Genomic DNA, 72,089 nt, shown 5'->3' on the forward strand with positions numbered 1-72,089 from the left:
GAGAATTGATATACTTGCTTCTAAAGTCGATAGTCTTGCTGCTGATGTTGATCTTTTGAAATCAAAAGTTTTGCCTAATGAAAATCATCATAATAAAATTGTTACTACAGCAAATGCCATTCAAGTTAGAATTAATGAGAATATAAGATTAATGGCTAAACTGCGTGCTAGGTGGGATAGAGAAGAAAATGAAAAACTAGCTAAAGAGAAGAATGTAGCTAAAGTTTGGACTATTACCACCACTTGTAATGCTAATGCTACACATGTTGCTGCACCTCCTACTATTAATAATAAAAGAATTGGTGTTAGCAATGTTTCCATTTCTAATGCAAAGCGCGAAAAACTTCCTGAAACTGCTAAAATTGCTGAAACTGCCTGTGATAAAGCTGCTGAAATTTTTTCCAACATTGGGGATGATGATCCCATTGCTTTAGATTATAATGGTTTGAATTTTGATGATTGCCACATCTCTGAAGTTATAAAGTTCTTGCAAAAACTTGCTAAAAGTCCTAATGCTAGTGCTATAAATTTGGCCTTTACACATCATATTACAAATGCTCTCATAAAAGCTAGAGAATAGAAACTAGAGCGCGAAGCCTCTATTCCTAAAAAGCTAGAGGATGGTTGGGAGCCCATCATTAAGATGAAGGTTAAAGATTTTGATTGTAATGCTTTATGTGATCTTGGTGCAAGTATTTCTGTTATGCCTAAGAAAATTTATAATATGCTTGACTTGCCACCGCTGAAAAATTGTTATTTGGATGTTAATCTTGCTGATCATTCTACAAAGAAACCTTTGGGGAAAGTTGATAATGTTCACATTACCGTTAACAATAACCTTGTCCCCGTTGATTTTGTTGTCTTGGATATTGAATGCAATGCATCTTGTCCCATTATATTGGGAAGACCTTTTCTTCGAACTGTTGGTGCTATCATTGATATGAAGGAAGGCAATATAAAATATCAATTTCCTCTCAAGAAAGGTATGGAACACTTCCCTAGAAAGAGAATGAAGTTACCTTTTGATTCTATTATGAGAACAAATTATGATGTTGACACTTCGTCTCTTGATAATACTTGATACACACTTTCTGCGCCTAGCTGAAAGGCGTTAAAGAAAAGCGCTTATGGGAGACAACTCATGTTTTTACCTACAGTACTTTGTTTTTATTTTGTGTCTTGGAAGTTGTTTACTACTGTAGCAACCTCTCCTTATCTTAGTTTTGTGTTTTGTTGTGCCAAGTTAAGCCGTTGATAGAAAAGTAAGTACTAGATTTGGATTCTGCGCGATTCCAGATTTCTTTGCTGTCACGAATCTGGGTCCACCTCCCTGTAGGTAGCTCAGAAAATTAAGCCAATTTACGTGCATGATCCTCAGATATGTACGCAACTTTCATTCAATTTGAGCAAGTCTGGTGCCATTTTAAAATTCGTCAATACGAACTGTTCTGCTTTGACAGATTCTGCCTTTTATTTCGCATTGCCTCTTTTGCTATGTTGGATGAATTTCTTTGATCCACTAATGTCCAGTAGCATTATGCAATGTCCAGAAGTGTTAAGAATTATTGTGTCACCTCTGAATATGTTAATTTATATTGTGCACTAACCCTCTAATGAGTTGTTTCGAGTTTGGTGTGGAGGAAGTTTTCAAGGATCAAGAGAGGAGTATGATGCAACATGATCAAGGAGAGTGAAAGCTCTAAGCTTGGGGATGCCCCGGTGGTTCACCCCTGCATATATTAAGAAGACTCAAGCGTCTAAGCTTGGGATGCCCAAGGCATCCCCTTCTTCATCGACAACATTATCAGGTTCCTCCCCTGAAACTATATTTTTATTCCATCACATCTTATGTGCTTTTTCTTGGAGCGTCGGTTTGTTTTTGTTTTTGTTTTGTTTGAATAAAATGGATCCTAGCATTCACTTTATGGGAGAGAGACACGCTCCGCTGTAGCATATGGACAAGTATGTCCTTGGTTTCTACTCATAGTATTCATGGCGAAGTTTCTCCTTCGTTAAATTGTTATATGGTTGGAATTGGAAAATGATACATGTAGTAATTGCTATTAATGTCTTGGGTAATGTGATACTTGGCAATTGTTGTGCTCATGATTAAGCTCTTGCATCATATGCTTTGCACCCATTAATGAAGAAATACATAGAGCATGCTAAAATTTGGTTTGCATATTTGGTTTCTCTAAGGTCTAGATAATTTCTAGTATTGAGTTTGAACAACAAGGAAGACGGTGTAGAGTCTTATAATGTTTTCAATATGTCTTTTATGTGAGTTTTGCTGCACCGGTTCATCCTATGTGTTTGTTTCAAATAAGCCTTGCTAGCCTAAACCTTGTATCGAGAGGGAATACTTCTCATGCATCCAAAATACTTGAGCCAACCACTATGCCATTTGTGTCCACCATACCTACCTACTACATGGTATTTTCCGCCATTCCAAAGTAAATTGCTTGAGTGCTACCTTTAAAATTCCATCATTCACCTTTGCAATATATAGCTCATGGTACAAATAGCTTAAAAACTATTGTGGTATTGAATATGTAATTATGCACTTTATCTCTTATTAAGTTGCTTGTTGTCCGATAACCATGTTTACTGGGGACGCCATCAACTTTTCATTGTTGAATTTCATGTGAGTTGCTATGCATGTTCGTCTTGTACGAAGTAAGGGCGATCTACACTGAGTTGAATGGTTTGAGCATGCATATTGTTAGAGAAGAACATTGGGCCGCTAACTAAAGCCATGATCCATGGTGGAAGTTTCAGTTTTGGACAAACATCCTCAAATCTCTAATGAGAAAAGAATTAATTGTTGTTGAATGCTTAAAGCATTAAAAGAGGAGTCCATTATCTGTTGTCTATGTTGTCCCGGTATGGATGTCTAAGTTGAGAATAATCAAAAGCGAGAAATCCAAATGCGAGCTTTCTCCTTAGACCTTTGTACAGGCGGCATAGAGGTACCCCTTTGTGATACTTGGTTAAAGCATATGTATTGCGGTGATAATCCAGGTAGTCCAAGCTAATTAGGACAAGGTGCGGGCACTATTAGTACACTATGCATGAGGCCTGCAACTTATAAGATATAATTTACATGATGCATATGCTTTATTACTACCGTTGACAAAATTGTTTCATGTTTTCAAAATCAAAGCTCTAGCACAAATATAGCAATCGATGCTTTTCCTCTATGGAGGACCATTCTTTTACTTTCAATGTTGAGTCAGTTCACCTATTTCTCTCCACCTCAAGAAGCAAACACTTGTGTGAACTGTGCATTGATTCCTACATACTTGCTTATTGCACTTATTATATTACTCTATGTTGACAATATCCATGAGATATACATGTTACAAGTTGAAAGCAACCGCTGAAACTTAATCTTCTTTTGTGTTGCTTCAATGCCTTTACTTTGAATTATTGCTTTATGAGTTAACTCTTATGCAAGACTTATTGATGCTTGTCTTGAAGTGCTATTCATGAAAAGTCTTTGCTTTATGATTCACTTGTTTACTCATGTCATATACATTGTTTTGATCGCTGCATTCACTACATATGCTTTACAAATAGTATGATCAAGGTTATGATGGCATGTCACTCCAGAAATTATACGTGTTATCGTTTTACTCGCTTCGGGACGAGCAGAACTAAGCTTGGGGATGCTGATACGTCTCCGACGTATCGATAATTTCTTATGTTCCATGCCACATTATTGATGTTATCTACATGTTTTATGCACACTTTATGTCATATTCGTGCATTTTACGGAACTAACCTATTAACAAGATGCCGAAGTGCCGATTCTTTGTTTTTACGCTGTTTTTGGTTTCAGAAATCCTAGTAAGGAAATATTCTCGGAATTGGACGAAATCAAAGCCCAGGGGCCTATTTTTCCACGAAGCTTCCAGAAGTCCGAAGACGAAACGAAGAGGGGCCATGGGGTGGCCAAACCCTAGGGCGGCGCGGCCACCCCCAAGCCGCGGCTGGATCGTGGTTTGGGCCCCGAGCCGCCTCGACTTGCCCTTCCGCCTACTTAAAGCCTCCGTGACGAAACCCCCGGTACCGAGAGCCACGATACGGAAAACCTTCCGGAGACGCCACCAACGCCGATCCCATCTCGGGGGATCCAGAGATCGCCTCCGGCACCCTCACGGAGAGGGGAATCATCTCCCGGAGGACTCTACGCCGCCATGGTCGCCTCCGGTGTGATATGTGAGTAGTCTACCCCTGGACTATGGGTCCATAGCAGTAGCTAGATGGTTGTCTTCTCCCCATTGTGCTATCATTGCCGGATCTTGTGAGCTGCCTAACATGATCAAGATCATCTATCTGTAATTCTATATGTTGCATTTGTTGGGATCCGATGAATAGAGAATACTTGTTATGTTGATTATCAAAGCTATGTCTATGTGTTGTTTATGATCTTGCATGCTCTCCGTTATTAGTAGATGCTCTGGCCAAGTTGATGCTAGTAACACCATGAGTGAGTATTTATGCTCGATAGATGGTTCATGTCTCAGTGAATGCGGAGGTGACAAGAACCTCTAAGGTTATGGATGTTCTGTTGCCACTAGGGATAAAACATTGGTGCTATTTTAAAGGATTTAGTCACTAGTTACTTTAGGCGAAATAATTAATGAAATTTTCTGTTGTTAGCAACTTAATACGGAGGGTTCGGATGATAACCTGAAGGTGGACTTTTTAGGCATAGATGCAGTTGGATGGCGGTCTATGTACTTTGTCGTAATGCCCAATTAAATCTCACTATACTCATCATGATATGTATGTGCATGGTCATGCTCTCTTTATTTGTCAATTGCCCAACTGTAATTTGTTCACCCAACATGCTGTTTGTCTTATGGGAGAGACACCTCTAGTGAACTGTGGACCCCGGTCCAATTCTCTTTACTGAAATACAATCTACTGCAATACTTGTTCTACTGTTTTCTGCAAACAATCATCTTCCACACAATACGGTTAATCCTTTGTTACAGCAAGCCGGTGAGATTGACAACCTCACTGTTTCGTTGGGGCAAAGTACTTTGGTTGTGTTGTGCAGGTTCCACGTTGGCGCCGGAATCCCTGGTGTTGCGCCGCACTACATCCCGCCGCCATCAACCTTCAACGTGCTTCTTGGCTCCTCCTGGTTCGATAAACCTTGGTTTCTTTCTGAGGGAAAACTTGCTGCTGTGCGCATCATACCTTCCTCTTGGGGTTCCCAACGAACGTGTGAGTTACACGCCATCAAAGTCAAACATGAAGAGAAGTGGTTTTGGGTTTCAAACATGGAAATTTCAATAACCTCCCAAAAACTTCATCTTAGAGTGACTAAGAAGGTTCAATGCTTACCTTTTCATTTTCATGTTTTAAATTAACTTGTTTAAATCTTGGTCAAACATAGGATTGACCAAGATTCAAATGGGCATAAACATTCAGAAAAAAATTTAAAATAAGAAACGAACGCACATATAGTCTTCTTATGTCATATAGTAAGCATTCAAGTTGATAAACAAGCATGTGTAGACATATTCAAACCCGACAAATCATGTATCTACCCCCTAACCCTAAACTAGATTTGTCTTATGAAGTCAAGCATGAAGAGAAATGGTTTTGGGTTTCAAACATGGAAATTTCTAGACCCCCTCCCCCAAAGCTTCATTTTAGAGTGACTAATTAAGAAGGATTCAGGCTTACCTTTTCATTTTCATGTTTTAATCTTGTTTAAATCTTGGTCAAACCTAGGATTTGACCAAGATTCAAATGGGCATAAAAATTCAAAAAACATAAAAAAATGAAAAACTAAAGCACATAGCCTTCTTATGTCATATATATAGTAAGCCTTCAAGTTGATGAACAAGGTGTAGACATATTCAAAATAGAAAAAGCATGTATCTACCCCCTAACCCTTAACTCTGTCTTATGAAGTCACGCATGAAGATAAGTGGTTTTGGGTTTCAAACATGGAAATTTCAAAAACATCCCAAAAGCTTAATTTTAGAGTGACTAAAAAGGATCGAAGCTTACCTTTTCATTTTCATGTTTATGCGTGTTTAAATCTTGGTCAAACATAGGATTTGACCAAGATTCAAATGGGCATAAACATTCAGAAAAAAATAAAAAATAAAAAACCAACGCACATTAGTAGCCCAAAATCGAACCAGTAGTTGGATATTTTTGAACTTGATCTGTAGTAGTGGGCAAAACCCTAGATTAACCTATTTAATCATAGATTCGTAGGTCGATTTTTCTACTTTTTTATTATTACTATGCAGCACATGTGTGTTTGCCCGTCGAGTGAAACTCGAAGGAAAAAGAGGGATCACTCGGAAGGAGTGAAGAAGGGAGTGCATTATGGTGTCTCCCCTTTTTCGGGTGATGATGTTGACTGTTGTGCAGGTTTTGTCAGTGAGCAGGAGGTGCGAGCGAGCGAGCGAGTCGAGCGAGGCCGAGAATGAGAGAGAGGTTTTTTTTTTGTGAGAGGGACAACCGAAGGATCCTGAAGGACCCAGAGACTTCCAATACGCATCCTGATGCGTCTTCTCTTGACAAAGAAGATGGCTGGGAGTTTGCGTACCTACTGCACGCGACTTGTGCTCACTGAAGTGTGGGACCTCACGCATGGGCACCACACGTAAGTGACAGACCTGTTCTGTAAAAACTCAGTTGATTATTATAGTGCATTAGAACAAAGTTACCTATGGACTAAAGGGTAGGAAATCCAAGTTAACTCATTTACATGACATTAATTTTTCCATGAAGCAAAGTTAACACATCTATCAATTGGTACATTTTGGAGTGACTAAGAAGGATCCATGCTTACTTATTCATTTACACGTGTTAAACTTGTTTAAATCTTGCTCAACAAGGTCTAGACATATTCAAAACAGAAAAAAGCATGTATCGATCTACCCCTAACCCTTAACTTTGTCTTATGAAGTCAAGCATGAAGAGAAGTGGTTTTGGGTTACAAACATTATATTGAGATTTCAAGATCGAATCCCCCAAAAGCTTCATTTTAGAATGACTAAGAAGGATCCAGGCTTGCCTTTTCATTTTCATGTGTTTTAAACTTGCTAAAATCTTGGTCAAACCTAGGACTTGACCAAGATTCAAATGGGCATAAACATTCAGAAAAAATCAAAAAATGAAAACCAAAGCACATAGCCTTCTTATGTCATATATATATAGTAAGCATTCAAGTTGATCGATATGAACAAGGTCTAGACATATTCAAAACAGAAAAAGCATGTATCTACCCCTGGCCCTTAACTATATATGTCTTATGAAGTCAAGCATGAAGAGAAGTGGTTTTGGGTTTCAAACATGGAAATTTCAAAAACTTCCCGCCAAAAGCTTAATTTTAGAGTGAATAAGAAGGATCCAAGCTTAATTACCTTTTCATTTTCAGGATTTATATGCTTGTTTAAATCTTGGTCAAACTTAGGATTTGACCAACACACATATAGTCTTCTTATGTCATATAGTAAGCATTCAAGTTGATAAATAAGCATGCATGTCTAAACATATTCAAATTAACCCGACAAATCATGTATCTACCCCTAACACCCTAAACTCTGTCTTATGAAGTCAACCATGAAGAGAAGTGGTTTTGGGTTTCAAACATTGAGATTTCAAGAACCCCCCAAAAGCTTCATTCTAGAATGACTAAGAAGGATCCAGGCTTACCTTTTCATTTTATGTTTTAAACTTGTTTAAATCTTGGTCAAACCTAGGATTTGACAAGATTCAAATGGGCATAAACATTAATTCAGAAAAAACCAAAAAAATGAAAATACAACGCACATATAGTCTTCTTATGTCATATAGTAAGCATTCAAGTTGATAAACAAGCATGTCTAGACATATTCAAACCCGACAAATCATGTATCGATCTACCCCCTAACCCTAAACACTCTGTCTTATGAAGTCAACCATGAAGAGAAGTGGTTTTGGGTTTCAAACATTGAGATTTCAAGAACCCCCCAAAAGCTTCATTCTAGAATGACTAAGAAGGATCCAGGCTTACCTTTTCATTTTATGTTTTAAACTTGTTTAAATTTTGGTCAAACCTAGGATTTGACAAGATTCAAATGGGCATAAACATTAATTCAGAAAAAAACAAAAAATGAAAATACAACACACATATAGTCTTCTTATGTCATATAGTAAGCATTCAAGTTGATAAATAAGCATGCATGTCTAGACATATTCAAATTAACCCGACAAATCATGTATCTACCCCTAACACCCTAAACTCAGTCTTATGAAGTCAACCATGAAGAGAAGTGGTTTTGGGTTTCAAACATGGAAATTTCAAAAACATCCCAAAAGCTTAATTTTAGAGTGACTAAAAAGGATCGAAGCTTACCTTTTCATTTTCATGTTTATGCGTGTTTAAATCTTGGTCAAACCTAGGATTTGACCAACAAGATTCAAATGAGCATTAAAATTCAGAAAAAATCAAAAAAAAGAAAAGAAAAACCAAAGCACATAGTATTCTTAAGTCATATATATAGTAAGCATTCAAATTGATAAACAAGTACTAGACATATTCAAACCCGACAAATCATGTATCTACCCCTAACCCTAAACTCTTTCTTATGAAGCCAACCATATGAAGAGAAGTGGTTTTGGGTTTCAAACATTGAGATTTCAAAAACCCCCCAAAAGCTTCATTTTAGAATGACTAAGAAGGATCCAGGCTTACCTTTTCATTTTCATGTGTTTTAAACTTGCTTAAATCTTGGTCAAACCTAGGATTTGACCAAGATTCAAATGGGCATAAACATTCAGAAAAAAATAAAAAATTGAAAACCAAAGCACATGAATCTTCATACACACTATAGTCCGTCTTGTGAAGACATTTTGTTTTTTACTACCCTATCACATGTTTCTGTATATAGTAAGTAATATGTATCCAAAAATAATTTTTGGAGATTTATAGGACGAAGTTATAACACACCTACATTTCAAATTGGAATTACTTTCAATAAATCAGCATAAAGTCATTTAAATGTGTGAAACTAGCTAGAAAGCACTAAAAAACGTAAAGCGTTGGGAATTTCCACTAATATGTGGCCTTATTTATCTTAAAAATGCAGATGCGCCATTTTGAGCCATATCTTATGTACCCCATTCACAAAATAAACCTATTTTGTCATCTAGAAATTGATAAATGAGTTTTATATACCGAAAAGTTGAAAAGTCTAGTCAGCAACATTGTTGGGAATGGCAAGATGCACCACCATGCCCAATTTGGGCACATTGTAACAAACTATGCCACAAATATGGCCATAACTATATCATTTGGCTTGCAAACCAGGAATCTTCATACACGATAGTCTGCTTTGTGTGAAGACATTTTGTTTTTCACTACCCTATCACATGTTTATTATTTTCCCTGTCAACTAACACATACAAGCACACTCCATGCGGAAGGGTTTCATTTTTGAGGTTTTCTTCATTTTCATTTATTTATTTCTAAACCAGGTCAAAATGGTCGACATGATTATCCTTGCAAAGGGGTTGAATATTTTAGTACTATCACTGGTTTCTATATATAGTAAGTAATATGTATCTAAAAATGATTTGTGGGGACTTGTAGGACCAAGTTATAACACACCTACAATTCAAATTTGATTTACTTTCAATAAATCAGCATACAGTCATTTAAATGTGCGAAACTAGCTAGAAAGCACTAAAAACCGTAAATTTGGGAATTGACATTAAAATATGGCCTAATTTATTTTAAAAATGTAGATGCGCAATTTTGACCCATATTTTATCTACCCCATGCACAAAATAAACATATTTTATCATCTAGAAAATGAAAAACGATTTTTTATACCGAAAACTTGAAAAGTCTAGTCATCAACAGTGTTAGAAATGGCAAGATGCACCACCATGCCCAATTAGGGAACACTATAACAAAGCTGTCCAGGGAGAATCAAACTTGGTAATATTAACTATGAGATTGAACAAAACGTTATATTTGGTTTACCCTTTGAACCTCCTAACTTACCACAACATTGACTTCTTAATTTTATTTACAAATAGATATTTTAATATCCCATTGTTGTGCAATAATATATGTTTTTTATCTCAAATCAATTAGCATTTGATTTTAAAAAACTACCATAATAATTTATGAGAAAGCATTGAACAAGTTTCAGAATGTAATTTTATACTTGATATGACCAATAATAGACTTAAATTAAATTGGATTTCAAAGTTCAGATTTTATAAGCGAATATAGTTTCATGTTGCAGACTATGTATTAGCTTGACGGGCACCCCTAGAATAAAGTAGGCCGGTCACTTACGTGTGGTTCCCATGCGTGTAGGTCCCACACATCAGTGAGCACAAGTCACGTGCGGTAGGTAGTTAAACTCCCAGCAATCTTCTTTGTCAAGTAAAGACGCATCGTCAAGACTCTCTCTCTCTCTCCCATTTGTCGCTAAAAAAAAGAATATTATATGGGCGCGTAGCCTGCACTGCAGTCTCTGAACTGAAACCCTGTGTGCCAGTCAACATCACTCACCGAAAAAAGTGAAGCATTTCTTTTCACCATAAATAACAGCGGCCCCGTGAGGCACTGCTCTCCCTTTCTCTTTCTCCTTCCGTGTGATCCCTTTTGCACCTTTTATCCTTTGCACGAAACTCCACTTATTGTTGTCATTGTTGCACAGAACACTCAGTTAACCTGTTCTTTTGCACATATCACCAACTCATGTATTTGTTGCACAAAGGTCTAAATCTCTGGCTAAGCTACTTTTCTCTAAGGGCTCCTTTGATTCAAAGGATAGAAAAAGCATAGGAATAGGAAAGTCATAGGATTAAATGGCATGTCTATTTGAATCCCATAGGAAGATGAAGTATGTTTGATTGAAGCAAAAAGGAATTTTTCATGAGGTATGAGCTAATGTTTTTTTCCTATAGAAATTACACTACAAGATTTCCATAGGAATTTTTCGTATAGGATATATTCGTATGAATCAAACAACATGTATAGGAAAATTTTCCATAGGAACCAAATCCTACACAATTCCTATGCAAATCCTATGAATCAAAGGAGCCCTAAATCTGATGGCCGGGACCTAGAAGGTAGTGGTAATATCCATTGTCATTGTGTAGTGTGTTTTTAGAACTCTAAAAGAATATGAAAATATTTTAGCAATTGAAATAATATAAATTAACTAATATGGGATATTCATGAAATATATTTTCTACTATCCAGCCAATAGCGAGTGTCATGAAATATATTCATTGTAAACTTAGTGATAATCACTCGAGTTTGATATGAATGGCCTAGCAAGCTATGGGCATCTCCCACTATATATGTTGTCCACACGACCAACCAACAAGCAAAAGGTATTCCATGAGGAAAGTTTCTTATGGGTGACTTTCGTCTCTGCCGCATAAAACACGCGCCGAAATTGTTGGCGCGTCCCATTTTCAAGCTACCCCAAAACCTGCGGTTTGCCCGTCGGCCTATAAAACTTCGGTCAACGAGAGGATATTTCCCTGCAGAGCACAATTCGAACACCACATCTTTCTCATGCTTCTACCGGGCACACTCCCACGACGACGGCCGTGCCTGCCGCCCCTCCTCACCATCTTTGCCTCCTCACCGGCCACCGTAGTGACCGACCACGTTTTACGGTGGACCTCCCATGCTTGTCTAGCAAGCCGGATTTGCTTCCTCGACGCCGATGTTGACCGCGCCATATCTGCTGGGATCTGCTTACCCGACTACGTAGTCCACCTCACCGGAGATCGAGATGGGCAAAAACGCGGCCCCAAAGTCGACCACCCCCAACCAAAGAGTAAATCATACGGCCTCAGACGAAGGTTGATGAATACTTTACATGTCCGCTTTTGTTATATGCATTTGATTTACGACACTAGTTTTTGTTGCTTTCTTGCAATGCATTCTTGCTGATATTAGATCAGTGTAGATAGTTGTTTGCCGCGTAGCTATATGAGATCTCAACCTTACATCTGGCGATCGAGAGGAAGATCGAGGTTATGTCCGCTTTCGCTATGCATTTCTTTTCCGAGAATCACTTACGTGTGATATGTTTTGGGGTTTGAAGTATGCATTTTACAAAGGTTATGATAGCAGTCAAGCTAGCGAGAGCAATTTGTTGATAGTATTAAACTGCACTGTATTTTTTTATCTCGGAACTCTGGCGATCGTAACCTTACATCTGGCGATGAAGAGGCGAGCTTATGTCCGCTTTCGTTACGCTTTTCTTTTCCAAATATCACATCTGTGTGGTACTTTTTGGGGTTTGAAGTATACTACCTCCACCCCAAACCTGAAGGCTTATTTATAAAAGTCAAACCAAGTAAAGTTTGACCAAACTTTGAACAATCTATCAAGAAATATAATATTTCGTAGATACCGTACGAAAATATATTCGTTATCTATTTAATGATATTAAATTTGTATTTTGCATGTTAATAATGATTTTTGGTAAAAACTTCGGGATGGTGGTAGTACGTTTTACAAAGGTTATGATAGCAGTCAAGCTAGCGAGCAATTTATTGATAGTATTAAACTGCCTGTATTTTTTCTATTTGCAACTCTTTGTGCGCCATGTGGAATTGCATGCTCTAGCCAGTTCATCCAATGAGGTTTTATCACTTAACACCAGAAGTTCGGGATTTTATTTTATCACAGAACCACAACCCTATAAATTTGTATCACAAAACACCAACATTTGGGGTAATTGTTTCGCAGAATACATGATCTCTGTTTGATAGCCCATTAGTGACTTCAGGCCACCGTCAGTTTAAGAGTGACAGCAGGTGAAAGACAATTAGACTTTATTTTGTGGTATTTTCTGTTAAACGCTAAATACAAAGCTGTTTGTCAACACTAGTAGTTTAATCTTATGTCCGCAGGTTCAAAAAATCTTATGTCCAGGGTAGTTGTATTGGTACACATTATCAAAACCTTATGCTGGTACAGAATATATTACCCAAATCTCATGTTCTTGTGTGGTTATAATTTCAATGAATATTTGTCATATGGTAATTCATTTTGTGTGTAGCATATGTAACAAGTGTGACTCATATTCTCATTTCCACAGAGTGTCTACAAAATTTCACACCAAAATTCATTTGTTTGTAGCAAACATGCTCACGTACTGTAAATTGGTGTCACTTATTTGTAGGGTGATGCTCTTGTCAAGCCAACTAATGACAAATAATGTGTTATGTGAAATAATTTCCCCAAATGTTGGTGTTTTGTGATAAAAAATCCCCAACTTGTGGTGCTAAGTGATAAACCGCTCATTCAATAGACCGAGCCTTAGGCATGTATCATTAGATATTTTTTTAGGAAGGCTGGAAATATTTATTTTGAATACTGCGTTGCTACTTGCTAGGATTTGAACTCAGGACCTTGTAGGTCTGATACCATTTCGAATTGCATGCTCTAGCAAGTTCATCCAATAGACCGATCTGTTTGAACTTGGAAGACCCTAGGCAATTATATTAAGCACACGCCATTCCATATGGTTAACCATTGGCATGAAATGACACTTATATGTGTTTGAGTGTATATGTGGATTGCTTAGCCCTTTCCATCGATTCGGACTTTTGGTTGCGTTAGCTCTTGCATGAAGCTTGACATTCATACTTATCCTAAAAATTGTTGCTGCTGCCCTCTGTTGCCCAACGTAAATTATTTTTGAGCCATAATTTGTTTGCCCTTTCCATCAGTCCGGACTTCCGGTTGCGTTGGCTAGTGCATGAAGCTTGACAATATGAACATCAATTATTTTTGAGCCATAGTTTGTTTGTCATTACACCTTTTGAGCAGTCTCACTGCTACTATTAATTTGTTCTTACATGCACAGTTCCATGATAAATCTCATCTGCATTTCTCGCCAATGCATGTTAGGTCTTCCACTCGAGAATGAGTACGAAGAGCAACGGAGGCAAACTATCTGCATAATAGCCGAGTTGCAGCCTCGTTGGGCCTAACACTACATCCTTCTACAAGGTCTAGTGCAAAAACGCCACCCACGTCCCTCACAAAGGATACGGAACATTCCTCGATTCGAGAATTTGATCCTGGCGATTGTGATGGCGAGCTGACTCAGGAAGATGCCCTGGTCGACTATCCTCTGCAACACAACAAGGTGAGTTTTCTCTGTCGTCTGTCATCGAATTATTTGTCCCAACTTCCATTTGTTGTATCCAGTCCTACCAAATATGTTACCCATGCCATGTTCAATATCATTACTACATTTTTCCTGCTTAGTTAACGCATCATATATGTTTTTGCATATGTTGCCTTACTGTTTTTCCATTCCATCTGCATATCATCATCATATAATAGTGTACATTGAAATATCATTTATGTGTGACAGGCATCTGCAGATTCGGGCAAGAACTTTTCAAGAACGAACAGGAGGAAGAACACTCAACAGGAACCTCAGTGCCGATACGGAGGATGGGTGACGATGCGTAATAAAAAAAGGTTAAGCACGATGCTCGTGTCGCTCCTCCTATTACAAGGTCTAACAAAAGACCGACACGAGGTGGCGAACAGGCCGAGAATGATAACAAGAAAAAGGTCTCGTAAAAACCACAAACCATCGAATCAAACAGTAGCCCCAAAGCATGTACCAGCCCACACATTCCACAACCACGGTTGCCAATCATTTCTCAGCAACAATTGCCAACAGAACCAGTTTCCACAAAGAATTCGAGCCAACAATTGGCATCATCGGGAGTGGTGGTAGGTAATAATGGCCAAGGACACATGATGCTAGTCCCAGGATGATACAGCCTCAAATGTCCAAACAGTGCTGCCACAACACCAGCCGAACCGGTGATGATCTCCCTCCGACCCTTAGTCCTGCGAAAGACAACTCCTCTCCCGATGACGAGACCCACGCCAAAAAAGGTAATACTTTTTTCAAGACTTGTAGTTTAATGCTCCCTTATGTATCTATATACCATGATAGCTTGATGTAATGATTAACTTGGTAGGTTCGCCACGATCAATAAAAACGAGGGGGCCAACGGTAGGAAGAAAACTTGCAGCTAAGATTTCCAGAATGGGTTCAAGATTTCGCATCACATCTATTGTAGGTGGCAGAAGGCCACTTCATCCGCATGAATCTTCATATCTTGTATCACATATTGGCTATTTTATCAGGAATGAACTTCCTACCTTCCCATTGTGGAAGCGAAGACGTTGACACCCCTTCACGATTCGAGAGTTTAGTGCATAATTTACATGTAAGTCATGCTTCTCCTGGTAATGATAAATTATTCCACATTGATCTGTCCCATTTCTTGTAGCTTCTTGTTGTTTCTATGCTATATAACTCACCAATCATTCCACCGTTACGAGCAGTTAAGGTTTGAATTCGATGAGGATAATGAGGATGTAAAGTTTGTCATCGCTTCCATATTCAAAGAATTGTTGCGCCAAAGACCGCTATAAGCTTAAGGCGACATACTTCACTGGCAGATTACGCCAATGTTCGAACAAAGTCTCCTGCACTTCGTATGACCGACGAGCAATGGGGAGATCTTGTCAAGCACCGGTCCGATCCAATGAATATGGTATGGCTTATGAGGACCGTGAAACCAGATTAAATTCCGAATACTTATTTTGCGCCAGTGTCTCACTAGTCTCTTTTTGCAGACGTTGTCTAAAAGGAACCAGGCTAACCGCTTGAAACAACGTTTACCAAGCCGTACAGGATCTTGTCACTTGGTTGGCATCTCTGGCAAAAAGTAATGCCCCGCTGGTCTGTACTGCTACATATGTTACTCGTAAATTGTGTAGAACTCCATGTGCATGTTATATTTCCATCCTCCATTTTAACCACGTTATTTGATTTCTATATGATTGTACAAAAATGCAGAAAGTAGATCATGCAAACAACATGCAACCAGAGACAAAGAGATGACTACGGCAGAGCGATTCGAGGCATGCAGGAAGAACAAACATAATGTGATAGGAGAACTTCATGAGAAAGTGTTATTGTAAGTCTTCTTTATGATTTAATTTTTTTAACGACACACTTGCCAATTTGTAGGAGCAATAATGGGCATGTCAATATGATCTTTTAGGCGTTTTTGTGAAAATGCATTTGATGTGTAATCAGGCATACCAACTTGTAGGATTAAAAGTAGTTCATACACATTAAATCTACCGTCTGCATGTTTCTCTGTAATAACTTTAATTTTTACACGACTGAAATTTTTTCAGGCAAATATGAAATTGGAGATGGCAAAACCCGGGAAAGACGGTATGGAAAAAACTCTAGAAGAATGTATGGAGACATTTACCATGGTACTTAAAAATAAAGATATCACCAAAAACACTTTCTGTGAAATCTTGGGTTTTTTGCGGTCCAAGTCCAAGTCCAAGTCTTTCTCTGCACAAGTTCTGGAGGAACAACTCCAAATAGAACGAGCTGCAGCAGAGATGTGTTAAGAAACCAAGTTGATATGTTGAGATCGAGATCGAAGCATGTGATGCCCTACTTTGGAGGAGGCCAATCAAGTTCGTTATAATCTCTCAAAGACTAATAAAATGCCATAGATAATTGGAGATGAACAACGACATTGACATGTGAGTACCTTGGTATTGTGAAATTTTCACGAGGCGAGGCAATGTTCCTATTTTGTTGGTGGATGCATTTATCTGCGGCTGGGATCAACTCTGTGGATGTTTTATAAATTGGTTGCCTAGCCTTTTCAATCAGTTTGAACTTAAATGGTATTAGAGCCAAGGTCTCGAGTTTGAATTGTTGATGGTGTGGTTCAATTCATCCTTAATTTGTTGGTGCCCCATTGGCCCTTGTAAAGCTTCATGTGCCTACCTCCGAATCCAGTGTTGAATTTCTCTTGTCACACAGGAGGATGGCTGTTAATGTGTGTATAAGTGGGTTGCATAGCCCCTTTTATATAAGTTTGCAAGTTTCCATATTGTGTTGTGCCTTTGGGACTCAGCCTGCACTTCTGACTTTTGGTTGCGTTAGCTCTTTGCATAAGTTTAATATACTAGTTCCATGTGGTTTTTGTTGAGATCTATAATAAGTGGATTGCCTAGCCCTTTCCATCATTTCGGACCTGTGGTGTGCTATTCTCTTTTCCACGTGTTAGACCTCCTCTTCTTAACAAGACTCCATGAGTAGGAGGCACTATGATTTTATTTTTTTGCGCATGAAATTACTCAATTAGACAACTTAATCTCATTTGTTGACTCTCTGTTGACCAGCCACTTGAGGGTAAAACTGAGTATATTGCACTAGCCACTATACTCGAGGGGAAAACTGAGTACGGAGTACATATATTTCCAGTGTAAGGCTCGACGGTAGAACTGAGTACACGTAACGGTGCAGACGTGCAGTACCACGGACGCGTGTCGTGGTGCGCAGCGGTTAGGCGGTGCGCGTGTTGAGACCAAACGTCTAGCTTTTGAGAAACCGCCGAGACCAACCGTCACGTTGCATGTACGAGCCCCTCTGTCCCTCCCTCTCGCACACGTCTCATTCTCACTCACGCACGCAACCACGCCTCTCACGTCCCATCAACTTCTCCAAATCGAATGAAAAAACACCAACCGCCCTACGCGCGTTCCCTGCCGGCGATGGACAAGAAGAATGCGCCGGCGGCCGTCGCCCCCGAGACCGTCGCCTCCGAGGGCGGCGCATCCAAGCGCGGCGCCTCCGTGGACTGGGCCTCTCTCAGGGCTGATGGACCACTTCACAAGATCGGGGACTGCTTACTGGCGAACGAGGAGTACATGGACACCTACTCTGCTTTGAGGCAAGTTTGTAGAAATTGGCGCTCAGGTTTACACAGGCCCGACGTGCACTGCATGAATGGATCATGGTAGAACACGTCCTTCCACGCGCTTGCTGATTTCACCTTCCTCCACCTCCGCACATCCCGCTACGTCACCATCGATCTAACGGAAGTTCATGCAAGGTTCAAATTCCTCCATATCTATAGAGTTAATCTATTTTTATTTTCAATCGTAAACATCTTAGTGCTGAATGTTATCTTCATCAATATATTTTAGATACTACTTCGTCGGCTTTTACCGTGGCGTCATCGTCCTTGCCCAGAAGAACCAGCCACACAAGATACGGCTTTTGAACCCACTCACAAAGACATTGAATACTAGGTTTGAGGCGCATATGCCATATGTTATTCTGAAGTCAGTCGCTGTAATGAAGTCCCCGACTATGGTCTTCGTTTCCAAAGATTACCCGGCGGAAATTGCTTGGGTCGATGAGAGCACTCCAACTAAGGGTATAGATGAAGGCGGGGAGAAGGAAGATTTTCGACCGAGCACCATTCTCTGCGTTGCATTACCCCGTTCAATGGTGAACTGTATGCAATAGCTGTGAACAATTTTGAGTTCGGAAAATTAGTGTGCACCAACAATGTCCAGTTGGAGCAGCGCGCGACGGTGTCAACATGGATACACTATTTTCATTTCGAACTTGGAAATAACAAGTTCTACCTTGTGAAGTCGGATGGTGCTCTGCTGCTTGTGTTGTTGGACAACAAGCATTTGGAGGAAGGTCAACCATTGGTGTACCGTGTGGACACCGAGAGCGCTCTCTCCATGCCGTCAATAACATTGGCGATCGTGCCTTCTTCGTCCATTATATCCGGTGTATCTCCGTCGACACCGAGTGCACCCGACACTTCGACCTGGCTGCATCTACTACGCAGATTTGGGTTATATCAGAGTACTTTGATGATATAAAGGCCTGGGATGAGTGGCCAATACGTGTGGATAGATTAGGAAACTATGGTATGAGAAATGAACAAAGGCCATACCGTTTGGAGGATGTATTGGCTGCACACTGCAGACGGAAGGAGTTCAATGAATATTTCCTTCAGATCAGAGAATGGAGTGATGAAGAAATATATGCTGAATGAAGATCAGATTCATTCATCTTGGGGTATCCTAATCTTCATGTTGGCCATACATTGCGTCTTGTATTATTTTCAGATTAGTTTGTCGTGAACATTAACATTGTTATTGGCTGCTTTTGGCTGTTGTATGCAGTTGATGTATTATACTCCGTACTTAGTTTTCTGGATTTATTATGCTGCTGTGATTTTTCGTATACTAGCTTCTAGATTTGACTGATTTTGTTTGTAATGATGATGGCTTGATGTGGCTGTTGGCCTTGACTGGGAGCGAGCAATTAGTACTTAACCAGGTGTACCGTCTTTATATTAGTATTATATTATATTACTTGACCATAGCCATATTCAAAATCAAATCTCAGTCGGGCGGCAAAATCTCCCGCCAATCCTGAAATATTTCAGACGGGTTTTTGAATGGGATAACAAGATAGATCACGATGATAGTAACCGGTATTTAATGTGATGATGATTTGATTTTGCACTCGGCCTTGAACAGAGGTACTAGTACGGTGTCACAATTTTTTATCATTATACTTGGACGGTAGCCAAATTCAAAATCTCATAGCGGCAAAACTTCCCGCCCACAAAATACAAAAATTTCACACGCTTCCAAATTCCCATTCTACCCCTGTGGAGATGGCAGCAAAGTCGGTTGGTGGGGTATGCCCGTCATTTTTGGATCACCACCTCCCTAGCCCGGAGACCCTCCCAAAAAAAATTCATTTCCCTCACTCTCTCCTCTGAGACCACCCACCGGAACTTCCCAATTCCCTCTCTCCCACCTCCACGACCACCGCACCGGAACATCCCCGCCGGACTTCCCTGGTCTACCCGAGCCCTCGCGATCCTCGTTAGCCGGCTGCCTGCCGGAGCCGCTTCATCGACGCCGTCATCAACCGGACCGGATCATCCCCGCCGTACCTCGAAACCATATGCTCATCCAGCAGTCTACCGCAGTTGCTTCAGCTGAGCAGCCGCCGGATCCGTCGTCCACCGCATCGGATCTTGCTCACCGACACCGCTGTGCATGAACCAGATCTGCTTCACCGGCGCTGTGCATGATCTAAACTCTTCTACTGTCGCTTTTCTATTGCTTGCCTGCAAGTTCTTGTTTAATCTTGGGGGAACCTGTTTGTGCTAACGACGCGCCGTTACGTTTTTGCAGATGAGATGAGTAATCATGAAGTGTAATGGCCGTCTCTCCAACCCCAAGTAGCACATGTAGCGTACTTCATCACCGGATCTATCAACCCCAGGAAGATCTGTTGTGACTCCCACAGAGTGCTTCTCCTAATGTAAGTCCCTTGTTTTAGCGCCATGTTCTGGGTTCAGATGCTTGTTTGTCTGAAGCTCTTTTAGTTCATTCCTAGCTATGACCGTAACACGTTGCTATTTTCTACTTCATTGCTAACTTTAAGCGATTGAACATTTTGGTTTGCATTCCCTGCTACGTAGATGTAGCCATCATAACTTCTCTCTTGCGCAGTCGGTGTTACAAAAATTATAGGTATTATAGTAACATCCTGCTATTATTTAGTTCATGGCCAATTTTAAGTAATTGCACATGTTGGTTCGCATTCCCTGCTCTATAGCTTTTGGCATCGTAACTTCTATATTTGGTTTACATTCCCTGCTCTGTAGATCTAGCCATCATAACTTTATCTTGCTCAGTCGTTGTTACAAAAATTATGGCCTGCTACTATGTTGTTTGTGCCAATTTTTTACTCCATGAACATGTTGGCTTGCATTCCCCGTACTACGAGGTGATGCCATTGTTTTGTATCTAGTTCATTGTAAGCTAACAAAGTAAGGACTTAGTTTGGCATGCTATCACTCGATATCTAGCCCGTAGTACAAATAAACTTGTCATACTACTAGATAATAATTTTGCGTGCCATCTTGTTCTTCAAAAGCTGCATTATTGACTCGTTTCTCGACTTGGCATGACGCTCACATATGGAAAGCTGAACATATTGGTTTGCATTCCCTCTTATACAAGTTCACAGGTGATCCCACTATATTCTGTAGCTGGTCCATCCTAAGCTCCAGCATTAACTATCCTCTATGTGTTGCTCATTACAAGTTTATATCCCGAAACATCTTGATTTGCATCCCCTTCACTATAAGTTCAGGAGTATTATTTAGTTCACGGCCAAAATGAAGTAATTGCACTTGGCACATGTTGGTTCACATTCCCTCCTCTTTAGCTTTTGCCATCGTAACTTCTATTTTTGGTTTACATTCCCTGCTCGTAGATGTAGCCATCATAACTTCATCTTGCTCGATCGTTGTTACAAAATTTATAGCCTGCTACTATGTTGTTCATGCCAATTTTGTACTCCCTGAACATGTTGGTTTGCATGGGACTCGACGGTAGTAAGTCTCTGTTTCATTCTAACATGCTGTTATATTGGCTGTTGGTATGCGGCATGCACTCTTTGTTTGCTTATTGTGCGCATTACAATGATCTTGTTATAAAGACGAAATGATGAGTTCCAAATTCTTTGGCAAACAATATTGTAGTGTCTTTGCCTTTCCATTGTTCTTTGTCTTAACTTGTAATGTCTTTGTTTCAGATATAGGTGCCGCATGGACAACTTAAAAGATTTCTTGGGATCCCTTCATTGTATTGCTAGGTTTAATTACCATTCAATTTCTCCGGGTTACGTAATATTTTTTCAATGCCTTGCAGGTGATGTAATATTTAGTTAGTTTTTATAGTTCTTTCGCGCATTTTTCTTTGGTGCTTGTGGTAAGTGAGGCTATCGCATTTAAATCAATGCTGCGTAAATATTCTCATTAGCTAAATCACGAATTCCCATCCCTTAAACGGCCCAATTAAGCGAAATCACATATGTGCCGCCCGCAAAATCCTAAAGCGCCTATTACGCCGAGCATATAAACAACAACTAAACGGGCTGGCCCACTTACTTATTGGGCCAGCCCACTTGATTCTTGTGGACCTCACACTTTTATTGGGCCGGCCCACTTGCTTTAAGGTGGACCCCACCCACTACCCCGCCGCCCCACAAACAAGTAGGGCCAGCCCAATTGCTTTTGTGGTGGCCCCCACATACTAAATGGCCGGCCCTTTAAGACGAAAGTGGGACCTACTGTGTTTTTGGCCGGCCCACTATCTTGTTGGGCGGCCCACTTGCTATATGGTGGACCCCACATACTAAATGGGCCGGCCCTTTAACAGGAAAGTGGGACCCACCTGTGTTTTTGGCCCGGCCCACTAGCATGTTGGGCCGACCCACTGGCTATATGGTGGGCCCCACATACTAAATGGGCCGGCCCTTTAACAGGAAAGTGGGACCCACCAGTGTTTTGGCCCGGCCCACTATCTTGTTGGGCCGGCCCACTTGCTATATGGTGGACCCCACATACTAAATGGGCCAGCCCTTTAACTGGAACGTGGGACCCACCTGTGTTTTTGGCCGACCCACTATCTTGTTGGGCGGCCCACTTGCTATATGGTGGACCCCACATACTAAATGGGCTGGCCCTTTAACAGGAAAGTGGGACCCACCGGTGCTTTTGGCCCGGCCCACTGGCTTATTGGGCCAGCCCATTTGATCAAATGTGGACCCCACGTACTAAATGGGCCGGCCCGATAGCAGGAAAGTGGGACCCACATGCTAATTGGGCCGGCCCAATAACTTCTTGGGCTGGCCCAGTTGCTTTAATGTGGATCCCACTTTGTAAATGGGCCGGCCCGAAACCAGGAAAGTGGGTCCCACATGTCTTGTGGGCCGGCCCTTTTGCCTGTTGACCGGTCAAACGAGTGCATTCGGCCCGGCCCACATACTTAGTGGGCCGGCCCATTAAAGTTTTGACCAGTCAACCTTAGAGGTTAGGCCCGGCCCACGTAACTAATTGACCAGCCCAGCTATATAGTTGACCGGTCAAACTAAGTCAGCTGGCCCGGCCCGCAAACTTAATGGGCCGGCCCGCTTAAGACGTGGCAGGCCTCGTGTGGGCCTACCATCTACCACGGGGTTTCAGCCGGTTAACGCCGTTAACTGCCAGTTAACGGCGTCTGCCACGTGTCAGTTTGCATGACGTCAGCAGTCAACGAGCTCCCGGAAACACTTGGGCAACGGTCCGATTTTCCGTGGCGGAAGGGCGCCCAAACGCGACGGACCGAAAAAATCATCGTAGGACTTTGCCTGACACAGTTTCCACAACAGAACCCATATCGTCGGGTTAGGCCCATAGGCGACGAAAAATACCCCTTAGCGGACGATTTTGAGACGTTGTCTATCAGAACTTTTCTTGTAGTGTTACTCCAAAAATAAAGTTATTAATTAAGGTGTGCCACTCATAAAAAAATTCATTCTGAGAGTTTGTTGAAAAAATGACTATTTAACTTTATCATAGTGTGGTGACCCGGCATACCACTGCATGGTGTAGTATGCAAGTCTGATATAACACCAATGAAACACCGTTCCACAAGTATTATATCGCTCAGAGTGGTACAACAGAAACATATGTGGGTCCAAGGCATGTCTATAGAATTACATACAGACTCTGTTACATAAGATCAGCACAGCCTCCTACTTTACAATGAGGTAAATCTGCAACTAAACTCCAGAAGGACGACTCGTAGTCTAATCCTAACACGAACTCTACTTGTAGAGTATTTAACTAACTACAGTGGCTAAGAATAGATTCTAGCTAAATAGGAGCTAGGTTTAGGAAGCTAGTTCCCTTCTATGGCTAATCTAGGTTTTCTCCTTGTTGGACGTGGTATTTGACTCCTCTGACAGGGTCCTGTCTCTTGAAGTAGTTGTTGACTCCTTGGCCTTCGAGTTGCACTGTAGATCCTCCTTCGATGCCTCCATATCTAAGCAGGGGATTTAAGAGTGGGATGAGTACGAGCATACTCAACAAGTTCATTATAGGAAAGAGATGTTTAATGCACTAGCTACGGCATTAGACCAGAAAGTCTAATACCAATGCAGGTTTTCATAACCATTTCTTCAAAAGGTTGCTTTTATTCAGAAGAACTATGTCCGTCAGCCTTCACCGGTTTACTAGAACTTCATGGAGCTCCTTTCCGGCCGCGTTCGCAGTTCCATATCCCGTAACAGGGAGTGACAGGTCACGGTTCATTACACTCTGCAGAGGTGTGTTGCTTTACCCATAAGAGATCTTAACCTTGGTGCCAACCGAGCCGCGTGCTCGTCCACACTTCCTATGGTGTGAGGCCCGGTATAAGGTCTAGCCAATCATGTTCCTCCGCTACCTCGCACACCCACCCTTTGTTGCATGCCCCGACCCTGGGTCCTCGCCGGTCCCATTATTCCCATATATTTCAGGGTGGACCCCGACCATGACGACAGCCTGGGATCGAACCAAACTCCTTCGCCGGTAGCTGCAACCCATCATAGACCGCAATACCGTGGGGACTTAGGACTCCCCAGCCTCACCATCTTGCTCCTTCGGGCGACAAGTGTACTACGGACAATGCCGTGGGGACTTAGGACTCCCCAGCCTCACCAGCTTGCCCCCTTGGATTACAAGTGTACTACGGTAAAGCGCGTCCGTTGATGTACGAGAGGTGGAAACACTTTTGACTACTCCGTCCCACTCCGGATCTTATGGTTAACATGGGTATTACGGCACAAGAATCACTGGCGACATTTGTTGTTTAATCCTAGATGGATATAAACCCTTGCAATGGAACCTCCACCATATCAACACAATCCATGGTTCCATTGCCCACCACATAGTCATATTCATAGTTATGAAAGTAGTGGTTTTGGTTTTTATGCAATAGTGATAATCATAGTACTTTGCAAGTAATTTGATAAAGATACTCAAATGACATGAGCAAGTGATGAACTTGCCTTTCTTGACTGCAAGATTATGCAGGCAAGGTCTTCGATACGCAATAACTCCAAATTCTGGAATAGCATCATCGTCCGGTAAGGACGATGTTTAAAAGATTGGCAAGGATGCAATAATGCATAAGAATGAGATGCAATCGCTCTAAGCGTGTCTTAACCCCGATGATTTAGGATTAGTGAGTGGTAATGATTGGTTTAGGGTGTGTTGCACTTTTAGAGTGATTCACATACAAGGTTCTTATTTAGGTGTGATTACTTGGTATTATAAACAGGCAGATAATAAGACATAGTAATCAATTGAGCACACAAAGAATGATAATTGGCATAATGTTAACAAGTAAAGAACAGTGGTTGGTTTTAACACTATATGGCATGGTTAATGATTAATTATCATATACTTCAAAAGAATAACTTTTGAAGAACATGTTCTTAATAAAGAACAAGTATGATAATTAGGTTGGTGGTTTCTATGGTTAACTATGGTTCCAATTTGCTCTGGAGTAGATATTAGATGGATCACAACCTAGTTGGATTCTTCAACACCTAGGGCTTGTAAGGTTGAGTTAAGCCTAGGCATCTTGAGCAATTTATTATAAATAGTTGCTATCAAGGTTGGTATACCTTCCTGGTGATAGCTGGTTATTGACTATAAGTCCTATTAGGCAGGATTAATGATGATTCCTTATTTTCTTCAAAAGAATAACTTTTGAAGAACATACTTCTTAAATAATAAGAAGTATTTCAATTAAGGTTGAGGTTGATTAGGTTTGCTATTTAATTCCCTAAGTAAAGATTGGTTGGTTCCTAAATAGGATGTTTGATAATTATCTAACACTAGTAGGGTTTAGTGGGTATGGTGTGTGATGCACAATTAATGGGCATGGTTGCTATTATGGTTCATCACAGGGGTGTGATGCTAAATATGGATAATTAAGGTTGTTGCCTCTAAAGATAGGAATTATGGTTGGTTCTATTTGATCATCTAGGTTTGATTAAGATGAATACATGGGATACTAATTTAGTAATGATGGTTACTACATTTTATGTGATCAAGGTAAACATTTAGAAGCTACTATGGTTCTATGAATGAAATCAAAATATCATGATCACATGTTCTAACTTAGGTTTAGGTTTGGAAGCAATTTAGGTTTCAAATTGATTAATGGAGCTAGGGTTCCTAATTGATTTAGGGTTTTAGGGTTCACATGAAATGATAGGGTGGTACTATCATTCAATATGGAATTAGGGTTTGTTATTTACCATGTAGTTCTTTGATTAATAACTTCATTTTAAAGTTGAAGTTATTAGTAACTTGGAATTAAAAATAATGTTGAATTGGCATTATATTATTTTTAATGAATTAATAATTAAGGTAATTATTAATTAGGGTTTAAATCCTCTTATTAAGGATTTAATAAGTTAATAGTAAAGGAAAATTAGTTTTAATATTTTCCTGATTTACTTATTGGTTTTTATTAAATTTAGAAGTTTTTTCCTAATTATTGAATTTTAATTCATTTAGGAATAAAAGAAAAGACTTATTTATTAAGTATAAAACAATTAAATTTTTATTAAAAATAAAAAGTTCATATTATATTTTTATTGGATAGAGTTTACTTTTCTATGAATTTTGATGTATTATTTATATTTTTCTGAACTATATTGAATTTTATATGAATTTGTAAAGTTGCAGCAATTATTGAATTGAAATAAAAGAAAATGGCTGAAACTACTAAATGTACCCGGCTACACCTACACACCCAGTCACTGACTGGTGGGCCAATGCCACGTTGGCTGCCACATGGTGCCGATGTGGCAACCATGGGCTCTGCCGGCGGCCAGGGATCGACGGCGCCGGTGATTCCTAGTTCCCGCGGGGGCATGTGCGTGTGCATTGGAACGAGCGTGTTGAGGCGAACCTCGTGGTGGTGGCGCCGCTCTCTATTGGTCATCGGAACTTCACCGGCAATGAGGAAATACGGCGGCAGATGGTGGTCGACGGTGACAGGACTGTACGGTTCGATCTAAGGCTCGATATGATGCTCACAAGATGCGCAATCTCACCTTGATGATTTTCTGTTGGTTGATGTGGTCGATCGAGGACGGAAGCGACGAGGAGGTCGCCATTTCCCTCGTAGTACTGCGAAAGGGAACGGCCAAATTTCCGCTCCTCCAAGCTCCCCTTAACGCGTGATTGCACCAGGTGAACGAGAACGCCAGGGCGCTTCTCCTGAGCTCAACGGCGGCTCCAGGGGTGGTCGGAGATGGTGGGACGAGAGGAATGCCGGCGAGCTAGGGTTTCGGGTTCTGGCGCAAACGAGACGAAGAGAGGTCAAATTGAGAGCTTCTACGCATTTTATAGGGTCATTGGCGTGTGCTGGCGGTCAACAACGCCGGCGGCGACCGCGGGACGTGGCCTTGGCGTCGCGGTGGCGAGCTCCCGCGCCTCCAGTGTCGAAGACGAAGACGACGACGTCTCCCTCGTATTTATCCACGCGAAGAGGTATGTTGGGCCGTGGTGGGCTGAGTCTGCTGGGCTGCTTGGTGGGCTACACGGCCAGGTAAGGTCCTGGTAAGTCCTTTCTTCTTTTTCTCTTTTATTTATTTTCTGCTTTGTATTTCTATCTTGAATTCAGATTTGAATTCATATTTTAACTCTTTTCTGTTTTGCAGGTATTTGACAATTGGTATTAGGATTTGATAACAATGATCATTGCATTATTTTATTGTTCAAGACAAATGTGTAATGCATGAATTTGTTTGTATCCTTGTGGTTTCTTTTTAAATCTTTAATTTAGCCATGAATTTATGTGGTCTTTGAAACTCCTTTTCCTCCTTGCAATACAACTTTCTTTTGAATTATTTAAAGTGTATAAATTGGTGCTCAAAGCATTTTAAAGATTATTATGAGGTCTTGGTTTCTTAATTGAGAGTTTGTTTCACTTACATATTATTTTATGGGATCACCTATTTATTATAGTTTTGTGAATTCTCTTATAACCCCCTTTTAAGATGAACACTATTATTATCTTTGAAAATGCCTAGAGTACATATTGTTCCCATAATGATTTGGTCTTGATTACAAAGGTAAGTGGTTGATCACCTCACATGGTTTTTAATAAAGGGTTTCAACTATGTTCATCTTATGCTCCATAATTAAGTATAGGATTTAACTAGTGAGAAATTCTAGGGTTCTAATTATATTTACCTAATAGCAATTGGTTTGAATCTCAATTATGGCCTGGTTTATATTATGATCACCATAGTGATACATAAACTAGGGTTGAGGTTTAATTCTAGGTTATAGAGATGAAATAACACCATATTGCATGTGCTAGGGTTTAATCTACCCTAACCATGATAAGGTGGTTGCTTACTTAACATTTTATGTTCTCCTCTAGTTACTAAGATATTGAGAATTAGTTTTATCTTCTACCAATTGGCTTCTATTATTAACCTCAATTTATCATTTAAGTAACTACATTGGTTATAGTTCTTTTTTATAGTTAACTTTGGTCATATGGATATATGGTTTCTCACCTTATAAAGTATAGAGTTTTACTCTAAAAGTTTTCTTATGGTTCTGAAGTGAAAGATAAGTGGAATGTAGATGTGGTAGAATTGTACTTATGATCACCAAGTGATTCACAAGTTAAAGTTAGGATATAAGCTTAGGGTTGCTTACTATTGATCTCCCTATAATTTCATGTGGTGAATGATATCTACTTGTCCTATTAGGTTTTAACTTATCCTCACATACCTCAAGAGCAGGACCATTGATTAGGCATGATCAACTTGTTCTAAATATCTCTACCTCAAGTTCTTAGGGTTTATGATCGTTACTCAATTTATAATGATCAAGGTTTGGCTTCCTAAGGTATATCTCATTAAATGGGTTTCTCACTTCTATGATCAAGCATTGTCTTGATCTACTAAGGTATAATACTTCTGATTTAGCTTCTGGAATGGGACTACTATGGTTGCCTCATTAGTTTATATCCCAGGAGATTCCCTGAGATAATTACTTAGAGTTCTTCTCATGAATGATGATATAACCATTTGGATATATATAATAGGTCTCTCCCTTAAATCTAAGTGTTTCCTCAACTATCTTGAGTGTAACACTATATCTTGAGCTCTCATATATAGGAATAGATTATTCTAGGGTTTATGGTGTATTCACCATATCTCAATAGATATCAAGTCTAAAACTCCACTTGGCTATCTTGGTTGAATTAATCTCCTCCTTACTTTATCAATTCATGGATATGTTATTATTCCATGTGATATTGGGTCATCTCACCACTCCAAGGAAAATGGTTTACAACCTACTACTTTAGTTCAAAGGTTGTCATTTATTCTTAAATAAACAGAACTAGGATTAGTATGAATGGTCTCTCTCATTTGGGAAGGACTTCAATTCTAACCTAAGGTTATTCTCCAAAGATAATGATGTAGTCACCAATATCTATGGTTAACATAAATGGGTTCTCTCTCTAGGGAAGGTCTGGAATAATATCCTAGGGTTTCTCTTCAAGGTGATGGTTGGAATACTTGGATGTATATCCAAGGTTTAGTTCAAGGTTTATCCTTGATCCTCTAATAAGTAACATAGAACTCTCACTTCTCTAGATTTGATGTATATTAATATGTAGTAGAGAGGAATATATATTTCTAGAGTTTATCTCCTTGTCTTGCTTCCAAGAATAAAGTAAAATAAATACCATGAGGTTCATGGTAGGATCATGGATTAATTTAAGACATGGAGAAGATAAGTGAAGAATAGTTTCTTCAATTATTGTTACTTGATTTCCAATTAAATGGATGTTCATATGTTATGGCTAGGAATATCATGTTGTGATCTTTAATAAGATCAGGTGGTTGATCATTGAGTAAAGTGTTGTTGTGTTGATTATTAGTTCCATTTGATCTAACCCCTTAGATCAAATTATCTCTACCCAAAACAAAGTTTTAACAGAGTCACATTAAGGTTTATAGCGCTTGACTTGATGAGCTACTTCAATTCCAACAAGGTCAAGTGAAACTTCAGTTACTGTGACTGTTTTACTTTAAAGCGCGAAAATTCCCCAGATTTTCTATGCATGAATGCAATGCACACATCTGTTTCCTCTATTTTTGTAACCCCAATACCTGGGATATTACACATAGCCTTTTTAAAGTCGATTTTGAGGACCACCCCATTCAACTTTTTTACGATGTAACTCATGGATTGTTTCCTGCAAGGTTACAACCCCATTTAAGATATATCTACCTTACATGAAAGCAGTCTGAGTAGGACGCACCATGTGATCAACTATATAATAGCCTAATAGTAGCTACCCTAGTGAAAATTTTAAAGCAAACATTTAAGAAGATTATAAGTCTTTATTGCTGAATCTATTTCGCATCATTAATTTTTGGTAATAAGATAATCTCTTCAAAACTAATATGGAAAAGCTCAAGTTGTCCGCCATGCAGTTCGCCAGACAGCTTCAATAAATCACCTTGATTATGTCCCTAAAGGTTTTGAAAGAACTCTCCAATAAATCACCTGTGATTATGTCCCAGAAGGTTTGAAATAACTCAGCTTCCCACCGCCTTACTGTGCTTCATCTAAAGAAATATTGTTCCTTACCTCCTTTTTCTAAATAAGGGGCGATAAGAAGGAAAATCCACTTTAGCTCGTAGGATTATATGAACCATTGTGTGAAAATACATTTTGAAGTGTTAAAAAATTTCGAAATAAAATTTTGCATGTACATCTAAACATTTAATTTTCGTACACAAGTTTTCAGAAAATTTCTTACTTCTTGTTTCTCTGTCTCTCCTGCAAAAAAGGTAAATTTTGATGCTACAACACAACTATGTACAGGATATTTTTTGTCTTTTTTGTACAGATCACATAAAATGTTATTTTTTCACGAAAACTTGTGTACGAACATAAAATGTCACAATGTACATCATAATTTTTATGTCAACTTTTTTTAACATTTTTAAAATTATTTTGTAATTATTTTGCATAATAGGTGCAAATTCTTCTATGAGCTAAAACGCCTCCTCCGCGGTAAGAATGGCATTTTTCGCATGAGACTCTCCGAAATATCATCAATTCTAGATTCATCTAAGAATAAGACTTTAGTTGCTGCCTCGTACGCTATGTGTTAATGCAGCTGAAGATGGCACATATACCCCTCAGAGTTTAGTTGCTGCCTCATGCTACAAGCCTACAATGTGTTGATCGGACCAATGTTACTCAGTGGCGCAAGCATAAATTTAAATTTCCATAAAAGTTGATGCGAAACATTCGCTGAACTTTTACAAGGAACAGTTCAGTTCTGACTACATAATCGGACAGCTTCATGTATCGGGACTGAACTTGCAAAATGCATCAGAGACATTTTATTGCCAAATGAATGCATACTCAGTGCAAAATTCTCACATAGCATCGGCACATACATCACCATCACCTATCATCAGGAGGCAACAAATGTCCAAGCAAAGGCACACCTTTTACAACGACGCACGGCAGAATTTCTCAGTTTTGCATCATGCAATATTTCAGCCAAAAAAATATACTCCTAGCTACTGAATTTTCCGACAAAACCATGTTATTCCATGACAACGCTCCTTCCCCGCTCGACGACACGCTCCAGATCCGTGAACCACGACTTCAGCAACGATTTCTCTTCAGAAATCCTCTCAAATTCTGGTTTCAGATCCTCGATGCTCTGCCGCAACGTCAGGACCTCGGCTTCGTGTCTGAACTTATCCTCCGAGAGCATCTCAGCAGCATGGACCAGCTCCTGAATGTGCTTTTCCGCTTCAGCGCTCGCCTCCTCCAGCTGCTTCACCTGCTCCTCCACCAGAGATTTCTCTTCAGAAAGTTCCTCCAGCCTGCGCCTGGTGCTCTTGATCGTTTCTTGCAGCTTACCGACCTCTGCGATGTTGGCGGACTTCTCTTGCAGCAGCTTCTCGGATGCAGCGGCGAGCTCCAACCTGTACCTGCTGATCTCGGCATCGCTCTCAGAGATCTTGTCGTCGAAACGCTGTCTGGCTGAAGCCATTTCTTCCTTCAGATTGGCGATTTCAGCTTCCAGTGCCTTGTTTTGTTCCAGCAACCTAGAGTGCTCTTCTGTCAAAACTGCGGCGTCTTCGAGCTCTCCCTGAATGTCTCTAGCTCGTGTGGCTTGACCGACACCGTTCCCATTTTCCTTGCAATCACAGTGGCACCTCAGGCTCTTCTCCTCGAAACCCTCGAGCTTTTCGTTTGCATCAAGCAGTTTCCGGTTTGCCGCACTGAGATCATCCTCAAGCTCGATAATCTTCTGATGCAATGTGTACGCAATGCTATCATCCTCACCGTCTTCAGACTTGGCATCGGACTCTGACTGCGAAGCCGACTCGGGATCCTTCCTCGACGGCGGCGTGTCGTTGCTCTTGCTGCTCAGGAAGAAGTCGAAGCCGGCGGCTCTGGGGCTCTGCTCCCTTGTCCAGGACCTCTGCAGCTCGGGAGATGGTGACGGCGACGGCGACGGCGACCTTAGGCGCTCTGAACCGCACTCGGAACCGGTTAGAGATCCCTGCGACTGCATCCTGGAAGGGATGTTCTTTCGCAGCTCGCCAGTGACGTTGTCGTAGCGCTCGGCTAGAGCACGGTACATCCGGTAGAAGTTCTCGACGTGGGTGATGAGCATCGGACGCCTCTGGTAGTACATCTGTGCTTTCTTTGCAAAGGAGTCGCCGTCCTCCTCGATAAGCTGCACCATTTCTTTCACTTGTTTATCCATTTCTGCATGTTTCGGTTCAGAGAAAGATTAGACAAGGAATATAGCAGTAGCAAGGACAACACCTCAAGCTATTCAATTACAATCATCTGCTCATCCAGTAAAATGAGTAATAAAATAAAAGCTAGAAGACAAGAATATCAGAACTGTTCCTTTTTAAAAAGCAGTAATTGTCAAAGAAAGCATCAACATTTTTTCTTTAACCTCGCTGCCAATTTGTTACTTAAAAAAAAAATATAAGCATTTTATATAATTTTACTATGGAAGCATTGTCAATCTTGCTTAGTAACCATGTTAAAAAAAAGTGTAGCCAGTGCTGAAAGCTCCCACACATTGTGGGGTCTGGGGAAGGGTATTTCTAGACCCCCTAGGAAGAAATGCAAGATGAACAGTTACATAAGGCTACCACGTCTAAACCTAAGAGAACAGTAATAACCATCAAAACTTGTGCAGTACTCCATTTACTCAACTACCAATTCCTAGTCATATAGCTCTTCATATGTACATCAAAAGAATCTGGGCAATAAGAAAGTTGATGTTGTAGACTTGTACTTCCTTTGTTTTATTGTTATTCAATTATGCTCATCTCAGTGCAGCATCCAATCAGAAAATGGTACTGTGCCTATACATGCATTGACACTTGGCAGTAAATCTATACTAAGTACTAAGAAAATAGTACGGATGTTTTTTTTTTCATGTATAATATCAGCTTACCTTCAAGGTTTTCCGCAAGCCATTTCGAGTTCTTGGGGCTGATGTGACTGTCCCACCACCAAGAATGGCGCTTCTTGGATGGGTTTCTTTCCAAAGGTGGCTTCATTCTTCACAAATCTTCAAGGAGAGCTAGAAGCTAAGCAGATTCAAGCACTAAATAAAAAGGGAAAATGTGGATGGTTAGCAATGAAAACTATATCTTTCTTCAAAAGACGAAAAAGAAAGGAATGATAAGTTGATAACTTGGCAAATCATAAACATCATTCTGAAGTATAGCACTGCGAACTGCGAAATGAATACTACACCATATAAACTCAGCATCAACCAATCAAAAAGATTATGCATAAGCAAGTAAATGGCAACAATGACAACACCAACTTATTCAAGTTAATCAGATGAAGAAATTAGTAAAATCAGTATTCACTTTTCCAGAAGGTATCTAGTCATCCTTGTTAGTTGGATAAAAGATGTTCTGCATTTTTTTAAATTAGCACCAGTCAATTAGCATTTAGTACTATGTTGGTGTAAAACTGTGCACATTTTCTAACGCCTGACCGAACTTAAACCTATCATTCCCTCGGGAGACAAATGCCTAAATCTCATCTGTGATGAACTAGAAGAAAATCATATATACTGTCAGATCATCACTCTAATGGATTACATGTGCTGCTGTGCAACAAGACATGAGAAACATGTTTTCTTACTGTAGTATCAAAAGATAGCCCCTCATTACCAAACAGAAACTCAATGATTCAGCAGAAGGCCTCCTACTGTTCCAGGCGTGTGGGTAATAGTACTGTCGCATTAAGAGAGAAAACTGGGATGGCAAGCCATATAACCAAGACCAGATCAAAATAACAGCATCCCTGGAGAAACGCTGCAAGATCTTGGGAACAACCATCTCCCCCAAAACAGCAGCTAAACATGGCTTCAAGAAACTGAAACATACAACCGGTGCAGATTCCACATAAGCAGGAGACATAAGAACACAATCTCTCACCTAAGAAAAGAAGCCCCTCCGCCTTCAGAGTCGCAAGTCAGGACTCAGGATCCTGCGCCAAGGTGCCAGCCCTGTTCATAGCTTCGTGCTTACCAAATCTGAGCGCTAAAAAACACTACACAGACAGACAGGCAGGGAAGTAAATCAAGAACAGGTCAAGAGCAAGGTAGCTGGATTTATCGCTTCGGTCAATGCTTGAAGCGAACGCGTGGAAGAGCCTTGGAAGATGCAGAGGGCACGAGAGGGTGGCAGAAGATGACCAAGTAGCAAGTACCACCGCCCACCTACTCCTGCTGCTACGTGTATTACTGCTACTGCTACCTGAAGAATCCAAGATCTACTGCTGCATATAAAAGTGCAGAGCAGGTCTGAATCTTTTTGTTCAAACTCGTGGTGTACAGTCAGTGTTCTGACCAATTCAGAAGAGATTTGAAAATCACTTAGAAAAGGGGAAAAGGGGAGATGGAAGCTAGCACAGGGATGGGGCAGAATAGACAAGAAATAAATACATGGCACGTGGTGTCACCGCCCATGTGCTGCGGTCAAGATTGCACGGCTGCAGGAGATGGGAGCCATGAAATTGAATTCTTGCCGTAGAAATGAATAAAATGCATGAGAAGAAGAAGGAATAGAGGGGTAAAAAAATAATAAAGAAAATCGTAGCAAACAAGAGAGGTTGCTGCTCGCCTGCTCCTTGTTACCTTCCAAAACTTTGCATGTTGTCAAAGTTTCTCTTGACAGATAAACAGAAGGAAAAGGGCTTGCAAGTTTCAATATTTCAGAACTGAGAGAAGTGTCAAGAAACCAGTTGCAATGTTGTATGGTTTATTATATATAGCATTGATAGGAAGGGATGAACAAGTCAAAGAAAAGGAGAAGAGCTTTACCGCTGGATCGGACTGCTAACAGGTGCAACTCCAAGAAAGAATTAACCGCAAGAAACATAGCGTGAAAGCGGGCTTAAAAAGGCATCAATGAGGGAGAGTTAGCCAATTAAATGGGCAAATAACTTGTAGCTGAGTAAAGTGCAGACCATGAAAACTGACGCTTGGCCATGTGATGGTTCTTGAACTCCTGATCCCCAGGGTATTAAAAATATTCAGGTCACTAATGGTCCAACCCCTGCACACATCTCCTTGTATTTTAGTAGATGTGTTGTCTATCTGTTTTGCATTTGCAAATACAACATGATTTTGTGCCATGTTTCTGGAAAACAGTAAGTATTTAACTATTTATTGCAGCTTTCAAGAATGCAGTCATATCAAGAATTCACTATCTAAATCTAATTAGACCAAATCATGGAGAAAAGTAAGGTCAGCTCAAGGCATATGGACTAGTCAGAGAGAGTGAGAGACCGCGATAGCAGACAGGTCATAGACGCAGTCTCCATTATTTCTGCCGCAATCTCTGAGCTGAGACGACTTTTCAGTTCCCCCTACTGTTCCTTCTATTTAAACACAACTTCAATTAAACAGGAGTGAAAGGACAAGTTGAAATCCAAATAAACAGGAAGGGCGAATGAATTGATATAGTTCAAATTCATGTTCAGGTCATATGAGGCTCGTTAAATGGCAAAAGACAATGACTCATGACACAGGTTTACAACTAACATCAGTTCATCAGCAATTGAAGAGCAACCACAGGAATCATCTTTCAGACTACTAGCAGCAACAGACATATTGATTAAAAAAAGAAGTGCCATAATTATCCATAACATATTACATCACACACATCACAGGGTACCAGTAGCTGAAGTAACTACAGATCACAAGCTTTACAAAGACTATTAAGGAGCAGAAACAAGCTACATGAAGAAAGGGAAAGGGGTGTTTACATTACATTGACAGATTGACTTTAGGCATCCTGATAGAAAGATCCAGCAAGCTGCTGGCTGATCATGTTGCCATCACCATTGGCCTCTTGTGGCCTTGCAGAGCTTGCCGCAGCTGCTGATACCCGTCGCGGTAGTGCTCGAGAGAGAAGCACAGCTGCCTGATTGCCTCCCGCTTCCCTTCAGCGCTGTCGAAGACCATAAGCTTCTGCTTCTCAACCTCTTCCTCGAGCTCACGGACCCGTGCGCTCAGATCAGACACAGACTTCGTGGCAGCATCTGCCTCTGCGATCAGCTTGACATGCTCTAGGTGCAGCTGATCCAAGTGGCTACCCATCTCCTTCATCTTTTCATCACGAGTCGTGATATCGCTCAGCATACTAGACACCTTATTATCCACTGCAGCTTTCTCAGAAGACAGTAGTTCGAGCTGTGTCTTAAGATTGGCAATATCTTGATTCAGTTCAGAGATCAGCTTCTCACTCTCAGCAGATACTACTCCCTTTTCAGCTTGAAGTTGCTTAAGCTGCGCCTCTGCGGATGTCAACTTGTCTTCAAGAGAAGCATTAATTTCTGACAGTTTTACTCTCTCAGCACTAAGAGAGGACTTCTCGAGAGAGAATTGCTCCAAATTACGTGCAACAGCCTGTTCCAGGTCCTTGACAGAACCCTCCAACACTGATTTCTCCTCAAGTGCTCCTTCCAGGTCAGCTTTCAGTTTCTTGATTGTAGTTTGTAGCTCCACGGTTTCAGCCCTCGAAACCTCCAACTCCCTCTGAACTTGCTCAAACTCGATAACACGTTCCTCAAGCACTCTCTTCTCATTTGAACCATTTTCCAATTTTGCTTGCAGATCCTTGATTACTTCTTGTAGCTTTACAATCTCAGCCGATGAATCATGTAGGCTGTGAGATGTTTGTTCAAGCTCCATAACCTCGGCCTCAAGCAGCAATTTCTCTTGCGACACATTCGCTAAGTCTCGCTCATAGTTCTGGACCACTTCTTCGAGCTTTCTGATTTCAGTCTCAAGAGTAGACTTATCATGGGAATACCTCTCAGATACTTGCTCAAGCTCCTGCTTGCACTTCTCAATTTCAAGATCACGAGATGAAAGTTGAGCCTCATAATGCTTAGCTGCTGAAGCCATTTCTCCTTCCAATTCACTAATTGTGTTCTTGTTTTCCAGAGCTGCAGCTTCAAAGTCCTCCCTTCCACTGCTGATTTCTTTGATACTCTCGAAAGAACGGACCTTTTCTTCAAGATCCTTCTGAAGGCTATTGATTTCTGATTGTGAAGCCAGCAACTTCTTCTCAAGGTTTTCACATTGGCAACGCAAATTCTTTTCCTCAAGTGCCTCAAGTTTTTCATTTGCTTCCTTAAGCTCATCTTCTAGCTCATTAATTCGTCCATTCAGTGCATGAGAAAGCACATTGCCATTTTTTTGTTTCCCTTCATCGACATCAGAATCAGATTCGGAAGAAGAAGATGATGATGATCCATCACTCCCCTTTTTATTCTTCTTCTTTGAGCTCTTTTTTTCGAAGCTAGACTGGGGGGATAGGGAGGTTGACTGTGCCTCAGAGTCAGATTCAGATATACCTGAGCCCTGTGATTCAAGAGTTGATGGCATGTTCTTCCGTAATTCCCCAGTCACATTGTCATAACGCTCAGCAAGAGCACGATACATGCGATAGAAATTTTCAACATGAGTGACAAGCAAAGGACGCCGTTGGTAATACATCTCAGCCTTCTTTGCAAATGAATCCCCATCATCCTCGATGAGCTTCAGCATATCTTTAACTTGCTTATCCATCTCTGTTTGTTCAGAGGTTTCGAGCGTAAATAGATTGCAGAATGAAACAACAGACATTAACATGATCCTAAAGCCTAGCTAGTCCTGGCAAGTAACAAAAGTTTCTAGGTACATAAACCATTGAAGAAACTGGAAGATAGCCATTACCTTCTAGATTATCAGCTAGCCATTTGTTGTTTTTGGGACTAATATGACTGTCCCACCACCATGAATGGGCCTTCCTTGTTGGCATTCTATGCATGCGCTTCATCTTCACGAAAAATAAGAAATCTTCTGTAGGGCAAACCTAATCATCAGATGAAGACAAAAATGAGAGAAAGTAAACAAGAACCGCACAGCCCGAGTACACCCATTCAAAGGATAGGTGGAAAGAAAATATCCAAAATGCATAAAACTAGAAACAATGAACGGCATAAAGTATGAAATTAACCAGCAATAAGGCGATTTGCCTGCAAGTGAAAGAATTTAAAGTGTGATAGCCAAAGTAGGTTTTGCACTGCCTATGTACTGAAAAGTATTAATTCACTCTATTCAAGAGGATGAGGAAAAGGACTAGGGATGGCAACCTCTGTAGCGCCAGGGACCAGAGCATTTGCTAACTACCAAGAATATGCAGCCTACCATATTCATTCATAAATCAATCATGGTCTCATTAGCCGATCATGAGAAACATTACAGTGAACTGATCGAATATCGTAGGTACCAAATGTTAGCTGGAGAAATAATTCATGGGACAAAGCTGAGATGAAGCATAATTCAGTGAGCTCGGACTAAAATCAGTCACAGGCAAGGACATCACATTCGTCCTGTCCCCACATAGATCGAAAGGCCAGGGTTCAAGCTGCAATTTGCAATTGTGAATGAGATGTTGTCAGGCGTCAACCTCTATAAACCAATAATTGAGGTCGGCCCTGTTTATTAGTAGAAACAATAATTGTTCGAGATCCCCACAAGACGTGGCCTGGCTAACACCTAGGTGGACACATGCAGGCATGGGGTTGAGGAGAGGCACCAGCATACGACCCCTCAGCTAGTAAATTGTATGGTCAACTGCATTTTTCAAGTATTGCCAACGCAAGATACACCTATTCTGGATCTCATTGAATTGTATAATATTTTCATTTCTTGCTGGCAATTTTGCCATGCATGTGAAGATGGTAAGAACAAAAATAATTAATGATCACAGGTAGGCATGCATTTGAAGCATTCTTAATTTGCAAGACCCGCTGACCCAAACAAAACAAAAATTCAAGGGGGGGCAATCCTAAGTTTGGAGCTAATTTTCTTGCATACAAACAAAATCGGAATTAATGGAAAATGGTCATTAGAGGAGATGACATCAGTAAGATCATGAACACCAGCTAATGGCCATCCAACATTTCTATGGGGGGTACCCAGCTTAGGTGGGTGCTGCTATGCATGTTCTAGACCCAACCTGTCAGCAGCGATCGCTTGGAGCTTAATTTCTTCCATACGAACGAAATTACAATTAATGGGAAAAATTCATACAAGGAGATGACATCATTAAGACCATAAACACCAGCTAAGGGCCACCCAGCGCGCTTCGGTGGGCACTGGTACGCATGTTCTAGACCCAACCTGGCACCAGTGATGGCTCGGTTACAGATTCAATCGGCCTGGTCTCTGGCTAGGAAGGCAGTAGAGGTTCAATGAACTGCTCGCTCGGTCAATCAGGCTAAATGCACAGAACGTAGCAGGTGGTTGATGCCGCCAGCTTGCGAGGGAAGGTTTTAGAAACGCCTTTGGCGACCATTTGAGTAACCTGAAGCAAGTCTTGTACGTACTACGAATTATGAAAACTAAAGCAGAACCAGTATTTTGTTTTATCGTGGTCAGTGGAATCGGCAGGTGGTTTATAAAAATGGAGTGTTAGGGTCGGAAACAAAGTCATATTTCTTTTTGTCTGTTGGGTTCAACAAGGCAAATCTAGGAGGTGTACTTTTGAAGTCTAATAATTACATGGAGTGAAGGGTACACGAGAGAGGATGTAGACGACGCGTGCCAGAGACAGACGGGGAAATCGACAGGAAACACGGCACGCATCGCCGTCTCGACCGGCCCCCGCCGCACAAGCAAGCAGTCAGCTGGAATCCTCCGGTGCCAGATTAGGATGAACGAACTCAGGGACACAATCAGTGAGAACTTGAAGAAAAATAAACTGAAACCGGAGCATTTCCTCCCAAGGACGGAACACGGATCAACCGCCGGCCAGAACCAGAGACCGCGCGCGGGGTCGGGAGCACAGGCCGGCCTACGTCTCCCTAGATCACGGAGCGGCAGCACCCAGAGAAAACAAAACAAGCATGGCGGAGGAGCTTACCGGAGAAGGTAGTCGAGCGGCGAGGAGCCTGACGGGGAGAGTGATTGGCGTCCAGGGCCCTGAACCCGATCGTGCTGGAGGGCAGTGGACTGGCTCTGGCTGGCTTTAATACGACAGCGGGGACACTGGCTGGGGCTCTGGGGGAAGGTGGAGCCCTGGGCGAAATGACCGCGCTGCCCTCCCCCGTGTTACATGCGAGGTGGACGCGTCGGAGGCGCGGGGCAGGTGCGGGTTGACAGGTTAATTAGCGCGTGGAGTAAGTAATTGGACGCGGGGCTAATCGGTCAATAGTTCTTTTTTTAAGAACAAATCGGTCAGTAGTAAACGATGGAGTGGTGGCCACCTGGGATCCACGAGAGCGGAGCGGGGTGACTCAGCGGCGAAGGGGGGTTCCCGTTTGAACTTTTGAAATTTGAATCATCACGTGTCACGCGACCCCTCCCGTACGCATTGGATCCTTTTGCATGCATCGGGGTGCCCTAGTGACGCAATTTTTTAGGGTTTGTAGTATTCTTTCAACATAAATATAATTTGCATAGTGAATAAAGGGAAAATAAAACTAAAAGGTGCATGTACCGCCTGCTACCCTAGCCTATTCCTCCGCATCGTCGTCAAGCACGCCGAAATCTGGTATCTGCCACGGCCAGTTGGGAGCCGGCGGAACGTACGCCGGTGGTGGAGGTGGAGGTGGAGGTGGCGCAACACATGGGTTCAACGACGGAGGTGAAGGCGACGGCAGGTGCGGGGCCAAGTCCTGCAGCGCCCACTGGAGGGCCTCATCCTCCGCGAGGCATGCCGACATGATGTCGGTGGCGTGCCGGGGCAGCGGCGGGCGCACTGGTCATTCCACCTCTGACACGAGGATGGCGAGCCTCGCGATCTCGTCATCGGCCATCGTCGCCGGCACCTCCAACTTTCGGGTCTCCGCCATGGCCGTATGCCACTCGTGGAAAAAAGCACCCGATGAAATCATCTGGGTCGTCCTTGGCCTCCTCGTTGTGGTAGGCTAGCACGTTGTTGTCATCGTATTGGGGAGGCGAAGGAGGAGCCGGCGGCTGCCATGTTCGACGAGGAGGCGGGCGCGCAGGCGGCGGAGGCTGGTCAAACGGGAAATCTCAGTCGCCGAGGAAGTTCGCCTTCCTCCTCGGTCTCGCGTCAGGTGTGCCATATAGTCGAGTTGACGGTGAAGGCGTGATCGGCGCGGAGGTCCGGCGACAGTACTGCCGCCTCCGCCGGATCTCAGCGGTCCTCTCCGGCTCGTGATGAGGCACCAGCGGGACATGCAACTGGAGTTAGTTGAGCCGCCAACCGTCGTCAGGCAGTCGGACGTCCCCCCAGCGGTGGCATGACGTGTAGTTGTCGTGAATGAGCTGCGCCAGGTCGACAAGGATCTGCACCCTGTTCGGCCACAGATCGTTCTTCACGCAGCTGCCGGACGCCTCAGAGTCATGCTTCTTCTTCCCAATGGTGATGCTATGGCGCACAGTGGTGAAGTGTGGGAGCAGAGGTGTCGGTGGTGTGGGCGATGGCAGGGACGATGTCGGTCGTCTTTGAAAGTCCAGGCACGCAAGGGACACGATGGCATTGATGGCGGCGCAGAAGTCTACCCGCCGCCCGCCAGGCCTGGTGCGCATGCAGAAGACAAGGCGCCGCCATTGATGGCGAAGGCTGCGGGGCAGACACGAAAGCGAAGACCGACGAAGCGATGGCCGTCGAAGCGATGCGCTCGAAGCAGGCTTCACGCACATTGCTAGGCGGGCATGTGGAAGATACTAGCGGTCACGAGACGCGACCGCGCAACTAGGGGCGGATCTAGCATCCCTTTCGCCCAGACAGCCGCCCAGGCTTCCGGCCGGCAAGACTCCAATTTCATATGTACTATTTGATAAAAAATTAGCATATTAAGCTTGTTTGCCTATGCTTCAAATTTTTTTTTGGTCCGCCTATGCGTGCAACGTCTTTGGAGATGCATCCAAAACGTAAATTTGTCCCGCATTTACGTCTCCGTGAACAACCCAATCACTGTGGGTTGGTCCGTTAGAAATTCCCTAAGCACTTCTTTTTTAGCTGTCCTCAGCTACTACGTGACATTTAGCCGCCGGCTGTCCCGGTGCTACATTCTGTATTCCTCATGACCAAGTCGCTCCTTAATAATCAGAGAGTAGTCAAACTATAGCTTTTGCCACGATCAATTTGATGGACCACGCGGTGAAAGTCCAAATATTCCCCGTTAAACTAAAGGTCTCGACCATTCTGCATCCTTCCATAAAGCTCATTCTCGTTTCGTCGCTGTTCTCCTAGTCTACACTACTTAAAAAGAAGGAACATGTTCCTTATTCTGCCAACCTCTCAATACGTTAAGTTTTGGTCGTCCTCCCGTCCGTACGCTCCGCACGCGCTTACCTGGACCGGGCCAACATGGGCCGTCGCCCTAATCCCGTCAAACCTCCACCTTGCACGCTTGCTTCCACTATCCTCATGTGTGGCCGCCGCCGGCCTCTCGTCGTACACAAAATAGGATGAGCGTGCCACCGCCGCTCCGCCGGAGACGACACTCCCCATGGCACCCTCGTCGTGCAAAATGGGAGATCCGATTTCCCACTCCACCGGTTCGTCATGCTCTGGACCCTGGAAAATCGGATCTCGCTGGCCTCGTCTAGGCCCGTCGCCGCCTGCCACATCTCCTCCATCTCACAGCCGCCCTCGACCGGCGCCATCGTCACGGACGACTCTGCTCCCTCTTCCATAAACCCCCTCCGCCCAGTCTCCTGACGCCATGTTGAGGACCCCGTGCATCCCCTCACATGGCAAGGACCGACATGTCTCCCCCTCCCTCTCCCTCTGAGGTCCTTGCGCCTTGGCCAGCCAGCAAGGAGGAGCAGCCACAAACAGGTGGGGAGCGACAAAATGAATGGCGGCGGAAAGCGGACGTGGTGCGGGCTGGCGGACGGCGAGGAGGAGAGGGGCCGGCTGAGCGCGGCTGGGAGGTTCTGCATTCCGTGGAAGAGGAACTCAATTATCGCTTTCCAGTCACGATCCAGCGCCATGGTTTGGGGGTTTCATTAGCGAGCCATGTGTGTATTTTTATTTGTATTTTTGGTATACAAGGTGTTTGATGGAATTACCCTGTAGGTCTGCACATCCATCTTGATTCTGAAGAATGCCACATCGATGCTGGAGAATAAGGATCCTCTCAAGGTTGAAGGTGATGCTAGGCTTGCCAAATTAATAGAGTAGATTCAGAGAAGCTTCCCAAATTGCTGCATATTATGTTTAGTAAGCTGATGGCTAACTAACCTTGTGCAGGTCATTCGCTGGTCCTAATACTTACACAAATCTATTTTAAGGAAATGAGTGACTAGATACTATTTAACTTAAATTTATTTGATTTGTGCATGTATTTGTAAGATATGTGCGTATTTGTAAGCTATCCATTTAAACATTATGAAACCTGATGTTGTTCGTTAGTCATACTTAACATACCCCATTTTATGTTCTAATTTTTGCCAAAACTATGATGGCCCACTTTTATTACTACATATGGGTACCCCGAGCATGGTGGTTGCTCAGGTGAGATATTCTCCACACGCAACCTCAATACTTAATTATTTTTTGCTTCTTACACTTGTAGCCCAAGAATTGTTAATGCCGCTGCCATTTCAGGTTGGCGGAATGCTTCTGCAATTATATGGATTTTCAATGTTGTGCGGTCATGCCTTCAATTTGGAGCTTGTTGCAATTATCTAATGGCTTGATTGTTCTGAATTCAAACTGCGCCATGAAGAGACACCCAACAGGTTTGAGTCTCTGAATCAGAGGAAATCAATCTCTTGAGATTATGAGATGTAACAAATGGAGCTTATGATTTCGATGCTTCTCTTCTATGTGTTGTTGCTATACTTAGAAGACGTTGTGTTGTTTCTATACTTAGAATACATTAGATAACTTTGGACCTGCTGCAAATGCAGCATTGGTGCAGACGAGTGGGCTCTACATCACAAATTAATTCCGATCAAGTTGCAAAGCCTGTACTGTGATGGTTACAAGTTGGTTAGCTGTGTTCTTGTTTTGTACCCATTACTTAACTCTCTCTTCTATGTGTGCACATCGTTTCAAGATAAGTATACACATAGCATGTTGTCAGGTCATATTCACCAATGAGTCAAACATTGAGGTCCGGAAGAATAAGCGACAACAAGCTATTAACTCAAAAGTTGGATGTCTTGAAAACTTTATTGAGTATGTTAATGTCATATTCAGGTATTTTGCGAACCTATCTTCTTCTCTATAATATTTTGTTAAAAAGTATTTTGTACGTTTCTGATCAATCTTTGGAGTATTCATAACAATAAAAGAACTGTAGAACTTATTTTGTTTGTCTCATAATTGAAATGGAATTTAGATATTAGTCTATTATCTGATCATCTAGATTTTTTTTCCAGTATACTACTGTCCATGACACGCATAACATCATCTTTTGCTTACCTAATACCTTCTCATTGTTGTCAAACTGTTTTTTTTAATATAAGATTGTATTGCTCTCATTATATTAGGATACTTGCCAGATACAATGTTACTACACTACAAGGAATCGGGTCTATTGCAACAAAAAAAATTGTCGCAGTAGATGCCGTTTTGTGGCAATATGCACCTATTGCCACGAAATGAAGTTCGTTGGCAAGCGTTGCAATTACATGTATGGTAATAGGCTATTGCAACGAAAACACGATTGTGGCAACAAAGCGATCTATTGCAACAACCATGTAGGAAGTTGCCACATGTTTTCCCGTGGCAACACTCACTTGTCTCCACAATTTGGTTTGTGGAGATAGCTTGTCGCAACATGCAGCCGTGTCGTGGCGTTTGCCAGTTTGTGGCGATAGACATTTGTGGCAATAACCTATGCCAACGAACTAAGTTTCGTGGCGCACTCTCTTTCGTGGTGATAGCGAGCCGTTGCGATAACCTATGGCAACATCTACTGGTTTGTAGCATTAGCCATTTGCTACGAACCGCTACGCTCGTGGTATTAACTTATGGCGACAATCATTCCACTCGTCGCGATAAATAGGTATGGCAACGGTAAAAAAAATTGTGGCGGGAAGGTGTTGCGACAATTGTAACATTTCGTGGCGATACTCTATTTCAACAAAATCCAGTTTTGTGGCGCCAAATGCTTATCGCAACGGGGGAAAATCTTGAAGCAAGTAGCTACTGCGACAATGCGAACTTTTCGTGGAGATACTCCGTTTCAACAAAATTCACAATTGTGGCGTTACATACTTTTTGCAGCGTCCAAAATATTTGTAGCAAGAAGTTACCGCCACAATTTCAAGGTTTTGTGGCGATACTATATTTCAACAAATTTTTATTCCGTGGCGCCAAATAGTTATCACATCATGCATAAAAAATGTGGTAACAATTTATTGCAACAATAAAAAATTCTTCGTTGCTACATCCTAACGCAACAAAGCATGTAGTCATGGCGTCTAGGATTTGATGCAACACTATATTTTTCGTGGTGCTAACCTAAGGCAACAGAAAGTGAGTTGTGGCAACAGCTTATCGCAACCATAAAAAAATACAACCATTGAATTACAAAATTCAAATCCACACGTATAATATGTAGGTTCATACAAATTATAATTCTCATATCAAATATCCATCAAATGCAACTAAAGTAAAATGTAGCAATCCAGCAGAGTTGAGTCCTTTGCTACCATGGTAGTTGAACTCTCTAAACTATGTGCATTTTTCGTGTACTTCAACCCTGTCCAGCTAAGTCTTTGGGTCCTGCAATCAAAAAAATGAAGAAAAAAATTACTAGAAGCCTATATTAAGTAAAACAAGTAAGTTGTGTCAACAAGCTAATACCTAATGAAATTATGTAAGGCAATATCTATGATTGAATGCCCAGGTGTTAACCATGCAACATACCCAGGTGTAAACCAAAAGGGAATGCACTGAACTGACAGAAGGCTTGTACTGTTGATGAGATAAAATTATAAAGTAAATTTTGATTACTTCACGATTCAGTGTTTCAGTTGCATGACGAACTACAATGTGAAAATAGTACAAAGATCCTATTTGAGTGAATGATTTATAGATGGTGTGACCTATACAAGTGCAAACGACCTATAGTAGTAGAATTAAAACAACCACAAAATAACATGATGTGATCTACAGAAGTGCAAACAAGATGCTCTGATTCTGCTACTTGCAATCAAATATATGCTTTGAGTATGTAATTTCAAGGAAATACTAAAATATTATATGTATTAGTTTCCGCTACTGAGATTCAGTGTTTGCTAAACAGATATCAGAGGCTGATGCTATTTATGAAAGAATAAGAAGATACAGAGTGCCAGAAACTTTGAACAATACATATCAGCTCAGTTAAGTTCATCGCTATATTTATATGTTTCAGACTTTTAAACAGCAAGTTCAATTCAGTTAAGTTATTAGATTCCGCAGTTTTAGACTTTCAAACAGCAAGTTCAGTTAAGTTTATCGCTATATGTTTCAGACCTGAAATTACAATTTTAAAAGACAAATTCACTCAGTTGAAATTGCTCTTGTATGAATTAGGATTAGCTAAATTTGAACAGCAGTATATAATGTGTTATTCAAACATTAGACAAGAAACAAGTTAGACGTTATAAAAGTGCAAACAACCTAGTAGAAATAAAACAGTGTCATATACTGCACACGAGTAGCATGTACGTAATATTTTTGGTTTCACATAGGAAAGAATCTATTTAGTAATGAATGGATTAAACCATATCTGCATGCAAGTATCCGGTTTCAGTATCAGGTTTCAAGTAGAACCAAAAAGGAGCACTGAAATTTCAGTATCAGGTTTCAAGGAGAACCAAAAAGGATAAAATGATCAGGTTGTTTAAGGCATCATAACTTTGCTTTAGTCAAATAGATGACAAAACTATTCAGAATTCCATAGTACGATTGCACACGCAGATTTTGAAAGTCTGAAAGATCACAAACTCACAATGTACAAAATGTTTAGAAGCACGGTTTAATCCAGAACATGCATTAAGCACCTATTTTCGGTTAGGAACGGGATCCTCTGACGTGAAGAAGGCAAGTCAGGGAAAATAAGGTTGGGAAGTCAGGCTCCTGTAGCATAATCACCCTGTTTTGCAATGTAATTAATTACTAAAGGTAATTACTGTAAATTAAACTAAATTTTATTACACCATAATTTTCTCAGTATGTAATTACTTCAAATGCATAACATTAATTTGTATTATGCAAACTAAACTAATTTATTTGGATTTTAATCATATGGTTTGAAAGAAGGAAAGTTAGAGCACTGTAGCTTCTCTAACTTTTCACCTGCAAGTTAGAGGATCCAGCTCCGTCCCGAGGGGAGTAAATATTACAGTACTTTTATTGCCTGATGATTGATTATGGGATAGTCATACATCCACTAAACTAAAACTAGTACTACTACTAATCAAAAATTGCAGATGTTCGTGAACCCTCTACATGGCTGGGTTGCATGTTATTTTTTAGATAAAAATTATCGCATCATTAATACTACCACTAGTTAATTAGTATAGGGCATTCACCCCTCCTTCTCGGAATGATTGTGTTGAGAAATTTTAGGAGTGAAAATTAAGGTGAGTAATTAGTGGGGAATTCAGATGCATGGGCTATCCAGACTTACCCGATTTGACGATGAAAATAGAAGGAAGAAAAGTTTAATAGGATAGAAAATTAAGAAAGTGATTAGCAGGGAAGTTAACATTTCTAGCACAAAACCTATAGCCAAATCGGCGTTTCCATCAGATCATAAATCTAGAACCACATGTTTTATTGCATCAGAAGAGTGGATCATACAGAATATCAAGCTGATGTTGAGAAAAAAATGATGACAGTAGTGGCAGTAAGACAGTAACAAAAACAAAAGGGCTGTAATGTTGCGATTCACATATATTACAGGCTTATCAGATGATTCACATACAGTACATGCTAGCTGCAATTTTTTTACTAACTTTGGCTAGAACATGTTAATTTGCTAATCCATTGCCAGAGTAAAAAAGTGGACAGGCACCAATTGAACCAAAGTGGACATGCACCAATTGCAACTGTGAACAGGCAAGAACATACACATCGAAATCTAAAAAATTCAGAACAAATAAAAGATACGGAGGTGGTCAACCAAAAGTTGAGCAATTTGGAGAAATTTCAGTACGGACGGGATATATAATAAAAAGGATCTAGAGCAGGAACTCTATCAGATCTGTTGAGATGGGTTGCAATAAAACTAATGCAAATCGGGATGTACTGTATTGGCCTACCAAGTACCAACAGAACGCGAATCAGGATGTGGAGCAGGGAATACCAATCTAGCAGTAGTCTAAAGGAATCATCTTGTCTCGTGCTAGCTATGGAGGGTCAGAGTTGCGGCTTGGTGATGAACGCGGCCGCATCTCCAACTCCGGGTCACCCATTTGGCGATGGATCCCGATTGATGCGTATGAGCGCGCGCTACCGCGGGAGGTGGGAACTTAGCTCGTGATGCAGGGAAAAATGGAGGCGGGGATGCAGGGGAAGAATAGGTGCAGGGCGGCCATCGGCGATCTAGTTGTTTTTCTGGATGGGAGGAAATAGGAAGTGAATTACCGTTTGCTGTGTTGACGCGTGACGATTCGGTGAGGAGGAACCTGCGAAGAGTCCTCAGATCCAATCGCGCGTGATGACGCCGTGATTTAGTTTAGAGCACTATATAATCGATAGTTACGGGGTAGTTTAGCGGGAAGGTTAAAATATAGGCTATTTTGGTGGGAACAAAATTTTATAAGGACAGTAATTAGGGGGCATTTAGCGGGAGGTTGGAAAATATTGGCCCAAACTACTGTGGAAGCTAAATTAGGCGGTGGGAAATTAATTCGTTTTGGAGGGAATGTTTAGAATAATAAAATAAATTGAAAAAAATGTTCCGGACCACGCGACCTCGACGGCGGTTGCGAGATGCAGCTCGCATCCTGGCCTCATGACGACCTTGATACCGGCGGCTGCGAGATGCAGCTCGCGTCCCGGCCGCCCATTCTGCAGATGGACTGGACCATGGCGACCTCGACGCCGGCGGTTGACCTGCTGCTTCGCCTTCAACCACGATGGGTTGTTGTTCGCAGAGCTGTTCGCGGAGCGGCCGCTGGCAAATTGGTCTTATGCGCCGGGGGTATATTCATATTACCGCGCGCCGGCGAATACGAAGGTGCCGGCAATAACCCCTTACCATCGGCGAGGTGATCTCCGGCGAACACGAATGCGCCATCGATATCCCAAATCCATGCGCCGACGGTAAGGATTTATGTAGTAGTGTCCCTCTTCCTCCACCGCTGTCGCGCGGTTCTGGCGATGCGACGGTCCATCTATGCCGGTTCAGATGGGCGATGCGATGGTCCATCTATTTCATTCCATATATAATGGTTTGTATCGAGAAGTATTTGTACATACACAAGGGGTCATCATGTAGATCATGGAACCAAAATGAAATGCCGCCACATATGTCGACACTTTCCAACTTGGAAAACCCTAGGTGTACTTGATGTAGGGTAATGGAGGTGATGTGGGGGGTGGGGCTACGCTCATTGACAGAAACATAATGGCACCTTCACTTTGAGGCTACTATAGGTCATAGTGTTGCCTTGAAATATGATTGTAGATGGGAGATGGTACCGTCGATCTACGCCGGTCCAGATGGGCGATGCGACGGTCGATCTATGCCATTCCATATATAACGGTTTGTATCAAGAAGTATTTGTACATACACAAGGGGTCATCATGTTGATCATAGAACCAAAATCAAATGCCGCCACATATGGCGACACTTTCCAACTTGGAAAAACCTAGGTGTACTTGACGCAGGGTAATGGAGGTGATGTGGGGGGATAGGCTCATTGAAAGAAACATAATGGCACCCTCACTTTGAGGCTACTAGGTCATAGTATGGCCTTGAATTATGATTGTAGATGGGCGATGGTATGGTCGATCCATGTCAGTCCAGATGGGCGATGCGACAGTCCATCTATGCCATTCTAGATATAACGGTTTGTATCGAGAAGCAGTTGTGCATGCAAAAGGGGTCGTCGTGTTGATTATAAAACCAAAATCAAATGCTGGTACATATGTGTCGACACTTTCCAACTTGGAAACCGTGATGCAGGGTAATGGAGGTGATGTGGGGTGGGGGGGGGCTACGCTCATTGACAGAAACATAATGGCACCTTCACTTTGAGGCTACTAGAGGTCATAGTGTTGCCTTGAAATATGATTGTAGATGGGAGATGGTACCGTCGATCTATGTCAGTCCAGATGGGCGATGTGACGGTCGATCTATGCCATTCCAGATATAATGGTATGTATCGAGAAGCAGCTGTACATACACAAGGGATCGTCATGCTGATCATAGAACTAAAATCAAATACCGCCACATATGGCGACACTTTCCAACTTGGAAAACCCTAGGTGTACTTGACGCAGGGTACTGGAGGTGATGTGGGGGGCTACGCTCATTAAGGAAGTTCGATGGTACATCGACATTTATTTGAAACTACCCTAATCTACTCTAAGTCCTAGTCGAAGTCCGACGAGTGGGTGGTGTCGGACACCGGAGTGGATGTCCACTCGAAGGAGGAGGAGGAGGAGGAGGAGGAGAGGACGATCGTCGATGGCCCGGCGCCGTTTTTCTTCTCCTCCGCCTTCCTCGCGGCCTTCTCCACCCTCTCCGCCTTCCTCGCTGCCTGGCGCTGCTCGCGGTCCGCCTTCTTCTTCTCCACCGCCGCCGCCTTCTCCTCCTCCTTCTGCGCGTAGAACGCCTCCATCGCGGCGACGTCCTCCGGGAACTGCCGCGCTCGAGGCGGAGGCGCTCGTCGCGCTCCGCGATGAAGAGTCGCTGCTCGAGCTCGCGCTGGCGCCATTGCTGCTCGCGCGTGATGGTCGGCGACGGCGGCGCGAGCGCCATCGCCTGCTCATGCGTCCACACATCGTCGAAGTTCATTGTGCGGCGGGAGCGGCCGAGGCGCCAGGCGACGGCGTCGTAGGCGCGCGCCGCCTCGTGCGCCGCCTCGAATGTGCCAAGGCGGATGCGCTCCTCGCCGGAGCGGATCTCGGTATCGAAGTGGCCGCTTGGCCGCGGTAGCCGGAGGAGGAGCGACGGCGGGGAGGCATCGTGTCGGCGGAGGTGGAGCGGCGGTGCGGGCGCGACGTGGGAGGCAGAGGTGGAACGACACGCGGACGGCAGAGGTGGAACAACACGCGGGCGGCTGAAGTTTCCGGGTGGTTGGCTTGCGCGCGCGTGGCGTTTATAGCACGCGCGGCAGCCCAAGATGCAAGTTTCCTGCACGTGATAGCGCAAAAATCGTGGGCGCGGCAAAGCTTTTAGCGCGCCGCTTTTTCACGTGTCCCCTTGGGGTTCGCGCGGGCTCCCGCGCGTGCCAAACTAGCGGTTTTTATCGTGTGTTGGAGGTGCTATGATGCGAGTAGGTGAAAACACAGTTATGGCTTGACGCCTTGTCTCCCTTTACTCAGATTGATATATACAAGACCCGACCCCTGTTCTCTTTCTATTCCCCTTTCTGTATAGACCAAATCCCACCCGAGTCTCCGTCACCAGAGGACAGAAGATGGAGATCCAGGAGGTGGTTGTACTCTTTGATAGCGACGATGAGGGAGCTTCTTGTCCATGTAAGCCGTCGCCACAATTTGTGTCTCCTATTTTCATCTAGTTGACCTACGCCCCACAAATAATACTTTCCCTTGATATATACTATGCAAGGAAGAACACGCCGCCGCCGCCGCCGCATTTTGGAAGAAACCAGAGAAGAAGAAGGTTGCAGAGGACGCCGCTCGCTGGTCCAGGAAGCGCCGCCTTGCCGGCTCCGCTGGCGGATCGAAGGCCCGCCAAGACGCCGTCCCCGGTGGCGGCTTCACGAAGCGCCGCCGTGCCGTAGGTCGCATTTCAAGCAAGTGCCACGACGCCGTCGCCGCAAGCGGATCGAGGAAGCGCGAAGATACCGTCGCCGCTGGCGGGTTGAGGAAGCGCCGTCATGCTGCCTCCGCTGCCTTACTTTGTTAAGTTGGATGACTTGGATCTTCTTTAAGTGCAAGCAAGTTTTAGAAGTGGTGTCCTATCTATACTATTATCTATACTATTATATTGGAGTTGGTCGTAGGTCATACAACGCGTTTGGTGAAGAAAATTCGGAGCATCCTGTCCGTTCAATCCGCATCCAATGTCATGAAGGTTCCACCTCACAAAAATGGTAAGTTCTATGGAAAATCACCGCACGAACGGATTCCATGCACAATTAATTATTATCCTGTTAGTACAAAATCTTTGCCTGCTTTTATTGTAGATGGACGCTCCATCCTTCTTCTTTGATTAGCGCTAGAATAGAGGACATTCTCTCTTACCGCTAATCTCATCTCAACTACTCCAGTCCAACCCGAAAAGTCAGCCCCGTCGTCATTCCCCCAAAATCCCACACAGAGAAGAAAGGGAGGGGAGCGAGGACGCTAGGGTTGGCCATCGTCATCCCTTCTCGGCGTCCTCCGGTGACGCCCGTGTTTACCAACACGACGAACACGTTGGCATCCATGTGCCCCTCCTCCTCCAGCGACCTACATCTGAGATAACGGCCGCCAAGCAAAACCACTCCCATCCAACGAGCAGGCTGCTCCTCCACGACATCTCTCGTCAATGGCGCCCAGGGTCGAGGACCACAGCCGGGTCCACCATCCACGTCGCCTTCCTCCACCCCGGCAAGCCCATGCGCCGCCGGTACGGGCATAGGGCCGTCGTCACCACTGCCATCGACGGCATCAACCAGGCCATCGCCATCTGCCTCACCGCCAACACCTGAGGTGCTACCCTCCATGCCCCTAGGACTACGCCCTCTGCGGCTCTGCGCCTTTACGCCCGTCGGTCACCGCATGGACGAAGTGAACCCAAGTCTTTTTTCCATCTAAAGGGAAGAGCATAATATCAAGGGGCAACCGTATTTGACGAAGGGTGGAGCTCGATGGTAGGTGGTGTTTGCTCCGGCGGTATCCTGCGGCTGCAGATGTGTCCGTCCCTCTCCCCGAGACACCTAGCGCCGGTCCCCATTATTTCTACTCTCCCGGGATGACTTCCTCCTAATGAAGGCTGACAAGATGGGTATCGTAAGTCCTAATAACACCACCATGTGAAATTGTTAGCTTTACATATGAGCTTTTTTGTTTATCAATTGGATTCATAGCACAAGATCAGATTTGTCAATTGCATTACCAAATTAAAGCAAGTGCTACCTATGAAATTTCGTTGTGTTTGATTGCCAGATTGGTTCTTATAATTGTTGTTATATTTCACAATCCTGTGTATCACTTCATTATTAATCTTGCTGCCAGAAAGTACTTAACATAATCTGAACCGTTTTGCAACAAAGAATACACAGGGTTTCCCACAGAAGTAAGAGACATTGTTCTATGTTTCTCATTCATGTGTGCTAACATTACTGCAACTGAGATTCATGATGTTAGAGGTGGCCTATTGACGCTTGAGCAGAGGGAGAGCAAAATGGCGTTTTCAGGCCTATTAATACTGATGAAATAATTAGTGTTGCGCTATGTGAAGAGATTACACTTTTTTCTGTTTGTCAAATACTTAACTTGCATAGGCAATATTGACCACTCATTTCTTTGAAGAAAGTTTCTTAGGATTGTTCTCTCGCAGATGCACCATTCTATTGTGAAAACCAACACCAGTCTGATATTACCAAATGAACACCAACATCTACTGCTTACATGGTTGATTACTTTGTTGATAATATATATGAACTATTTACTTTAGGAGAAAATAGGGACATAAACAACTTCTAATTGAAGGATTTTTTATGTGTGATCGAATACAGATTCCTGGTTCAACTAAAAAAACGTATTGCCGGCCTTCTGGAACCAGTGTGGTGTCATATCTGTTAGGGCCCTCGTCCCATCGGGTATCCAAAGACCGTTTCCATCATATTGCATGTTCGTCAGTAGATGTGGTGCTCTGTTCTTGTAAGCTGAGTGCCCTCTGTTATACGCGGATAATATGTTGGTTGTAAAACCTACAAAATAAGTGTGCAGTCGTGGGATTGATTAGTTTAAGTTTTAGAGAAAACCAAAGAAAATTGTGTGCCTCAAATTTGCATAAGATGGAGCTTATTTTTTTGGGGGTCTGTTTATGTTTATCTGCATATGTGACAATGCATTAGTATGGAGATATGTAAGAGCTTCCTTTTCTTTCAAGTGGTATTCTTGTCTGAATTCTGCACTGAAACAGTGTTAAGAATGGTGATGCAGTTTGCCTACCAAAATACATACTATCTTTTTGGCTCTCCATCTCCAAGAACAAGGCAATGTTCTAAGAACTTTCTTGAGTCTCTCACCTGAAAGTTGCAGTTACCATTTATTTCTTGAATTAATAAGGGTTGATTTCTGTATGTTTATTTTATGGAGCTGGATTATGAACTTATATTTGGTTCATAATGTGTTACTAACTTACTAATTATTTATGTTTTTCTATGATTTTCAGTGATTATATATACCTGATACTAGATGAAGCGGATCTTATTCCATAAGATGGCCAGGGGCACTACTGTTGCAGCATTATCTCCTTATTATTACAGTACAAGATATAATATGCTTGATTTGATGGTTTTGTGCATCTTTTGCAGATTGTGTTGAAGCATACTACAGGGAACCAAGACCCCTTCGTCCCCGCATGTTCCACGAGAGGTGAATAGCATGTAGGACTAGGGGTCTTTAAGAAAACACCAACGCATGTCCAGATCAGGTGATGACGCATCTCATCGACGCGACAAGGCGATGACCTTCCCGATCTCCAATATTAAGGCCTACAAGAGATTTTGCGGCAGATCCTGCATGGGACTGAGTCAAACCAAAGTTCACTTTTCAGCATTGGGAGTAAGTCAATCAGTGACACAGCTTCGCTTTTTTTTAATTATACGAATATTTTAGCATTGAAATTCGTAAGATGGCTCTTCTCATTACAGCTTGTACCCTGTTTGGCTCATAGAGGTCTCTTTTGCATGCATCTATAGAAAATTTGTTTTGTACACTACTCTTTCACAAAAGAATTGTCACCTGATTTTGTAGTAACACCAATTCAACTTCACCAACTGTTCTGCTGGTAGCTTTTCATAAAGATACACTCCTTGAGAAAAATAAGCTAGAGATATTAGTGAATAACATAAAATTGTCCCAGCAGATAGTCTGGGAGTAGACATAAATGAAACATGTTTTCTGTACCAAACTTGAAGCTGGTTCTCAATAGTTCTAGAGCGTAAATATACATAATTGGTAGATCACCCTGGTAGTATCTCTTCATGCACTACAGCTGTATTAAAAATAATGAATTTTCTGCATTCTATAAAACTAATGAACTATTATTGCCGGTCAAACCTTTGTTTAGCTAGAGCACTTTGGTTTAGCTTCTTTTATTCACACGCCTTGTTTGCTGAAATAATACGCCGAAATTTGGGTACATGAAACTTAACCTACTAAGTAAAATTATATGCACCACACCTCTGAAAATTTAACAGTCTAGCATCCTCTTTGATTTGAGAATAGCTAGAGTTACTCTAATGCATGCCAAATTGAAGAGCGGATCTCCCAATTATGCAAGTAAATCACAGTTACTTTCATGGTAAGTAGAACTTACTTATTTTGGGTGACCCTCTTTATCATGAAGATACATCTGATGCGTGAGATGAGATTGTTATTAAGAAATGGTGATTCTTTCATTAGTGTTTGCCCTTGTCTTCTATCTTCATATTTAGTCTTTAGTTGATCGATTTTTCTTCTTTATGTAGAAAGGATGACCCTCTCTTGCGAAAATTCCGTACAATTGCAGGGCTGAAGGTAGAGTCCACAGGAGTTTGAAGCATGTTTGTGATAGGAACATTGCTCGAGGAGGCTGGTTACTTGTGGATTCGAGAAAGGGGAAGACACGTGGTGAGGTACTACGTGGGCGACGAAAATAAGGAACTATGCCACACTTCAATAGATGAGATGGTATATTAGTTTCAAATAGGTTGTTGAAAGTTGATTGTCATGAGTTTGAGATATCATGTTGTTGAATTAGATTTCATGAGTTGCTTCTCATGGTAATTCCTCTAAATATTTCATTATAGTCACACTATGTTTTCTGTGCGTATGAATTTTCATTCGTATTACTTGACTAATCCGTAGCAACGCACGGGCATTCAACTAGTTTTGTTAAGTTGGATGTTAAAGTTGTGCGCTTGAAACTTGGTTTAAGTAAGTGCAACCAAGTGGTCGCTGGTACCAACGAAATCACTTTTGGTGCTGTATAACTTTATCTTTTATTGTATATAAGTATAAGTATGCTTGTTAAACAATGAAATCACTCTTTTCCTGTTGTATAACTATATCTGTGATTGTGAGAATATCATATGCAATATGCAAGTTTGAAACTTCATAATTGTTTTGGATGAATCATCAGGTTACTTTCGTCTTACAAGTTATAGCAGCAATCAAACTTCTAATCATCTCATTCCCTAATGGGTATGCATAATTTCAATTTACTTCTAATAATCAGGTTTGTTGTTAAATTTGCCCCTAGATAGAATTGAGGAGTAGCACTGCTGCAAGCAATCTTTTTCTTAAATGGACCGCATGCAATCTTTGTAAATCACGCTAGTGTGATTGCTTTGCCCATGTACCTACCTTTTTATTTCTTTCCGTCTATCTAAATCAAGGGAGCTCCCACAAATATAAATCCTTTTAACATACATGCAGTCAGGCACACAATCCTTGTAATAACTGATGGAGAAATTTGTGTGATTTATTGACATATTCAGTGACGTTTCTGATCGGGAAAGGTAAAGGATCGTTATGGAACAGAGGGTAAGTGGTATCACCATTCCTTTAAAAAAATCTTTATTACACTTTGGGCTGAAACGGTGGGTCAAATTAGACATTAAAGAAAAAAACAAAAGTGCCAACGACAGCTCCTCCCGTCCTTCGTCTTTGACGCCGTGGCCGCCCCGTCCCTCGTCTTGCAGCGCCGCCGCTAGGGTTCTTCAACAGCGGTGCGTCCTCATCATCCCGAAAGGCAAAGTGAGGCCCCGCGTGCAATTTCATCAGTCTGGGAAGGATTTCGTTATTCCCTGCGTTCTACTCATCGAATTTGATTTGGCGTGCATCGAGGAGTAGTGTATGTGCCGTAGTGGTGTTACCAGGCAAAATTAGGGACAAATTGCTTCAGGTACTGCATATACGTCTCAATCCCAATACTCTCAATGGAGGCACAGACATGAGAAGTAATGTATGCTGTAACTGCAAAATTACCTCGCCTGATGAACTAAATGGAAAAATCCAACAGGGCTTGTTGCCTCTGAAAGTTTTATCACAATGGAAAAATCATGAACGCCTTGGCAATTAAGTTTTGTCACGATGGAAAAAATCATGATAGTTGCAAAAAGCGTGTAAACTTACTACAAAAGAGTTTTGTCCGTACTCTTTACAACAAGCAAGCCTTGGCCCGTTGGTTAGAGGCGCTTGCCTGCACATGCGAGGTGCGAGCTTTGAAACCTACTTTTTGCAATTAATTTTTTCCTTATAATAAAAGGAAAATGAATTAATCAGCGATAATGATACCTATTGCATCTTTTTAATAAAGATTGAAAAATCCATGATTGTTGCAATATCTTATATATATTACCATGGATACGTAACTTGTTGCAATATGCAAATAATTATTGCAACGAAATGGGTTTGAGGCAAAACACTAGTATTACGACAAATTAGTATTTTGTTGCAATACAAGTTATTTTTTGCAACAATGTGAATACTAAGCGCAACATGGGGAAATGTTGCAATATCTTTTCAAATATTACCACAATTTTATGCTTTTGTTGCATTAGCTCGGCTCTATTGCAACAAGGTGTAAAGTTTATGCAACAAAGCGTAATTGTCGCAATAGGACCACCATATTACAACGCCGCTATGTTTTGTTGCAATACACGCTCTCTTTTGCAACAAAAAAGGTGACTACCGCGACAAAACTAAATTGTGGCAATATGTGGAGGCTATTACCACGAATGGGGGTTTCGTGGCAATATTGCGTTCTATTGCAACGAAAACTGGCCGTTGCAATAATTATTGTTGCAATAGATCGGATTTCCTGTAGTGCTAGAGTATGTACTATTTGACACCCTGAGAATTGCATTGTTGGGATTCTATTTTACACATCCTTTGCGGTATTTTTTTCAATCTTGTAAGTAGCGTATCTTGGTTAAATAATAGAATTGTCTACTTAATACATATAATATTTTAGTTAAACATTCCAATGAACACATCTAAACCAATGCATTGTATCGAGAGTGGGTTATGCTTTCCTGGTTTAAGTTCTAAGTGGATACATTATTTGTCATTTTTCTAAGTATTGTAGCTTTTTCTGATGTTTCTTTCATCCAGTAGGTGCATGCCACTTGCTTGGTATGACTATTTATGTGTTTTATGTAAATCGGACAAATGTTTAATCAAATGATATGCTGCTTCTGAAAGAGGTGGTTGATAAGAAAATGCCGATCAAGATGTTGTCATTTTCTGTTTAAATAAGATGTTGTCATTTTCTATTTAAATAAGATGTTGTCCTTTTCTTCTATGTTTTGTTCAAACCTTCAGGCATGCCCTGTTCCTCAATGGTTCATGCTATCTTCTGGCTGTGTTGATGATTACCCCCCGGTCTCCTCTCTCAAGTCCTGCCTGGCATCTCGGAGGCCCTCCCCTGCCCCCATACCCTCGACGCCTCCCGCGTCTCCATCGTCCTCCGCCTCACAAACCGACGGTGGGTGTGCCGCCGTGGCGGCTGGAGGGAGCTGCTCACCTTGACGCTTGCCAAGGCCGCTGCCGCCGATTCGCTTGCCCCGTGTCACCGATGGAACTGCTCACTTGGGAGCTCACCAAGGCCGTCGACCGCGGGCATCGTTGGTGGACTAGACCCGTTCGCCTGAATTCGTCCTCTTTTATTTTATGTTCTGCATTCAAATAGTGTTCAGATCCAAATTTTTATGTTTGAACTTCATGAATTTCTTAAGTGTTTTTGTTAAGGTGGATGATTTCGAGCAGGAGAAGCGCACCACATGCCTCATAGTGGATGGGCAGTTTGAGGATTTCAATCAGGTGCACTTAGGGGAATCGGACTTAGAGTTTGGGAATGATGAGGAGGAGATTAACGACAATGATGTCATCGAGATGAAGCCCCCCACCGGCAGGGTTGTGGCCACCACCGCATCGTCCCAGGTACGGTCTCCTCCTCCTAGGATCTCCCAATGGAACTCCCTCGATAGTGTTTACTGTTGTGATTCTGCTTGGAATTGCTTGGTTTGATCTGGAGCGGGCTGGTGCAGCGGTGCTAGCCTACAGGCGAACATGGCGCTGGTGATCGAGGACATGCAGCTGCTGCCGAGGTTGGCGTTTAAGATCCTCCCCACTGCGCTTTGCAACACCAAGTACTACACCTGGAGCTTCAAGGTCTCTTCCCCACTCTCCCCTGCTCTTTCCGACCACTTATTCATTACTGATACTTAGTGCCTACACTGAATGGAATTGATTTTTTTTGGTCTTTAGTTTGTATCTCACTGCATCACACGACTATGGAACATCATGGTAGGTTATTACCAGGGATTGCCACGTAACTGAATAGTTGGAGATTACTTAATTATTAGGTAGCCATGTATGAGTTGTTCTTGTTTTGTGCTTTCCAAGTTCCCGTCGAGTGGGAATGTGGCTCTAAAGTAACATGAGCTGATGTATAGATTAAAATGCATGTAGAAACTTCAGAGCGTACTTGTATGGTGTAGAGATTTACTAGACCTTGTGGTTATGTCATGGAAAAAAAAATTAATTTACTAAGCAAGATCCTGATGGTCTCTTTCCCTGCATTCTCGGTTATGAAGCTGCAGGGTTTGTTTATAAATTGTTAGACTTTATATGTAATCATGTATGGCTAAGATACATGTGCACTGATAAGTTTACTTTCCTAACTGCCAAAGTATGGGATTGCTGTTATAAAACTTTGGTGATCTTGTTTGAAATCAATTCATTCACTAAAATGCACATTGAAGATATGCTTCCATGCTGTAATTAGATGGATTTTATTTCCCTTCGATATAAATTCTACTACTTACAATGTAGTTTTTATGTGTGATCATAGCAGGCTAGCAGCACATATTCTTTTTGTGTCCTTCTGTGGTCTTGATACTTTTTCCTGCGATGTTTCCGGTAGAGATTGGCCGGGTATATGATGTTTTCCATTCCCAGTGTGACGAGAAATTGAGGAACTGGAAAAATACCTTTTTTGGGCTTGATGAATGGACTTGTGAATCTACTTCTGCTGGGCAGTTTGCTTCTCAATATAATGCGAAAACTACACATTATTATTACAATGTAGCTGATTTCAAGTATGGCACATATGAGTTCTGTACAGTCCAACATTACATGTGGACACACCAAGTGTACTAGGTATATAATGCAACCTATGAATATATAGGCATCACTTCAATTATTCTCTCCATGGGACGCACTTTTGGTATGACCTTTTCATTTGAAAGTAGCCATAGGCAAGGAAGGCTACCTATTGATACGGAAAGAAAGCCATCTCAAAACAAAGCTATAACGTACAACAAAACTATAATTTATTACCAAAATATTTATAATGGAAGGTTTAGTTTCCCCATGATTCTGTAGTTTATAAATAAATAAAAAGTTCTAACCGAAGGTTTAGTTTGCAAAATCAAGAGTTGTTCTTTTGTGTTCATTTTATGACTATTGATTTGTGTAGCTCACTCAAAACAACCTCATATACACGAAGACGGACATGGGAGACATTTCCTCCTCTGTTGTCTAAATGGGCGGATGCTTGTGAGAAAAACTACCCAGTTTTACACTGTTATATGAGCATTAGCCGTGCATGGAAATTCGTCGGTTGCGCTGGAAATACAGGCTCACTAGATTGAGAAAAACATTCAGGTTTAAAGTGTAATATAAACATGGGTTATGCATCTAATTTTGGTTGGATGTGCTAGAAATACAAACACATTATAATATCTTCACTAACGAGTTTGCGGCACCCATGTTTTGTGAGATAATAATATATCAAAAACGTGAGGTTATTGAGTTGACAATTATGATGACCCAGAACACAAGTGTTGAACTTACCGCGTAAGAGTAAAAAGAAGATCTAGAATTGTCAACCACGCATGTGCACAACAATGAGCCTTCAGTATTATCATGTTGTAGTACATAATAATATCTTTGATTTATTTTGAATTTTCATAGTGAATTGTAAATTATATATGTGCATTGAGAAATGAAATTTAAGGACCCGTTGCAACACACGGGCATTTGTACTAGTCTTACTTTAGAAGTGTTGCCGCCACCTTCCCCCGCGCTCCACCTCTATCTTAACGTCGACAAAGCCCGCCCTCAAGGACCAGTACCGCCTGATTTACTCTTTTTTTTTTTGAATAGGGGTAGGTCATGGAGGGACCTAGAAGCTTATATTTAGCGGAGGTAAACATATACATGGAGGACTGAAAGAAAATTAGAAATTACAGATAAGTCCCAACTTTTTGCAATAAGGGCCCTAGATGCAGAATTCAAAAAGCAATCAGGTCCAGCTCCATCACCACTGCTTCTACGCGTCGCAGCACAGTCGACACCACACCGCCGGGGATGAAACGACTTGGAGTGAGGCGCCGGGAGCCTACTGAGCTGGAGCAGAAAGGCCTACAAATTGGCATCCTAGCATGGAGATTGATCTTGACCTGCAGTCGCCGGCCGAAAATTGACGAGGATGAAGAGAGTGGGTGATGAGGGGAAAATGGCGGCGACAAAAATAGCTAATGCGCGTCCACGTCATAGAGACAGATAGTATATATAAATTTAAAGTTGCATGAATATAAATGACAACAAATCAAGAATTGCAAGTACTTTATTTCCAGAACTCTTACATATGCATAAAAGAAATGTTAATTACATCTCCGAAGAGAAAACCCCTGAGTAAGAATTCCAACATTTCTAATATAAAGCATTACATCATATGACTATTACGAAAGATAAAAAAAAATAGAAAATGTAAGTCCTCCTCGCTGTCGTCGATGCCGCCGTGCTTGGGGGAGCATTTAATCTTCTTTGAATTATCATATGATTTCATATTGTTTATTTGGTGACATATGTGTCATATTTTTTACTTGCACTAATATTAGAAGTAAAAGGAATTTGCATGCATCAGATACAATTTTATTTAACCGGCTTATATGGAATATATTGATCGATTATTTGTAAGGCAATTTATATTTTAGTTAGCCAACTAAAATAATATCTGGCATGGTGCATGCAGTTTTGGCCATAGAATACCTACGGGCTACGGCACACCTTTTACATGCATGAAGTGAGCTATATGCAGCTAGTTCTCATATTTTGTTTAATACTACAGTAGTACTAACTTAGTTTGCACGCCACAGGGATAAGCTAATGGTCATATATTGAATTAACCTACATGAGTTTGTTTGATTTTTGCCATGCGTACATGTTAAGGCATGTGCGAGGGGATTTCATCATTTCAATATGGGTTGCCGATCTATTTTGGAGGCATATTATGGCAACGGACATGATCTTTTGGAGCAGTGCAGCTCGCGTAGAGGTAACATAACAGGTCAATTAACGCGTGGAGTAGTTAGTGTAATTGGACGCGGGGCTAATCGGTCAATAGTAACCGATGGAGTGGTGGCCACCTGGGATCCACGAGAGCGGCGGAGCGGGGTGAGGTCAGCTCAGCAGCGGCGAAGGGGGTTCCCGTTTGAACTTTTGAAATTTGAATCATCCCGTGTCACGCGGCCGGGGCATTTGGATGTTTCTTTCTACACATATTGAACTAAGCACTTCTCTTTTAGCTGTCCTCATCAGCTACGTGACATTTAGGGCATGACCAATGGCATGCCTCAACTTACTTCCCTACACATTCACCTAGGCTCAGATGCCACAGTGTATGCTAAAAGTGGTTCGGATGAGGCAGCCACTGCTTGTAGAGGAGGCAGGTTCTTCATGTAAAAGGAAGAAGATAAAAGTTAAAGAGATGGAAAAAGCGGAAGAGGAAATAGAAAAAATGGAAGCAGATTGGACCAGGATTCTGCATGCTTGCGTCACAAGGGCACAGCTGCGTTGGGCTGGGGCTGACATGAGAGATAGCCTCACCGGCTTGTGCTAACGTTGTTTTAATGGAGCGACTAGTTGATGTCGCTTCCGTTGTACATGCTCTTAGCCGCCGGCTGTGCCGGTGCTACATTGCGTAATCGGTAATCCCCATGACCAAGTCTCTCCTTAATACCGTATAATTAGAGAGTAGTCAAACTATAGCTTTTGCCACAATCAATTTTGATGGACCACGCGGTGAAAGTCAAATATTCCCCGTTAAAGAATTTCTTCTTCTTTTCAGGGATTTTTTTTCAAGGATTTCGGGAAAAGGTCTCGACCATTTTGCATCCTTCCGTGAAGCTCATTCTCGTTTCGTCGATGTCAAGTGTTGCTGCAACCTTCCCTCGCACACCACCTCTATCTTAAGAGCATGTCCACCGGAGAGTTCTAAATCGTAGCCGTCAGCGATTTGCGAGTTCTAGTGAGAAAAAGTGCTCACACCAGCGACCCACATACGTCATCCCAAGCCCAATAGAATGTTAGCTCTTAATCTTGATTTTCGTTGTATCTGCATGATTTTAGTTCTAGATGTAGTTACTTTGAAGATCAGCAAGGCGTTACATGCAAGGTGAGCTGTTTGGAGCGCCGCGTGACGCGGCGAGCATGGCGAGATGCCAAGGGCGGCGAGATGCTGCTGAGCAATTCCTGGTTGTGATCAGCAAGTGCATGTGTAGCCGAGTGATTCGGCAAGTTAGCAGGTTAGCTGCCGCATGGAGTGAGTCAGTTAGTTGCATGCATGGTTTAGTCTGTATGGCCGGGTCGTGATGTTCCTAGAGCTATTCTAGGAGGTAGAAGTGGTCAGCATTAGTTAGTGGCGTGAGTGGCACAAAATCAGGAGTGTGATGCTCCGGCTGCATGTGTGGTAGTCTATTTAAGAAGTTGTAAGCCGATTGTTTATGTATAGAGAAAAAGAGTGAAAATGTAGCCATTGTGTGTGCCAAGGGAGAGAGCCGCACAGGCAAAGTCTATGTTCTTCTTCTTCCTTGGTGTGTGCGTTTGTGTGGAGTTTTCCCAAGTGTGTGTTCTTGAGAGAGACAAGAGAGAGAGAGAGAGAGAGAGTTCAGAGGTAGAAGAAGAAGATGGGGCTGCGAGATTGCAGCCCCCAACATAGAATAGCCGGCAAGCCCCAACCAACCCCTATGCCAAGAGAGGGTATTGGGGTCGCTGGCACCAAACCCACGCCACTTTCACGTCGACTTGGGGGTCTTTTTTCTATCGGAAGCGGCTATAGGGGAGTACCGGTGTGGGGGTTTGGAATTTTTTAACCGGCACTTGCTGCCCGCGACCCCCAAACGTAGCCGGCATGTGTACTGCGGCTACTATTTGGGGGGTCACCGGTGGTGACAAGGTATCAACTTGTCAATGCCTATGGATTGTAGGCTAGGGTTTAGTTGGAAGTAGAGGGTAAGTAGATCTCGAAGGTTTCAGCCGGAAAGTACTCGACGAATATGAAAACTAAGGTTTGCAGACAATGATTCGATTGATTCTTCGTCCCTCGACTCCCCCTTTATATAGGAGGTGGAGCCGAGGGATTCGTGCTATACAAGTTTACAGAATCCGGGACGGTTTCTAACTCATCCCGCCAGATTACAAACAACACTTCCTATTACAACTCTATCTTTCCTTAATAAATCTTGGGCTCCCGAATCTTCTTATTCTTCGGGTATTGGGCCTCCAGTAAACCCCGGGTACCATCTTCGGCAGGCCCATTTGGGATGCCTATGTCAGTAGCCCCCGAGATTTTGCTTGAATCGTAGAATCAGGGAAAATCTCCACTGTTTATTTTTATTCGGAAGCTTTAACTTTTTTATACTTCTTCACATAAAATTCTATATTGTACAGGGATAATGGTAGTTGGGGCTAGTTCATCTGACGGATCAGGTACTAGTTAACTGCTCTAGTGGCAATCCGCAAAAACCTACTTCAAAATCACGTCCCTGGACATGATCTCGGGATACTGGTGTAAACTTCGACAGGTGCCGCTTAAGGTCTTACCATTCTGTCGAGTCCCAGTCGAATTTATCGGGTACCTAACGCGTCCGTTAGGATTTTTCTTCGTATCTGTTGATACGGATAAAAATGTGAGAGCGCAGTCTTTGGCGATGCCACGCCCAGCAGAACGGATCTGGGGTCTTACCTTCGCAATTTTGCGGCATTCAGAAATTGATCGCAACTTCGGCGTTCTGAGAATATATTGTCGAGTGCTTTTCCGGCTGCTGGAATGGCACATTTTATCGAGTCAAATATGACTTATATTGCTATCCCGATGGGAGTATATGTAGAGTTAACTATAACTCGAAATATACTCTCTTGCTTTTCTATTTTTCCTTTGTTAATTTCATCGGGCACGCGAACAGCGTTCCCGATGGGAGTAGCCCCCGAGGCTACAACCAAGAACTTGTGCTTGGTTGTAGGCTCAACATTTTAATCCACCTTGTCGCTATATTTTCATTACTTCCCAATATGATCTCTTTCTTCTTCTCTCTCTTTTTTTATCTCTCGGGTGCGCGAACAGCGCTCCCGATGGGAGTAGCCCCCGAGGCTACAGCCAAGAACTTGTGCTTGGTTGTAGGCTCCCGCAATTTCTATATTGCCATAGTCGAAATTTTACTTTTTGTCGAAGTAGCCCCCGAGCATTTGGGGAAAAACTTGTTTTTGATCAAAGGCTCCCGAAGTATTGAATAATTCTTCCTGTCACCAATCTTTTTTAACTTTTTTTTTTGTCGACATGCTTCCCTTAACCAAATTTACTTCATCCTTCTCGAATAGTCGTGATTTTTCTGCCCTGTGGGTCCATTGCTTCCACCATGTTGACACGTCGTACAAGTGGGGGACACACGTCCTCCGCTTTTTCTGGCGCACGTACAGTAACGCCTATCTCAGTAAAAATACCTTTTTACCCTTGTATCTAGAAGATCTATTCTCACCACACGATCTCTTCATCCAACGGCACACTGCTTCACCCGATTCTTATATAAACCTTTCTTCAACCTCCGTTCATCCCCTTGCTTGCGCCGCTCACCTGTTCCTCTTCGCAAAACCTCTCCTGCGCCCAATCTTTCTCCGATCTTCCGCACGCACACACATTACTCTGCCATTGCCGTTGATGCCACCGCGCACGCGTCTAACTCGCCACAGCACTCCGGAATCCAAGATGGCCGCCGAGGATCTTGAGTGGGAGAGATCCAAAATCTCCAACCAAGACACCAATATGCTGAAGAGGCTTGGCCTCATGAAGAAGGAGGACGCCATCCGCTTTCCTAGCGAAGAAAGCTACCCCAAGCCTCCAATGGAGTATCGGGTTAGTTTTGTTGATCATCTCATCCGCGGCCTCTCGACCCCAATCCACGATTTCCTCCGCGGTCTTCTTTTTGTTTATGGGATTCAACTGCACCAGTTGACCCCAATTCCATCCTTCACATTTCCATCTTCATCACTCTTTGCGAATGTTTCCTCGGAATCCCTCCCAATTGGGCTGCGTGGAAACGTATTTTCTGCCTCCGCCGCAATGGCTCCCACAACGTCACTTATAACATAGGTGGCGCTGTTATCTGTGTTAAATGCGACGTCGACTATTTCGACGTCAAATTTCTGATTCTGTCCAAGGATGGCGCAAAAAGTGGCTCTATATTCACGAAGAAAGCGCCAACTCTGTTGAGCACAACATAGTTCCTTTTGACGGAAGTGCCAGAATCCAGCGCCGCCGCTCCTGGGATGCCGAAGCTTCCGAGGAAGAGAAAAAGGCGACAGAGGCACTCATGTCCCGTATTCGCCAACTTCAAAACACTCGAGGCCAAGAGCTGTCTGGTGTTCAAATCACAGCCTACTTCCTTAGGATTAGAGTGCAGCCTCTTCAGGCTCGCAAAAATCCCCTTTGGACGTATTGTGGTAAAAATGACGCCAACAGAATCTCCGGTGATCTTTCTACCAAGGACTTGGAGAAGTTGATTCGAAGACTTTCTCGTCTGGGTAAAGACCCAATTCCTTCCTCTTGTCGCGTGGAACCGTACAGCGCCGCCAATCCACTCCCCGAGGTATTTTGTCTTGCCGAGTTTTTACCTTATTTTGCACTTTCTCTGCACCTCATTATATTGTCATCTCTTTTAATTTTCCTTCTGGTCACTAATTTTTACAGAACCATCCTACCATGATTTCCCTTCCTCCTCTTCCGGAGGGTGGAGAAGTCGAAGAACAGGCCATCGTTGCCGAAGATACTCAAGCTTCTTCTATTCGTGAAAGTGAAGTCGCGGGTTCTCACAAATCTGCGGCTTCTCATGAAAAAGAAGTTGAGTCTGAAGCCAGTGAATCGACGCAATCCCTTCCTCCTGCTGTTTCTCCCAAGAACAAAAGGAAGAGGACTGATGTTGAAGATTCTGGCACCTCTAAGGCTGAAGAAGTTGTTCCTTCTCATCCGAAGGCAACTTACGATCTTTATGCTGAATCCCTCATCAGCTCGTAAGTCGTCTTTATTTCTCTCTATTTTTGTACTCGAAATATTTAGCTTGTCTTGCTTTTTATGCTGCCGATTTTTTGATTATTAGCGATGACGAGGAAGAAGTTCCAACTACTGACGTGGCTCCTCGGACAAGCACGTCACGTACTGTACTTGCCTCAGACACGCTAGTTGAAGGAGAAGAAACCTCGCCTCCTCAACAAAACGTCGTCACCACTACTCCGCCATCAAGCCCCCTTGCTCCTTCGCCAAAAAGGACAAGGGTTGAAAAGATTATTGAACCTGCCCCTCAGTTGGGCAGTTCGTCGACTCTGCTCCTAGATGATGTAAGCTTGTCGACATCTATATTTTCCTTATTTTGTTTTTTCACACCTTTTCTCTTTTTCATGCCGATGTTTTTCTTTCTGTGTTCACGTTGAACAGCCTATGATCAAGGATCTTCTCCGCATCGGTTCCCAATTTGTTGGGTACCGTGAATATGCTAATAGAGCCGAAGGTAACGACTTTTGTACTTGCTGTTTTTCCTTGATTTTTTACTCTTGGTGCTTGTCGCGATTTTTGATCTTTCTCCTCTCTTTTTTCATATCTCGACAGAGAAACTTGCAGAGGCTAACAAACGCGCCGACGCACTTTCTCGAAAACTTGAGCAAAGTGAGGCGGCTCGCAAGAAAGCGGACCTCGCTGCTAGCAAAGCCAAGGCCGAAGCTGATGAAGCCAAGGCGAAAGCTGCTGGTGTCGAGGAACTGCAGAAAAAGCTTAAGGATGCTACAGCTGCTTTAGATGAGCACAAAGCTGCGCAAGCTTCTCGTGAAGAAGGAATCCTCAAGCGCCTGAAGACTCAGAGTCGCCGTACTTTCGGTAATTTTACTGCTCCCTTCTATTTTTAGGAAAATCTTTGTTTCTTGTCTTTTCACTAATACTTTGTTTCCTTGACAGTCCAAACAAACCAGGACTTTGACCTGACGAATCCTGTCGATGATCCGGTCCTTGACGCACTTTCCTATCTGGAGCTTCATGGGTCCGAGATTCGGGAAGGTGTATCGAATGCTAATGCAGTATTGTCGGCATTGTTCCCCTACTTCTTCCCGAAGAAGGAGGAGCCTGCGACTTTCCTCAACCTTGCCAAGATGTTCAATACACCGGAAGACCTTGGACTGAAGATGCGCCAAGAGAATATGAAGGTTGCCGTTGAAAGCTCTTGTCGCCTTGGTTGCTGACGATCGACAGACTATCGATTTGGATGAAAGTTGGCGACACCGAGCAAATAGAACAATCAAGGTGGAAGTCGCTGATCAAGGCAGCCAAGCCCAACACGAAGAAGATCTTGGCCTATCTCGGGATTAAGCCAGCGTCGACTCCTAGCTCGTCAAGGCCGGAGGTCTAGTTGCATGCCTCTGTTTTTCTTTGTTTCTTTTGCTTTTGTCGCCAAAGTAGTCGTTTAGCGACACGTATTTCTTTAGCTCTACTGTAATGCCCTTGTAATTATTCCAAGAGATTAATGAAAAATTCTATCTTTGCTTGTCGTTTGATTTTATCCTGTTTATATTTCAGTTGATATTTGATAACTATACTCCAACTTCCGCTCCTTCCAATGTGTCGCCTTCTTCTTCTCACGCGAGGAGAACTTTTGCTGATACTGCACCTGTCGATGATACCTTGTCGCAAGAACTGGACGAACTTCGACAGCAGCTTCAGTATGCAAAGAAGCAAACACTTGTGATGATGGAACAATCTCGCAAGTCATCTGAAGCCGAAAAAGTTGCTCTCCAGCAAGCTCGCGAGGCCGTGGCTGCCAAGGAGTTTGCTGCTTCCGAGGCTGAAAAGGCGACTACTCGAGAAAATTTCATGCTCGAATTAATGAATGAAGCCAGTGCAGATATGTCGGGTATGCCTGTTTCATCCTCTGATATCTTTCATCTTCATGCTATTGTCTCTTAAAGGTTTCCACGTCTTTGTTACGATAGGTGCCTTTGCGATGCTGCTGCCGAGGAAGAGAGAGTAAGTGCTAGGACAAACCTCCTTGTTAATCTTTCCCTGGATCATGGTTCTTTGTTTTGGGCTACCCCGGAGAGGACCCGCCAAATTGTCAGATTTCAAGATCGCACCTCTCAAACTCGCGATTTCCTTGACTTCTGCACCAAGACCTTGTCCATGGTTTACAACTCCATGTTTCCTCGGAACGTCCAACCAAAAACTCTTCCTGAATTGATGGAAAGGTTTAAGGATGCTCGCAGTATCCATGACTTTGTCAGAGCTCAACTAGTAGCTGGCGCCAGATTTGCTCTTATCATGCTCCAGATCTGCCACTCGAAACTTGACCTTACCCAGGTTGTCGAGAAGGTTCACCAAAAGGTAAAACGTCGGAGAGTTGGTGTTGACAGGATTAATACGAAGGTTACGCCCATAGCCGAAGAAATGATTGAGGACCTGCTTCGGATGGATGCCGACTTTTTTGCCGATGGCCATTATGCCGATTTTCTTGGTGCTGCTCCTGAGGAAAACAGAGTTACTCTTGATGACATACTGAATCAAGACTAGTTATTTTCTTCTTGTCGATATTTCTTCTTTGTAATCCATGACTATATTGTAAAGCAATCATTATATTTCTCTGTTTGTCTAGCCCCCGAGTGTTTCGGTGACTCTTTATTATATTTGTATATTTGCGAGGTTTTTTAGACCAAGGCATATATATACTTAAGATGAATATGAGCCCCCGAGCTTTTTACTGAGTACTGTTTTGTATTTTTATTGACTCACGAGGTATTTGAATACCAAGGCAAGGTTTTTCTTTTGTCGATGAACTATATTGAAATTCGTCGGAGCAAAGATTTTGGTCGTGTCGATAAAGAAGAAAAGTTATATTGTCACTATCTTTATTATATTGCAGCACCGCGAGCCCGCCTCATTAAAAACCTTCTCCGGCCCCACTCGGTGCCCCGAAAAAGGAAAAGAGTGCGTCTGAAAACTCGCGGGCGTTTCAGTACATTGAAGTTTTACAAGGACTATATTTCGACTCTAGGCGTAGAACCGCCTAAGTTGCGCCACGTTCCAGGGGTTTGGCTCCTCCACCCCTGTCTTCTTGTCCTTTATCCTATATGCTCCTCCTCCGATTACTTCCGTGACGATGTAAGGGCCAAGCCATGGTGACTCGAGTTTTTCATGACTTTTTTGCGTGAGCCGAAGAACTAGGTCGCCCACCTGAAAAGATCTTGGCCGCAAACGCCGACTGTGGTAATTCTTCAAGTCCTGTTGATATTTGGTTACCCGAGATAATACTTCATCTCGAGCTTCATCAAGTGCGTCGACGTCGTCCTCTAGCGCTCTTCTCGATGTTTCTTCATCATATTCAGCGACACGTGGAGAGTTGTGCTCTATCTCGATTGGTAGTCTTCTGCTCCATGAACCAGAAAAACGGAGTTTCTGCGTTCTTGTGTTTGGTGTTGTTCGGATGCTCCACAACACGCTTGGTAGTTCTTACGGCCAGGTATGTCGAGCTTTTTCCAGTGGTCCTAACAAGCGCTTCTTAATGCCATTGCAGATGATACCATTGGCTTTCTCGACTTGCCCATTGGTTTGAGGATGTGCAACTGACGCAAAGTTCAGCTTGATACCCACCTCTTCGCAATAATCTTTGAATTCATGGGATGTGAAGTTACTGCCGTTGTCTGTGACGATGCTATGGGGCACTCCAAATCTGAAGACGAGGCCTTTTACGAATTTTACTGCGGATGCTCCATCTGGTGAATTTATCGGCTTCGCTTCTATCCATTTTGTAAACTTGTCGACAGCTACTAGCATGTACTCCTTTCCTCCTGGCCAGGATTTGTGTAACTTACCCACCATATCAAGTCCCCATTGAGCAAAGGGCCATGACAATGGTATTGGTGCTAGCTCTGCTGCTGGAGAGTGAGGTTTTGCGGCAAACCTTTGACACGCGTCGCAAGTTCTTACTATGTCCTTGGCGTCCTCGATTGCTGTCAACCAGTAGAATCCTGCTCGAAAAACTTTGGCTGCGATAGCTCGACTACTTGCGTGGTGGCCACATATTCCCTCGTGTACATCCTTCA

General features: G+C 42.5%; 2 protein-coding genes and 1 long non-coding RNA gene across 3 annotated transcripts; all 3 read right to left on the reverse strand.

Moving 5' to 3' along the window:
- Nucleotides 1-31,156: 31,156 nt before the first annotated feature.
- On the reverse strand, nt 31,157-35,110 carry LOC127341249 (protein NETWORKED 1B-like). Its single transcript, XM_051367042.2, has 3 exons — nt 34,293-35,110; nt 33,293-33,445; nt 31,157-32,583 (listed from the first exon to the last, which is right to left on the reverse strand). Exons 2-3 carry the CDS (start codon nt 33,396-33,398, stop codon nt 31,403-31,405), a joined length of 1,287 nt encoding a protein of 428 aa, XP_051223002.1. The 5' UTR covers nt 33,399-33,445; nt 34,293-35,110; the 3' UTR covers nt 31,157-31,402.
- An 861-nt stretch (nt 35,111-35,971) lies between these two features.
- LOC127341248 (uncharacterized) lies at nt 35,972-40,404 on the reverse strand. The gene is made up of 3 exons (XM_051367041.1): nt 40,278-40,404; nt 38,084-38,222; nt 35,972-37,938 (listed from the first exon to the last, which is right to left on the reverse strand). Exons 2-3 carry the CDS (start codon nt 38,184-38,186, stop codon nt 36,188-36,190), a joined length of 1,854 nt encoding a protein of 617 aa, XP_051223001.1. The 5' UTR covers nt 38,187-38,222; nt 40,278-40,404; the 3' UTR covers nt 35,972-36,187.
- A 5,435-nt stretch (nt 40,405-45,839) lies between these two features.
- On the reverse strand, nt 45,840-48,913 carry LOC127341247 (uncharacterized). The gene is made up of 2 exons (XR_007875378.2): nt 48,643-48,913; nt 45,840-46,070 (listed from the first exon to the last, which is right to left on the reverse strand). It is a non-coding gene; the product is annotated as an uncharacterized lncRNA (long non-coding RNA).
- Between the last annotated feature and the right edge of the window lie 23,176 nt (nt 48,914-72,089).

The sequence above is a fragment of the Lolium perenne genome, chromosome 3, assembly GCF_019359855.2.
Source record: "Lolium perenne isolate Kyuss_39 chromosome 3, Kyuss_2.0, whole genome shotgun sequence".
Classification (NCBI taxonomy): domain Eukaryota; kingdom Viridiplantae; phylum Streptophyta; class Magnoliopsida; order Poales; family Poaceae; genus Lolium; species Lolium perenne.

What these genes read in the sequence shown, in the direction of transcription:
- LOC127341249 (XM_051367042.2), bottom strand. Translation starts at nt 33,398, where the DNA reads ATGAAGCCACCTTTGGAAAGAAACCCATCCAAGAAGCGCCATTCTTGG. An exon ending in GCTTGCGGAAAACCTTGAAG is followed by an intron (nt 32,584 to 33,292) that starts GTAAGCTGATAT and finishes CGAAACATGCAG; the next exon opens with AAATGGATAAACAAGTGAAA.
- LOC127341248 (XM_051367041.1), bottom strand. Translation starts at nt 38,186, where the DNA reads ATGAAGCGCATGCATAGAATGCCAACAAGGAAGGCCCATTCATGGTGG. An exon ending in GCTAGCTGATAATCTAGAAG is followed by an intron (nt 37,939 to 38,083) that starts GTAATGGCTATC and finishes CTGAACAAACAG; the next exon opens with AGATGGATAAGCAAGTTAAA.